Source organism: Falco punctatus (assembly GCF_963210335.1).
Source record: "Falco punctatus genome assembly, chromosome: 15".
In the NCBI taxonomy this organism is placed as follows: domain Eukaryota; kingdom Metazoa; phylum Chordata; class Aves; order Falconiformes; family Falconidae; genus Falco; species Falco punctatus.
Genome location: NC_137595.1, coordinates 21,327,069 through 21,397,990, shown reverse-complemented (window position 1 = coordinate 21,397,990; position 70,922 = coordinate 21,327,069). Strand labels below are relative to the sequence as shown.

Genomic DNA, 70,922 nt, shown 5'->3' with positions numbered 1-70,922 from the left:
AAATCCTTCCCTCTTGGGGGGATGTTGCGTGAGCGGGTGTTGGTGCTTGCCAAGGAATCAGGCGTTTCGGCCGGAGGGTTTGTACAAACCCCGCGTGAAGCAGTGGGAGCTCGCTTAATAAAGCTGGAGCCCGCCGAGGTGGAAATCAAATCTAATGGCAGCTCCTCAAGTGAGGGTTGTGCCTCCTGTGCACTGTCTGAATCGGGTCTGGTGGAAAAAAAATCATCTGTGATTAAAGATTGACGGTAATTACATAATGGGTATGCACCAGATGATGCCCAGACAAGCTCCTTCCTGGGATTTCCCAACTTTTGGAGTGTTTAACTTTGCAATCATCCTAAAGTGCTTCTACCATGGGGGGGGGGGGTAATTATTGATATTACGGCAGCACCCGGTGCAGTTGCACAAGGTTCAGCAGCAGCACCGTGGCTGCTGGAGCCAGGTTTGTGGGCAAGCTTGCACCTTCTGATAGCCGGGGTGGCTCTGGAGCATGGTCAGGTGCTAGTGAGGGATCTCCCCATTCCATACCCAGCATTGCAACAGCAGAAAAGAAAAAAAAAAAATAAAGAGAGGAAAGCTGCTTTTTGGGTCTGTCAGTGAAGCGAGCAGGGCAGCTGAGGCCATGTGCTTACTCTGTGACCAGCCGATGACGAAGAGGCAACGTCAGGATGTTCTTGATGGCAGGCCAGCTATTAATCCATGTATTTTAGCAAAAAACCCAGCTTATTTCTTAAGGTTTGTGTAAGCAATGGAAGCGGGGAGCACTGGGGGTGGGGGGAGCTTGTCTGGGATTAAACTCGCCTGAAAGCCAAGCACGCCAAGCTCGCGAGCCCGGGGAGAGCTTAATTAAAGTCAAAGGAGAAGCGTTTCCAAGAAAATAATACGGGGTATTTAAACGGGATATTTTTGTTCTGGGCCCAGAATGTCTCCTTTCCCTCTTCGGTGTCAGCTTTAATAAAACAAAATGAGATCTCCAAGAAAAACAAATTGGAGCTCTTAAAAGGCGCTGCGGAGATAAAAATCAGTAACACTGTTGCTGGTAACACCTTGGGTTATTAAAACGGAAAGAATGCTAACGATGCGATTTGCATCGGCCTTTCTTGTGGCTGCCCCCGGCGGGAGCCTGCTCGCCCTGGGAGGGGGACATGGGCACCCCTCACCGTGGCCTCTGGGCTGGGGTGGGAGCGCAGGGAGCGGGCGGCTTCTCTGGTCCGGCAGATTGGGGCATAGCTGGGAGGTGGTCGTGCGGGGGGGATTTTGGAGGGCTTCATGTTCCTTTCCTAAGGCTGGTGAATAGCGCTGTGCTGAAAACTCGCAGGTCAGGAGTGGCGCTGAGGTAAAATATGAAAAAGCTTGAAAAAATGGCAAGAATCAGGATTGAGGGGACACCAAACTTAAAAAAGGAAATTAAATCAGGGCTGATCTTGTTGGAAAGGATGCCATAGCCCAGCGAGCTCTTTCAGAGGTGACGAATATGGAGCAAGAGAAGATGGCCTCAAGTTGTGCCAGGGGAAGTTTATGCTGGGTATTAGGGAAAATTTCTTGACCAAAAGGGTTGTCCAGCACTGGGACAGGAGCCCAGGGATGTGGTGGAGTCACCATCCCTGGAGGGATTTAAAAGACGTGTAGATGTGGCACCTGGGGTTTAGTGGTGGCCTTGGCAGTGCTGGGTTAATGGTTGGACTTGCTGATCTTAAAGGTCTTTTCCAACCTAAATTGATTCCATGAAAATACCAAGCTGGACTTATTATGGCCTGAGGACTGCTGGGTGCGGCTTTGTTCGGCACGCTGAGCCAGCGGGCTGGGGAACAAGGGTCAAGTCCTCTAAAACCAGTGCCCCGAGCTGGCTGGTACAGCTCAGCGTGCCACATCCCATACCGAAGGGCTGCTCTCCAGTGCCCAGGCTGCCGGCAGGCTCTCCCAGCTGCACGGCCGCAGGGTGCTCCCCGGGATGCTGAAGCAGGGATGTGGGAGGGCTGGGGAGCAGCTGATGACGTAGTTTTGCACTTTGGTCCCTCAACTGTCTGCTTCTACCTTCCTGCAGGCAGAGTGGGTTAAAAGCTGCTCCTTTTTTCCTATGGGCTTCCATGCTGGCCAGAGCTGGCTGTCTCCTGGTTGGAAGCTGGCAGATGCCTCCAGTGCCTTCCTGGGATGCCACCTGTGTCTGCGGGGATGGGACTGGTGCGCAGGCATGAGGGTGATGCTGCTGACCCAGCTTCGGGGTGAGGAAGCTGGTGCTGCCAAGGGGTCCTCTCTGCCCGTCTGTCTGCCAAGCAAGAAGATGCTTTTGTACACGGTGGCTTTAAAATGCCTGGCATGATGCTGTCTGCCCCGTAAACCCAACCTGGGATGGGGGTGCAGAGGCCAGCTCCTGCCTCCCTTCCCTGCCTAACCCCATCAGATAAGGCAATTACAGTTTATCACTTAATTGGAGAGTATAATAATACCAGAGTGTTATTGAGATAGGACGTTGCCAAGGGATGAATATCAGTGGTGTTGGGTTCTTGGTTTTTTTTCTTTTCTTTTTTCAAAATAAACTCAGTGGGGCCTTGGCGCTGCTGGAGTTGTGAGGTCTTCACAGGGCTCCTCTTGCCCTTACCCCACCGCGGCCCCTGCCTGCGGGGAAATTCAACTTCAAATAAAAGCCATACCGACCGCCCCGGTGCCAGGGAAGCTTGCCCACAGTTGGTGAGAAACCAGCCTGTGAGGGGAAAGGGGGAGGACTCGCAGGGATGTTGTCGACCGCTTTCTGGATGGCTTTTCTTTTGCACCTTGGGCATGTGTTTTCCATCCCTTGCAGGTTTTTCCTGCCCTGCTTGGCAGTTGCAGGGTGGATGCTTGCCGCTGCACGTGGGCATCGGGCTGATGCTGGGTGGCTGGGTGTCCTGGGGAGGGAGAGCGGGGTGTGCATCCAAAAAAGCCCTTGAACAAGGCTTTTGTGCTCTCGGTGTCATGCATGAAATGATCTACCAGTGCCCCTGCACTGAGATGGGCAAAGGAAAATTTCATATTTGGCAACATTCATATTGGCAATATCCATCTTGCCCAGCTTGCTGCGGCTGGTGTGGGAGAGGTGAGCGAGGTATCGGCCCTGATACCTGGAGCTCTGCTTGTCTCTGACCTGCAGGGTCCTGGTGTTCCACTGTCCCCACAGAACCCTGTGGCCATCAAAGCGGCTACATGCTGCTGGCATCGGGATTTGAGGCGTTTCCCTGCCCAGACTGGCCTGGCTGGAGATTTTCTCCCTGAAAATGGGGATTTTCTAGATCCATATTGGTGTAGGGTGAGTTTCTTGCTAAGGACTGAAATTTTGCCATGTTTGCCCTGACATCTGCAGGGTGGGGTGATAAAACCTCAGGATGTCTGGGGACAAGGGATGGAGCCACAGCCTTTCAGCTGGGAGAGCCTGGCCCTTGCAATCTTCATTTTGGGAGAGGGCCTTTGTTAGGGGAGATCCATGTAAAATCAAATATGTTGCCCAAAGCTAAGAAATCATGGCAATTTTTTTTATTATTTTTTTTTAAGCTGTTAAACTCTGCCCTGCTTCAGTTCATCAACCAAAGCCTGAACCAAACAGCCCGGAGTGGAGGTACTTCAGGTCCTGATTTGACCTCTGCTACTGGCTGTTAACCCTCGCTCGCCCATCCCAAGCTACACGCCGAGATAAGATTAGCCCGTCTGGATTTCAGAGCCTGTTTCCCTCCCTTGGGGCAGCATCCCTCTGAGCCCAGGTTTCCCAGTCACCCCGTTTTCAGTCCCCCCAGACCCCATTTGTGCCCCACTAGCCTCATCAAGCAAAACAGGCCACAGAAAAAAAGCAGAAAGCATTTTTTACAGCAGGGTGGTGGAGAGTTTTTCTGCCCAGTGAAGGCGATCGCTTAGACTTTTATTGCAGGGTAAAGAGGCATGGAGGAAAATAACACCAAACCAAAAAGCTGTTGGGAGGATGATGCCAGGCAGAGCAGCACAAAAAGCAACGTCTTTGAGGGTTTTAATGTTTCTTCTGCTTCCAAAGCAGGAATTAGCTGTTGCAAAATATCAGGCATTGCTGGGTGATGTTGGCCCCCTGGCCACACGCCGACACTTTTTGCAGCAGATAGCTCTTTCTTTTATCACACAGCTGTGCCGGGGCAAAGCTCAGGCTTTGTCTGAGCATTTGAATTCGGGAGGATGATGAAGAGCAGACAAAGCAGGATGCCGGGGCTGGTGTGCAAGCAGCAGGTTGTTGGCTGGTTTCCCCATTAGTCAGGGCTGGTGACGAGTCAATCTCCTTTTCCATTTTCTTATGAATGAATCAGTTTTGGCTCAGCCCGATGGTCAGACTGGTTAAGCGAGAAGCAGCTGGTATTAGTCTCATTAGCAATGGAGACAGAAGCAAGCCTCTCCCTGGCTCTGCAAATGCCGCGTGATCCCCAGCCCGCAGCCGCTGCCTCAGTGCCCGGCAGGACTGGCAGCAGTGTGGGAGACCCCAAACCCCAGCTGACGGGGGTCTGGCTTCTTCATCACCCCATTCCCTTACACCTCTGTGCCCCTCCCGGTTCCTCGACACACTGAAGCTTCATGGCCAGGTCGAACCCAGTCGTGCATGCCAACAGGGATCTGCATCCCGTGCCTTCTGCTGTCCTAGTGCATCTCTCCTTGGCCAGTGCCACAGCACAGATCTTTTTCTGGGGGGGAAATATCGGCTTCAGGGTGCCTGTGATTGCTGCTGAGCTGCAGCTGGGGAGCACAGCTCGGCTGCATTTACCGTTCCAGTTCCAAGGCAGCCACAGCTCAGAGTTGGTCCTTGGCCAACAGAAAGGGCTTGACATCTTGCTGTGACTTTGGCTGTAGCAGTTGGGATTTGGGAACCCTTCCTGCCCAGGGCAGGGACCTGGGGAAGGGATGTGCAGGCAGCAGCGAGCTGCAGGCTGCCTCTGCTCAGCCCCATGGTGCAGATTTACCCCAGTGTCACCGCTCTTCCCGTCATTGCTGGCCCATGGCACAGACACTTGGCCCCGTGGTGGCACTCGACACCTCTGCCCCGCTCTGCCCAGCCACTTTGCCACTGCCATGTGCGTGTACCAGCTCGTTGCAGCCAAGCCAGGCTTTGGAAGGGAGAGCCCCGTGTTGGGGTCATTGCAGAGACTGAGCAATCTGATGGTGCTTCCGCAAAGGGACCGTCCCCAGTGCTGTCACAGAGCAGCTGATGGCTGGTGTCCTCCAGCAGACTTCCACGGTCTGGTGCTGGGGCAAGTGGTGGGGTTAGATCCACCCTGTGCTCGGGGCTTTGCATCCCAGGGCTGTCTGTGGTCCCTCACATCCCTCCTTATCCCCAAATCCTGGGCAGCTTCAGCTCTATGCCACTGGAACTGCTTGGCCCCTGCTTTTCCCTTTGCCCCTGGGCAAGGATGGGTTTCATGGGAGAAACTGGAGCTCAGACGCTTGAAAACAGCCTGGGGACTGCAGCGTGTTACCTACAGAAATCCCACAACTGGCACCTGTGGAAACAGTAATTTTGATTCCTGCCCCTATCCCAAAATGCAGTATTTCCATGGAGAGTAAGAGGAGGCTCCCTGGCCGCGGGGGCAGGATGTATGGCTTTTAGATCTGAATTGCAGGAGAACCCAAACTTACCCTGTAACCGATAGAAACCATCATTAACCTGCCCTGTTATTTATTCTGATTGCAAAGCCCTTGATGCAGCAAAAAGGAAGGCATTTGTCCGGGGAAGCATATTAATGTTTTACTGGGCTTCAAAACACTTTGCTGCCGAGGCACTTTGTATGGTACGGGCTGTCCCCAGTTCCCCTCGGCCTCGTTAAACATTGCGCGGCTGTGAGGAAGGCTCGGCGTGGCTCTGCCCGCAGCCCTCGTGTGGGCTAAAGCCCTCAGGGGTTGCTTTTTTAATATATATGTATATGTGTGTGTATACACAGATGCACACAGGCGTGTATATATATGCACATGTAGGTATATATGTGTGTGTATGTGTATTATGGATCCCCATTCAAGGTGTATTGGCAGGAGCTGGAGGGCTGGGGGCTGGGATGCTGATGGGAGATGCGGGGCTGGGTACCATCCTGCGCAGGAAACCCCGATGCCGCCTCCGTGGCTTTTCTCCTCCCGCCTGGAGCATCAAAGGGCAGGGCTGGCCCTTCCCGCACCGCGGGGCAGCTGCCAAAGCCACCCAGTGTCTGAAAAACTTTCAAATGAGAGCAGGTCAGCCAAAAGTAACAGCCCATTGGCAAAGGGGTATAACCTGTTTCTTGTTTGGGGGGGTGGGGATTAAATAAAATAGAATAGCACTGTTCTTTAGTTTCCTTTAGCTATCGGATTTGCTTAATTACAGCATAGTCTATTTTCCCGAGATATCCAGTTGTTCTGAAATGTGTGCTTTAAGGTAAGGAAGCTCCAAGAGATTGAAATCACATGGATATTTTACCCCTCTTGTGGCCTCTGAATGTTTGGTTTAATGACGATACGCAAGTCTTGTGTCCTTTTGGGACTTTTTTTCCCCCACCGGTAGGCTTCAGGAGCACTATCCCAAGGTGTCAGTATCCCAGGGGAAACTCTCTGGCACTGGAGGAAGAAGTAATTGCCTGATGGCCACCAGGAGAAGAGCCCAGCTCTTCCACCACGGAGCCCTCTGGCCACCTAGACGTGGCTGGGGCAGCCCGAGATGCTGCCGTGGCTGCGTGCCCGCTCAAGAGCTCTGCTCAACCTGCTTCCAAACAGCTTTTCTTTGTTTATTTTGATTTTTGAAGATATGTGCTCAACAGAGGAGACTCCCCAGTGGATCCCCCACTGTGGTCAGTCATCACCTTGTGCTGTCCCTTGCACTGATGGGGGGGTTGGGGCTGGGGCTGAGCTTCGGGGTGGTGTAGTGGGAGAGCCCAGGTGAAGAGGCCATAGCAGGGAGGTGTTATCTCCTTTGTGAACAGAGCTCGAGGCAAAACAACTTCATTGTTGACTGGCACAGCCTGGAGAGGGGCCTCCCTTCGGAAAGCACCCGCAGCAGCCGCTGCTGCTGCCTAGATTTTCCCTTTCATACTTCTAGCCCTGTGCAGAGTCTGGTATTGGGCGGACTTGTGTCTTCAGGGAAACTGGGGCCTTGTTGGGTGTAAGCAAATAGGTAACATAACTGAAATATTTTGGTAATATTTGGGTGGGCGGCTCTGCTCGGGTGCCGGAGGGGAGGCATCGCTACCTCCCCAGCGCTCTGCCTTTTGGGGTGCTTGCCCCAGGGGGGCTCAGGCTGAGGTTGCCACAGCATTTTTATCCCCTGGAGCCTGGGGGGTTCTGGGGGATGGTTAGAGGCTGGGGGGTGGCTGAAGGGAGGATGCTGCCATGCAGCACCATGGCGGGGCAGAGACAGCAGTGCCAGTGGTGCACGTGGCTGCCACTGGGAGAAACATGGGGGATGCTTTCTTCCAACCTCACTCATCCTCGGGGTGCCCCAGCCTTGGCCAATGGGTGCTTGGGAGATTTGACTCTTCCCACGCCATCCCCATCCCCATTCCCATCCCCCCAGAGGAAGGCTGCTGGCAGGTCCCTGCCCTGCTCCCCACAGCACATGCGCCCAGCCAGGGCACAGCTCTGCTCCCCGCTGCTTTCCAAAGCATCAAACAGCCTTCAAGGTTCACAAGATAGCGAGTGGCTGTGGGCGGTGGTGAGGACACCCCAACATGGGGCTGGGGTGATGCAGCCACTGAGGGTGGCAGGAGCCGTCCCTCCCCGCAGGGCTCCCCTGAGCTGGGTGTTTTGGGGAGCTGCCTATACAGGCTTGGGGTGCAATGTGACAAGAGCCAGGCGCTGTATTGCACTGGAGAGGAGGGGAGGGGACAATTAATTATTAATCGGTCCCCAAGGGGGATGTGGGAAGGTGTCTGCACTGAGCACCACACACTGGGAAAGTGTTGGGCCGCCTGGGAGATGTGGCGGGGAGGTGGGGGGATGATGTGCAGTGCTGAAGCCTGGGCTGGGGTCATTCCTGCTAGAGGTGGGAAGGTGCATCACTGCCTTCAGCTCCCTGAAAAGTTGCAAAAAAAGGTCATAAAGCTATTCCCTCTGTCCAGCGAGGGACAGGTTGCAAAGTGATGCTTTGGAATTTTGCAGCAAGGAAGGTGTTGGCTGGGAGAAGTCCCTGGAGTGCAAGAAGATCAGCTCTGGTCTAGGGGAGGGTCGGAGATGCCCATCACTGGAGAGTTTGGAGAAAAGGCTGGGCAGAAGTCTGCCAAGGCTGGGAGGAGACCATAGATGCTCTGCAATGGCACCTATTTGTCTGAAACGTGGTGGTTTAAGTGCCTGGGCCAGGTGAGACACTGTGGCCAGGGTTCCCGGGTTTGGTCTCAGGCACGCTGTGGCTCTCCCCTTAATGGTCAGGGCTGGTAAAGGGCTGGAAGTGTTTTTCGCTGGAGTATCCCTTAATTAACTGGAACGGAAGGCTGTCAAGCACCCAACTTGGGGTGGGGTGGAGAAATCTCCATGAGCCTGTGACCAGCCCAACATTTTGCCCCCTTTTATTTTTCCCAGCCTCTTTGTTTTCTCTTGAAAAAAGGGTGTTTTTCTCTCTCCTTCCATTTAACTGCTATTTATTTGCTGGTAAGTGGAAGGAATTCAGCTGGGATCAGCCTGGCTCCTGCCAGCAACTGGAGTTGAAAAGTTTCTGGGGGGGAGATGTAAGAGCAGAGCAGGGGGGTTGTTTTCCACCCACCGCCAGTCCTCGCTCTGTGGGTCCCTGTGTCACAGCCAGCCAGGTTGGGTGGGTTTAATTCTTCTCTTTTTACTGGGATGTTGACAAGTGCCTGTGGGATTTGCGGAGGGAGGAGCATGGACCCGGGCCGGAGGGTTTCTTCTTGCCATTAATGGGAAACAGAAGATGGCTCAGGAGAAATTTGGCAAAGAGGGAAGCTTTTCTGTCTCTTACAGCTTGGAAAAAAGCATCCTTTCTCACCCCAGCCTCCCCGCAGAAGGCGGAGGGTTCCCAAACACAGCCCAGGCGGGGTTTGCTGGCGGGGGGAGAGGAGACAGACAGTGCCCGGTGATTTCACAAGGGATGGAGCAGTCTTGGGCCACCAGCCGCGTTTGGGGAGCGGTACCCAACCTGCCTTCTGTCAGGGGCTGAGGGCTGTCCCACCTTCTCTCTGAGGCATCAAGGGGTTGGGATGCCTCAAGTGCTTTCACCTGGGCACATTGGGAGTTTCTGGGGTCCTGCAGCCATGTCTTGGGTATAATGTCACCAGGTAGATGGAGATGCGATGCCAGCAGGGTTTGCGCTGGGTGTAGGCACCCGTAGGGATGCACACGGATGCCGTGCCTGGCCGGGAGATGAACCACTGACCTTGGCATAAAGGGCCCTGTTGGCATTGTCCCCTCAGCCCAGCCTGCGTGCTGCGGCGCTGCTTTGCTGTCTGCTGTGCCACGCGCTGGCCAGGAGCCATGAGCTCTGCATCCCGGCAGGGTACCACAGAGCCAGCCGAGCTGCCCTGAGCTGGGGAAATGCCATAACAGCCACGTGCATGGGATGGCTGGCAGGGTGCTGGAGCCCAGGTAAGCATGGGGCAGGGGGTGAGGTGCCCCCAGAGTTGCCCTCCTGCCCTTTTGGGGTTTCAGGGGTCCCCCCAAAAGTGGCAGCACTTATCTGGGTCCCAGGCTGGGAAGTGGTGGCTGGTGCTGGCTGGCCCTGTGCCCCAGTGCAGCCGGCCCAGCCCTGGCGCCAGTAGCAGGCTTGGAAGGGCTGGCAGGCTGCCCCTCACTTTGGTCATGCCCTCGCAGGTGCCCACCCACTTGCATCCTCCCTGCCCTGTTTGCAAACATGTTTTTGCCTTGGGTGGTCGACATGTCTTGTGGAGCGGTCTCTTGGGGCTGGTGGTCTCCAAAGGAAGATAAAGCAGTCGGGTGAATTCCTGAACCTCCACAACCCCTGTCTCCCAGATGCACTGTCCTCCCAGTTGTCTATGGGCTGCAGGAACTGGTTACCAGTATGAGTCTACCAGTTACCAGAAGTGGTTGTGGTGGGGATTTGGAGGAGATGACACATTTTTGGGCTGAGGGCAGGGGAAGGGTGGCCTCACTGCCCTGTTGAGGAGAGGAGGATGGCCATGGCAAGGTGTGAGTGCTGAGCTGTTCCCAAGCTTGTACAAGTGACTGGAGGAGGTTAATTATAGCCAAAGCCCAGTGAAGTTTGGTCAGGTCATGTTTTTTTTCAAAGGCTTAAAATTTCAGACGTGCAGCAGCCAGTGGCTGGGATCATGGCTGACCCACAGGGTCCCACTGGAGTTAATCATTGCTGTTGGCTCCAGGACCCACCTGGCTTCGGCAATGGGAACTGTTTCCTCAAGAACACAGGGTGAGGAGCCAGCACATGGAACCCCCAACCCTCCAGGGCGCACTGGGCTGGGGAGAGCCAGGCCCCCTGACCCTCACCATAACCCTGAGCCTCACCCAAATCCTAACACTGACCTAGACCCAACCCCTAATCCTGATCCTGACCTTGACCCTGACCCTGACCCTCACCCAGACCTTGACCTTTTGCTCTCCCTTTCACTTTGTAAGGTAGATACTGTGTTTGTTGCCCTCTTGGAAGCAATGTGGTCACCCAGAGAGGGGCAACCTGGAGCAGCCGCTCGGGAGCCCTCGCTCTCACCACTCACTCCGATGAGGGGCACTGTGCTGCTGTTGGGGCTGGACTGGGGAAAGACCTGGTCAGCTTTGGTCACCCAGTCCCAGCTGGGACATCCCTGGGAGATGCCGGTCCAGCCCTGAGCTGCTATGCTTGGAGATGTGGCCATTGCACGCCAGGAGTGTGTAAATCCCAAATTGCTCCAAAATAAGCCCAGGAAAATAAGGCCAGACACTTGGGGTCTGGCCCCCATCTGCTTGCCTCGCCGAGGGTAGGGTCTCCAAAATGGGACTGGGGACTGCTGGTGGTTTCCCCAGTGTGTTTCCCCCACCCTCCCGCTGCTGAGCTGCCAGATAATCATGGGCACTCCTGTCCTTCGGGTGTCACGCTGCATTGCAGGGGTGACATCCGAGGGGCATCACAGGTAGGGAGAAAAAATATATTAAAAAAAAGGAAACATGGAAAAAATCAGGAGGAAGGCCTGGGTTTGGCATCGCACGTTCGAGTGAGTGCTGGGAGCTGTGGGGCAGCTGGACCCCAGGCTGGTGCCTGCAGTGCTGCGCTCGCTGCTGGTCTTCCTGATGCTGGAAGGTGGCTTTTTTATATATATATATGTATAAAAATACTTTCTTCTCCCTGTGGGTGTGTTTTGAAAAGGGGCTTGGGAACAATGAGGATTAACAAGCAGATAGAGAATTAAATGCAGGGTTTGAGTCTTCAAATGTGTGCACATTTCTGAGCGCGTGTTTGTGCCAAGATAAACTCCGTCAGGAATAAACATCATTTTACATGAAAGGCTAATTACAGATTGGCGCTCCGCAGGTGGGAGGAGGGAATTTTCACCAATTAAAATGAAACTTTTCTGTTTTTCATAAAATTGGTGGATTAAAACACAGCCAGGGGCTGGTGAGGTTGACAGTGTGATGGAAGGGGGGGATGCTTGGCCCCGGGATGTGCTTTTTTTCCCCCCAGTACTAAAGAGACTCTGCCAGTTCATTTGGGCAGGAGCTGCTTGAGGGCACTGGTTTTAGCCAATAACAGTTGAACCCCAAGAGCTTCCCTCAGGGCGTGCAGCCCTGGGCTTCTCACCCAGGGAGCTGGGACATGGGCAGGCTTGGTCTGATCCAGCATCACTTGGAGTCAGCCAGCCTCAGGAGGGATTGGGGTGACAAGGTCCCCAGCCTCCTGAAGGATGTAGATCATGGAAAGACACTTGGATGGGACATGGTGGATGGGCGCCCATGTTGGGATGAAGTTGTTGCAACTGTAGCTCCTATTTGTTGAGTAACTTTAGTGTGCGGTAGGTGAATCATCTCGCAAAAATTGTATGCCAGAAGGCGACGCAGAGAAGAAAAACCTTCCCAGCCTGCTGAGGGGAGCTCTGGGAAGAAAACTCCAGGCTGGGCACATGGTGGGTTTCAGCTGCAGAGCACATGCTGCCTTGTTGCTTTTGGATGGGTTTCACAAGAATTTGCATTTCTGGACCTGCTCTGGAGCCTCAGAGGCCGAGCGGGAACTGGGCTGTGGATGGGGAGGACGTGCTGCGGCTCAGACACGAGCTTGAACGCCATTTTGCTCTAACCAGGGTCGGATTTTATGGTTTTGGAATGAAACGATGCAAAATGCATCTGAGGCTGAGTTTCTCCGAGATGTTCCGCGCATGAACCTCAGGCAAACACTCTTGTGCCTGCTGCTTGCCAAGTAAAACCACAGATTTGTCTCCATCTCTACTTAATGTGGCCGCAGGGCAGCTAATATTGGGACTTTTCTCTCACATAAGCTGGTATCTGTCACTTAGTGGTTACAGGAGGTGGCCTGGGCATCATCTCTTAAAAGTCCCCTGCGTCCTTGAGAGCGAGGGAAGGCAGAGAAGTCCGATCAGGAGAGATGTGGTGTTTTTTTAAAAAGCGAAATACATTCCCAGCCTGCTGTGCTCCTGAACCAGTTAAAAACTGATTTTTTAAAAGTCCTTTAAGGCACAGACTGCATGGATGCTTGCTGGGTCTGGTCACTGAGAAGCTGTTGCGTTATCCATGGTCATGGGACCATGCTGTGACGACAGTAGCTGCCACTTCTCCTACGACATTCACATTTTTCCTTAGTCCATCCTAATACTGCCAAGAACGGGGCACTGAAAGGGTCTTAAGTCAGACCTGGCCTTGAATAATTCCATTTATTCCAATTTTCAGGCTGTTGTGGAATTGTTTTCAAAAAAAGGGAGGGGGGAGACGTCAGTCAAACCTGATAAAGGAGGACTTTGTTCTGAAGCTTTAGGGTATGGTACCAAGCAGGACTTGCTATACAATTAATGAGTTTATCTGGCTTTTAGCTGCACGTGATGCACGGTGGCTGCCACCGCACCGCCCCACCACCACCTCTCATCCAGAGGAGCCTGGCTTCTCCCCAGCTTCGCTTTGCTGCTCCTCAGCTTTGCTTTGCTGCTCTTTAGCTTTATTTCCTTTCCTGCCGTGCATCGTGGTGGCCTCCTCAGATGTGACTTTGTGTCTGCCTTTATTGAAGCCTTGACCAACCCTCCCCGGCATGGGCTCGGTCTGCAGGGGGTGTTGAGCACATGGGGCCAAGCCGTTGGGGGTGTTTCAGGCTTTACTTTGAGCGAGCAAGAGGATGACGCAAATAGCTTTGTAAGAGCTGAAGATAAAACAGCTGCTTCATTTTCGCTGCAGATGTGCCGTGGGCGGCACACATTAGCTCCGCGGGGCGGGGGCTGCAGCCGTCCGCTTCCCCACAGTGTCTGCGTGGGCAGGGCCACCAGGTTCCTTGGGCTCCCAGGCCACCCGAAAAGGGAGTCGGGGGGTGCTGGGAAGGGCTTGGAAGATGTGTGACAAGGTTTGCCATGCTAGTGGGGCTTCCCTGACGCCCAAAAACACGAGTCCAGAAATCACTTATTTCTTGGAGGAGTGGTGCAGCTGGGGAGCGGGAGGTGGATCACCTTTGGCTGCCCCATCTTTCTGAGCGGTGCTGAGTGCCTGGGGCAGGTGACCCTCTGCAGCATGTCCCCGTCCCCTCCAGCGGCCACCCGGTCCCAGCCGCGCGGTGCGAGCAGGAGAAGCCGCGGGAAGCGAGGGAAGACACTTCCTCCAGCGGCGGATCTGAGGTCACCTCCTGGCCCTTGATCCCTCCAGTCCAGGGTATTTGGGTCAGCGGGGAAGCACAGCTGAGAGCGACGTCCCTTCCTTCTTTCTCCCTGGAGATTAATTTTTAAAGGAACAAATAGGCTTGGCCACAAGTGCGACGCAGTACGGGTTTTTTAATGATGTTTTTTGGAACAATGAGCTAAATACCACGGGGGTTTGGATCTGCGTCTCGGAGCAGTGATGTTTTCCCGTGTTGTTGTTTCTCACCTTCCTGCGCCCACCTTGCTCTGCTCTCAGAAATCTTTTTCTGCTCAGGAAGATATCGTCAAGGAAGGAGCTTTTCATCCTTTTGGGATGGCCTTGCTCAAAAGAAAGCTGACCTGGTGTCTGGTGCATGGGACCCACCTGGACCAACCCCGGGGTCCCTGCCCCGCTCTTGCTGCCATGAACACGTGGCCATGGTGCTCACAGCCCTCCCTGGCCCCTCGGCATCGCCAGCCCTGTTGAGGTCCTGACCCACATGTGCCAGTCCTCCTCTGCCACAGGGTCCCCAGCAGCATTGTCACTCACTGGTAGGAGGAGGACCTGGTGGCTAAGGCACACGCAGTCCCAGAGCTGCTCCACTGTGGGCACAGCTTGATGATGCTTGGCTGGTGAGCAAATGGGTCACCTCCTCAGTTTTTACTCTGTCTTGAGCCCAGAATGAGTGGTGCTGGGGAGGAAGGCTTGGCTTGGCCATGTTACCCACATCTCCTGCACCACTGTTACCCTTGGAGGTCTTCAGCCATGGCATTCCCCTGTCCGTGTTGAGGCCAGATTGCTTTGGCTCTGCCACAGGCCAACAGTTTGGCGATCTTGGTTAAGTCAAGGTGGGAAGGAGCTATCTGCAGAGCTTTACCCTGGGTGATCATGCTGTGGGAGGGCTGCTGGTGGGATGCCCTCCTCGGTCAACCTCTGTGCTCCAGCCAAGGGGCACCAGCCCCATGCTGGGCTCTTCCCATACCCCAGAGCATCTCCAGGACCACCAGGAAGGTCCCATCAGCTCTGGAGGAAGCCAGGGCTGCAGGTGGCCTGGGCTCAGGGGGCAGCTGGGGCTGCTGCTGTCCCCCAGCCCCCTATGGTGCTGCCGGAGAAAGCGGAGAGGAGTAGGGGGTGTGCACCTGGGGGGTCATGGCGCTCCAGCTGCTGCTTTATTGCCCTCAGGAGGGGCTGTGGGTGGGAGCAGGGTGGCATGGATGTGGCTGGCTTTGGTGTAACTCGTAGTGCCAAGCAGGGTCAGCGGAGAGGCGGCTATCGGGGAGGGACAGCACGTGTTGAGCCACCTCTAATATAGCCAGCCCCCAGCTCAGAAGTCATCTTCACTCCCCCTTGCAAAAGGAGAGTACTTTAAATGCCCTTTTTTTTTTTTTTTTTTTGACTGTAAAAGTGATTTCTGAAGCGTGTGGTGTTTCTGCATAGGCATCCCTTGGGGGGGGATGTCTCTTGGCTGTCGCCAGCCTGGCCGCCCCATGGCACCCAGTCAGGCAGCTCCAAACCCGCCCCCTTCAGTGGGTGCTCCCAGGGGGTGGTTGGACTCACGGCACCTCGAGACTCGATCAAGTCTTAACCCGACTCCTGTCCAAGTTCTGCGCAGCTCTTGAGCTCCTTCCAACCCCATCCTCAGCTGGATTCGCTCCATCGTTTCTTTTAGGATCTGCTTGATCGCACTCACCGCTGATAAGGCTTCGTGCCTCTTGTGGGGGCTTGTCTTTGTGTGCTTCAGTATCTCGCCCAGGTTATCAGCCACATGGGGTTGCGAGGTGTGGCCGGGCTAGGAATTAACCATCTCATCCAAACCCCGTGGAAATCAGAAGCAAAGATTCCCCTTTTTTTTCTTTCTTTCTTTCTTTTTTTTTTTTTTCCTGTGGGCTTTAAATCAAGTCACAACTTCTCCAGCATCGGAGGAGCTGCCGAAGGGAAGCCCTGACTCAAGCTGGTTCAGCCCTGACTGGTTTCCACGGGGGGAATGGCTGCCTCTGCCCTTCATATCAAGGAAAGTCCAGGAGAAGCTTCAATACTGCATTACACAGATTGCCAAAACCAAACCCTTCATCCCCTGGGGCGGTTCCAGGCACTCTGGCTCCGTGTCCAGAGTGGTGGGTTTGGGGCTACACTTCACCTGAGCCCCATTTTTTCCCCAACTCGTGGTTTTCTGCCGCGGCTGCCCCCCAGCCTTGCCCTGACTCAGGTGGACGGCGATAGCTGCCGTCACGCTGGGACAACACGGCGGGGACAAAGCGAGTCACCAGCTGGCGGGGGGCTGTGTCCCTGTGGATCACAGCGGGGCCGGAGCCGGGGCTGGGGCGGCTTGCTCCTGCCCCCAGATTTTGCCGAGGTTTCCTTCCAGCGCTGGAGCTTGCCCAGCCCTCCTGGCTTCCCAGGGCTTCGCTGGGAAGCGCTGGGAAGACAAAACCCCGCTCTGGAAGTGAGGCTATTGTTCTTACTAATTTTAACTTGATGTTCTTCCCCAAGCCTATTTTTATTCATTGCTTGTGGTAAGCCCTTTCTCTAAGGTAGAGCAATTTGCCACGGGACTTTTTTTTTTTTTTTTTTTTTTTTGTGTGTGTGTGTGTGTGTGTGTGTGTGTTTACCGATTTTAATTGAGTGATATCTCCTTTTTACAAACCCAAAGCTGGAGGAGCTTTTAAGCGCCCATTGCTGAGCCTTTCGCCCTGGGTTTGCTTTGATCTCTGCAGGTGAGTGTGCATTTGTGGGGCCAGAGATTGATACTGCTTATTTGCATGTAAATCTCCGGGTTATTAAGATCTGAATCTGGCCCTTTAAATTTAATACTTTGCTTTATGCTTTTATTTCCGCGTTTCTTAAAGTAATTTCCAAAAATAACAAACTTCAAACATGACGGGACCATCTAACGTTTTACTGCCTTGGCTGGAGTAGAAGGAACATTTCTGGAAGTATATTATCCAATTTAACGAGCCTTTCCCATCTTGGCTTTGCTCCCACCCTTCACCCCCTCTTGGAGTTGTTTTGGACGGCTCTTTGGAGCTGTGCCACCTAATCCCATTAGAAGGACTTTCATTACACTGTGCCTTGTGTTTATAACCAAGAAAATCAGCCGGAGAGGGGGGTCCTCTCCCTCTCCCTTGTGCATTTCGCCTGGTGTTGAGACAAGAGCCTGGCGAGTCCCACGACGTTCCCGCGCAGCCCTTGCTTTTCTTTTTCTTGCTCCACTCTGCATTTATTAAGGAAGACTTTGGAGTAAATTGGGTCCTTGCAAACTTATAATTAATTTGGAAGGGTCAGTTCTTCCCAAGCTAGTGAGGGCTTCTTTGTGTGGTCCATTTTGAAAGCCAGAGGTTGGAGAGGCTGTTATATAGCCAGGATTTGCTTTTAATAGGGACCTGGCTATTTTCTGAAGATCTCATGGCTCTTGAAGTTTAGGTTGTTTTTGTGCGGGGCTGTGCTAAAAGGGTTTGCAGAGCACTTGGTTTGGGTGCAAAAAAAATCCCAACAGCCCTAAGAAAGGAATAAAAAAACCAAGCACATGTCCTGGGGTCTGTGTGGGGCAGATCATGCTTGCTAGCCTAGAGCCAGTGCCTGGAGCTGGAAGATGCTCCACGAGATCCCTCGGCTTGGGTGCTGGGTAGGGCTGGGGGCCCCTTGTCTGTCCATCCATCCTGCCCTGCCTCGTGCCCCTCCGAGGGACCTCTTGCTTCTCCTCAGAGCTGTTAGACTGAGATTTTTTTTCCTTACCACATTGCTTTTCTTGAAAGCCTGCCTTTCCTCCCAAAACCAGGCACAGAAACCATTAAAGAGAGAAGGTAGAGGGCAGGGGAAGACGACAGGGTGAAATAATCTGTGAATAATAAAATTTTCTGAAAAAAGACTGACGGACAGACAGACCGTGGTTTTCTCCAGAGGTGGGTTGGGAGGAAACATGAGATCACGGTCCTTCTTGTGCATCTCCTGGCAGGGCCTGGGGGATAATCTAACCTGGCCCAACCCACGTGTCTCCCATCAGCTCAGCTGCAAGGGGAAATCCCGCTGAATGTGGGACAAGTGGGAGGTGAGGCAGCCCTGGCTCTGGGCGGGGGGCAGCAGTGACGGGTGAGTGGGGTACCTGGAAACGCAGAGCTCTAAGTGACATTAGGAAACTCTTCATAGCCAAAGCCAGGGAGCAGAGGGCTCTGGGGAGCTCGGGAGGCTTTTGGCTGTGGAGATGTCCCCTGTGGATGAGGCATCAGTGGAGGCATCATTACATGCAGAGCAAGGGCCGTTGGAAAAAAGCGTTGAAAGCTGGGCGGCTTCCCTAGCACACGTGTGAAGCCAGCGGAGGGGAATGAAGGGAAAACCTGGCCGTGCCGCTGTCACACGGGCCAACAGCGAGATGCTGCAGGTCGCACTCCATCCGTGACGCCGGCAGGCAGCATGGGTGGTAACTGTGTTACTTATGAGCTGTGCTGTTAATTAAGGGTGTGATGGGGCTGCCTCTCTGCCGAGACTGCCTTCAAAGCTGGGGCTGGTCCCTGACTGTTCCCTTCCTGGCCCCTGTTTGATGTCCCACCCTGACCATCGCCTTTCTTCTCTCTCTCCCTAGCATGGGTCGGCTCCTTGGCCATGGGCATGATTTTTTTCTGCTCTCCCATCGTCAGCATCTTCACCGACCGGATCGGCTGCAGGACCACGGCAGCCTCAGGAGCTGCCATCGCCTTCATTGGACTTCTCTCCAGCTCCTTCACCAAGTAAGGCTGCAGAGAGGCCATCCAGCCCTTCAGCGAGCTCCTCTTCCTCACTTTCCCTGCAACCCCCCTCCCTACACATTGCTGCTGCCTTTTGGGGCACAGCAGGTGGTTTCCATCCCGAGGAGAGATCTCCTGGCATCCCTACAGCCCACGTGCAGCCCGTGTGTGCTCAGCCTGTTTCACTCCAAGTTGAACCAAGTTGTTCTTTTGTCCTTACATAACAAGAGAGTGAATTTTACCTGAGTGAGGGACTTTATTTTATGAGATTTCAGCCCTCAGGTCCTTCATTTGATCTTTAAAACAGGCAGCAAGAAGTTGGCACGCTCCTTGCAGGCAGCTCCAAAGAGATGCTTGTGGACAAAACAGATCTTTGCAACTAATTTCATATTTGGTACTGAAAGTAAATTAATGTTAAAATAATATTTGGTGGGTTACACCTAGCAAGAGGGAGTTTCCATGCAGGGCAGCTGGGGAGAGGGATGCGGATGGGGTTTGGAGCAGTTTGTGCTCTTCCCGTGCCGGCTCGGGTGTTTGCAGCATGCGGGGCAATTGCTACTCCTCGTTTTCCACAGCTGATCCTGTGCCAATGAATTTCTGCTGGGAGAAGCTTGCCGATGTGTATTTGGATGACAGGTGTACCTGATTTGATATGAGAGTCTTTCCAACCCAAAAAATCTTTGTGGGAACAGAAAGAGGTCACCTCTGTGGTCCTTTATGCGGCACTTGTTAGGTGGAGTGTCGAAGGCAATATGGAGACACACTCCAAAGCATCATTTACCCCAGTTTTTCTGAATAAAAACATAGCTTTGGGTTGGATTTCAGTTCAAATCAATATTGTTTTAATTAAAATGCTTCAAGAAGTGGGATTTTTAAAGCCAAGTACACAGTTTCCCGGAGGGCGACTTGCTTGCGCTGTGCTTCTCCCGGCCCACCCTGCCTGCGCAGGGCAATGGGATGCCAGCTGCCTTTGACCTCCATCAGCGAGAGCCTCATGCTTGCCCCAGCCCTGATTCCCTGTGGATATGTGCTGTGTGATGGGTCCCCGAGTCCCCAGCTGCAGGACCCCCCCTGTTACGCAGGGAGGGGGTCACAGCTTCTGAACCACCTGGCAAAGCCCCAGGGACTAGGGCAGATTGCAGTCAGGGCACTTGGGATGCTAAAGCCGTCTTGGTCTGCGGCACAGGCAGTGGCGTGGAAGGAACCACCCTCTGCTCCTTCCTCCACAGATGCCACCCCTTTGTATTTCAAAAGATAATAGTTATCGGAGAAAGTACAGTTGGTCCTGAGGGAAAGTGTGCCCGGGCTCCTGGCAGTGAGCTCGCAGGCGCTTCCCATGTAATCTTGCTTTCCTTCTAATCAGCAAGGCTTGGACTTCCCCCCACCCCCCCTTTTCTAAAGTGTTTGTGCAAAAGAAAAGAACTCTGGGGACCACATCGCTGCCAGTGGCTTGTTATGTTGGGCTCAAAAAAAAATTAAAAAAAAAAAAATCAAACAGCACAGGCAGAGAAGAATATTTTATCCAGGAGAGCTTCAGAGCTGAAATCCCCGTTCGCTGCCTTCTCGCTCTCGGTTCACATTCCTTTGGCTGCCTTTAAGGGAGCACAGAGCCCCTCCGCAGCTGGACCGCAGCGAGGGACGCTGCCTGCGGCACAGCCGAGCTGGAGCCGGAGGAAGAGCAGCAGCGGGGCTGCGGGATTTTGGCACTGCTCCATCTGGATGGAGAAGACCAATCCTGAAATTTGGAGCTAGCGGCTCCTGCTCGCCCAGAACAATGGAGAAGCCTTGTTTTTTTGTCCCCTTTGCCAACTCCCCCAGCTGCAGCTGGAGGTGACCCCCCCCAGTGCCGGCTGGGCTACACGCACCCGATTCTCCAAAAGTGGTTTGCTTTGTCCAAGCGGAGCCGTCCAAGTGGTCCCAGCACTGTGCCGAGATGATCCAAGCCCCCAGCTGCTCAGCCTGCCCAGCAGGACCCCAGCGCCCAGCTCGCGCTCAGTGCCTCCTACTCGCAAAACATTGGGAGTTTTGTATGGAAAACACTGAACAAACAAAATCCACTGAAGAGCAGAGCTCTGGGGAAGGGTGAAGTTTTCTGGATGGGGTGGAGGGACGGCTTTTCCTCTCTTCACAGTCTTGCACTGGGTGTCCCCTGTGCTCGTAATCAGCTCTTATGCGCCCTTAAGAAGGGAGAAATCCCGCTTCACCTTCCCCTCGGTTTTAGGGGGGATATGTTAGCATGAGGAGTGGGAGGTGATGGCCAGTTCAGCAGGGCTGTCTTCATATGCCCCCCAATGCCTCCCCAACCCTCCTCTTCTGCACCATTAAGTGTTCTGTAGTGGGATTTGAGTCCCTTTTCACCTGCCTCTCCTTCCCTGCTGCAATTTCTGCCTGGTTTCTCCCACAGAGAGAAATCCCCCAACCTCTGCCAGCCGGGCTGAGCCAGGGCCGTTTGCATGGTGAGCTGTAACTGAGAGGCAGCCACTGAGCGAAACCTCCTCGTCCCAGGAGACACCGTTATCCATGCGAGACCTCACTAGCCGAGGGAGACAATACCACCCTTCCCACCGGAGAGCAGCTTGGCTGATTCCCAATGAGCAGGGTGGGAAATCCTGGATAAAAAGCATGGCCAAAAGGAGCCCCGTCTCATGCAGGGGTGTCTTAGCGTCAACAGGGAGCAGATGGGAACCGCGGCATTTGTCTCCACTTATCCACCACATCAGCTTAGCGGCACTACCAAAGCTGGTGTGACCCAGCTGAGATGGCTGGGGCTGGTGCGTGGGCGGCTGGAGACAGGCTGCACAGCCCAGCTGCTTGCCTGGCTCCTGCGGAGGGGCTCTGATGTGGCTTCGTTCTGGAGTAGCTGGAAATTGCCTTTCATGACAGTCATTTGTCTTTGAGCCACTGGGTACAGCAAGCACGTTCTGCTTTCTGCTTGGCTAGCTAGAGAGACGAGCGCGTAATGGAAGAAATGATGTGCTTGTAAATGTTTTCTCCACTTCAAACTGCTCCATTAGATCTGGGCTGCCGTCTCCTTGTTCGTGAACAGCACTCACTGTTTCACAAGTCCTTCTGTGTGTTGGAGTAAGGACCCTATTCGTGCAGCATCACTTGCCGGGTGAGCTGCCCATCGCCCTCTCCTCCCATGCAGCGTTTTGTGGCAGACTTTTGCAGCTGAATGCATTGCACAGGGGTGAAGAAAAAAATCCTTCATCTGGAGAGAAACACAACGGGCTATTTACACCGCCTAACTTTAGGCTCCTTTCTCAGCTGCTTCTATTGGGAAAACTGGGCTGGCAGTTGGGAAACAGCTCCTTCCAAGGGCTCTCAGGACTTTCCACCTGTTCTGTAGAGCAGCCATTTTGCTCCCTCCTCGAGTGCAGCCACCAATGTAAGGTACAAATGAGTTCTATTAACTGTCTAATTGAAGCTCCCAGAGGAGCTTAAAGAAGAGCAACTTAATTAACCAGCCTGAAGCCTGGGCAGAAGTGCAATGTTTCCTTCCTAAGTGCCTAATAACCAGCAAGGTTGGTGCCTTCTGCTTTCAAACACTGGGTGCAGAATGTTTTCTGTTAGTCCTTTCAGTGGGAAAAAAATGGATTTCTAGCTAAAAATAACCCACCCTGCCTACCTTAGAAAAATCTTGCTTGCTGTAATTTAGAAACCATTCAAGTTCGGTCAACTTCCCAAGGAGGGCATCTCCTCTATGCAGAAAGCACTGCCCAACTAGACTTCATTTTCCCAAAGATTTAATGTGCCAGCTGTGAAATGAGGATAATCCTTGCTTTGGCTAGGGAATAAGCTCCTCAAGGTCAGACTGTCTGTGTAGCACCTGTGGTATGCGGGGCCTGGCTCTTGACTCCAGGTTTTGCAGGACCATGGGGGTGAAGGCTCCCTTACCGCTGCGTAACGTAACCACCTCAATGTGGTTTTTTCCCCACTAGGTCTCTGGAAGTTCGTTATTTCACGTACGGGATCCTCTTTGGCTGCGGCAGCTCCTTTGCCTTCCAGCCCTCGCTGGTCATCCTTGGTCACTACTTCAAGCGCCGCCTTGGCTTGGCCAACGGCATCGTGGCCGGTGGCAGCTGCCTCATCTCTGTGCCGCTCCCCTTCTTCCTGAAGATGGTTGGGAAGGCCATTGGGCTGGCGCACACGTTCCAAGTACTCAGTGCCTTAATGCTCATCCAGATATTCTTGTCCCTGACCTATCGGCCCATCCTGCCGCCTTCTTGTGACTCTCAGCACGATGGGCAGGACAAGCTGGGCAGCCGGAGCGTGCGGCAGCAGTGCTGGTCCCAGACGCGCAAGTACTTTAACTTGAGGGTTTTCCGGAGAAAGACCTATCGGATTTGGGCCTTTGGGATTGCTACTGCTGTGCTGGGATATCTCGTACCTTACATGAACCTGGTAAGAGCCTTGGCTGGGACTGGAAGGGGAGGGAGGTCCCTTGGCTCGGGGTGGAAGGGTTCCTCCGTGCGAGCGCGGGGGAGGTGGGGAGGTGGAGGCAGGCAGTAGGGACAGAGCCACCAAAAGCTGCGAAGCTAAGAAACTGCTGCAGGCACGTCCTGTAAACAGGACTAGCGGTGGGAGGAGACAGCTTTTTGATGCCACTGTTGCCCTCTGTGCCAGGGTGGGCAGGGCGGTCGCAGCTCCTGAGGACCGGCATCGCTAGCAGGAGAGGAGGGGGCTGTACGGTCTGGGGCGGGTGGAGGCGGCGTGTGCAGGTCAGCGTGGTGCGGATGTGGGGGTCACACAACCACCCCAGAGCCATGAGCCCTCTGCGGGAAGCCTTGTGCCTTCTCGGGATATGAGAGGGATTAACTTACTCGATTCACGTCCTTGTGTCCTTCCCTCCATCCTAGGTGAAATACGTGGAGAAGCGATTTCAAGAAACCAAGAAGGACTGGATCCTCCTGGTTTGCCTCGGGGCCATGTCAGGGCTGGGGCGCTTGGTTTCAGGCCGCATTGGTGACTGCATTCCCGGGCTGAAGAAGATTTACCTGCAGGTATGTTGTGTCCAACCCACCGCGTAGCTGCTGGCGGGTGAGGGGACAGCACCCCTAAATCAGTGTCCACACTCTGCTTAATAACTGGCAACCACAGATCACAAATCCTTTACTGACCATTACCTCACACCCTTGTCTGCTGTTAGCGAAGACAATTTATTGTAGAAGGGTTACAGAGATCTCGTTACTCACTTGACCTGAGGTCTCAGTGTTCGTTCAGCAATCCAGCCCTGTGGTCCCAACTCCTCCCAAACTGCTGGACACCCTCTCACCTTCTTGTGGTTTTTGAAAAACAAACTGCTGAAATCTAGCAGCTAATCCAGCAGCTAATCCTTCCTAAAGCTTCTTAAAAGGTTATTTTGAAGGGCCTCTCCGAGACAAGAGCAGAGGATGGATGGCATTGCTGGGTCCAGAGGAGGGGGCAATGTCAGTGACTTGTTCAGCGTCATCTTCATGAGACACTTCCTGCTGCACATCCCCACTCATCCTGCACCCCGCTGACATGCCCACTTTTGTCTCCCCAGGTTGCATCCTTCATGCTGTTGGGCATCCTGTGCATGATGATCCCCCAGTGCCAAGGGTTTGAGGGCGTCATTGTCATCTGCCTCTTCCTCGGCCTTTGTGATGGCTTCTTCACCACCATCATGGCCCCCATTGCCTTTGAGCTGGTGGGGCCCATGCAGGCATCCCAGGCCATAGGGTACCTCATGGGGCTGATGGCTGTGCCCATGACCGCGGGTACGCCGATAGCAGGTTGGTAGCACCGCGGTGCAGGACCTGGAGCCAGCTGTTGGGAGGGAGCAGATGCTTGTAGAGGCTTTCACCCATGGTGGTAATTTGGCATGAGACCAGACATACAGTTCTGAATTTTATGGCTTATCATGTCACGTGGGGGTTTCAAATACAGAGGTAGCATCGGTCCATACTACGTCCTGTAGCATTTCAGGGCCTTTCTTCAGGCTGATGAAAGATGACCAGCAGGGGAACAGTGAGAGCAACCCAAGATCACATTAACTGAATTCTGTTTGAAGCTGAGCTAAAAATTGGCAGATACCAGTTTTCTAGAAGTCCTTTTAGATATCTGGGGACTAATTGCCAATCGGCGAGTTCAGCCCCTGGACTGTTGAATCAAAGTTAGGGATGGAGACACCCCAGCCTCTGTCTCTCCAAGACTTGTGTATGCGCTCAAACGTAGTAATAGCCACAGCGTCCTTAACAGCGAGCACCTTGCCAGAGCTGGCCCTTGAGCAGCAGAACATCTGCCTCAGCAACTGCTAAGCTAAAGCTGTATAAGCACCTCTGATCTTTCTGCTTCTGGCAGCAAAATTCAGTTTGACGCCCTTGGGAAGGAACGTGGGGCTTGCAAACGTCTCACTGCGAGGGTTTGCTGGGCACGGGGCTGGCTGAAGGGGCTCGTTCCCTGGACATAATCCTCAGGCAAACATCTGCGCAGCAGAGAACTCGGAGGGATTTTCCAGTGCCAATAAATGGCGATGTGTTATTCTCCAGGGATGCCTGGCTGTGTCAGAACTTGCCGAGCTAACAAGTGCAGAACCTCGTTGGTTTTTAAGGGATCGGTTAGTTTGGAACTGGCAGCATGTATTTCTCAGCCGACATCCCCATGCCGATAACGTACCTGTAAACAAAGTGGGGCTTCCAGGTGGAGGCAATCTGCAGAGGAACAGCCCCTGCCTGCTTTTCCTATTGCCTCCTGGCCGGGAAGGCGCTAGGAAAAGCCACCCAAAATGTCTGGTTGTTTAACACTGTCTCAGCCTGCTTGTGGGGTTGTTTGAGCTGGGTCTGGTTGTGTCCTGCTCTGGTTAAACACGGAGCATGGCTGAGGCTTTCCTTCACAGCTTCTTCACTACACCATGTTGGCTGTTCACATCCTTCAATCCAGGGCATTAAAACTCCAAGGAATGCCATGGAAAAAAAAGATTGTTTTAAAAACCCAAATCTCTGCAATTCTGGTGGTTGAAGCAAGTTGCAGCTCTCACTTAAGGCAGCAGACAAGTCAGACTGACATGTCTATAACCACTGTTGTTCTCTTTCAGGATACCTCAATGATTATTTTGGGAATTACGACGCGGCCTTTTATTTTGCCGGAGTCCCCCCCATCATCGGTGGCTTGGTGCTCTCCGTTGTCCCGCTGGTCCATCAGAGGATGCTGAAGAAGCAGCGCCTGGATTCTGGCAAAGACAAGATGCTGGTCTCGGAGGCAGTGGTGAACGGGGAGCTGCTGCCCGGCTGCCCTGCCTCCGAGGCACACATGTGACACCTCCCAAGCACACGTGTGACGCCTCCGAAGCACACATGTGACGCCACTCGCCACACTGTCGCCACCAGCAGCCTCTCCATAGCCCAAGCACAGGCCCTTTTCTAGATGGACCGTGATTCTCAATGATCGCAGATGCACTATGTTTGTAAAGGAAAAAAACAAACAACAAAAAGTTCTTCTAGTTAAAGGCTTTTAACTAGCAGAAACGCTCTTTTTCAGGACAGTTTTGATTTCAAAGCCACCTTTTTTTTTTTCCTCTAACCCATTTTTCTAAGGAGAACTCTCACCAGGATTCAAACTTGATCGATCTCCTGCTCCTCTCCCCAGTTTTCTATACATCACGACAGAGGTTTACAGCTAATTAATGCCTTTCTGAAGCAGGTGGAGCTTGTTGCACCTTGCAGCTGTCGGTCCTTCTCCTCCGGTGTCACGTCCAAGCCAGGCAGCCACCTTCCCGTCCAGCATCAGAGGCTGTTTGGGAGCCAGCAGCTCTGAAGGAGGAAACACTGCTTTAGTCCGATGCACAAACCAAATAAATGGTCGGCGAGTCCCGCTTTAATCTTCTCTCCTCTTTTTCTGCTGCTCTCCCACACACCCAGGGAGCTGCAGCTGGGACGATGGGGAGCTCATCCAGCTCGGGGGCTGCCACCCTCATCAGACAGAGCCACGTGGGAGCATCCTTCTGCAAAACATGCCTTAAAAATGCCTGGACAAGACCAGCAGGTCCCTTGGCCACTTGCTGCCTCTGTTTTTTCATCCAGCAACTAGCGATTGGGCTCCTGAGGTACAAAGGAGAGGGGCAGCTCCCAGCGCAGCCCACGGCGGCTGGCTCTGCAAGGTGAAAACCGTGGCCAAGCCGACGAGTCAGGCGTTTGGGAGGCATCAGGGCACGCAGCGCTGGGACAGAGCCCCACGTGGCATCGTTTGCTCCACGCTGGGCAGCGGCTTCGCTGCTGGGCGTAGGGGCACCCGCAGGTGCAGGGATGCAGCTGGCTCAGGGCACAGGGTGCCACCGCTCTTTTGCGGGGCCAGTTGCGTATTATGCAGCAATAACCACGAGTCAGTATTGGCGGGGGAAGCCCAGCGTTTCCAGAAGGTTTAAAAGCCCCGGCAGTGTTTAACTTGTAGCTTGTGCGTTGCTGTGCAGGGTCAGTGCCATCCCTGGGGGTAAAGAGCTCAAGAAAATCACCCAGCCCGTGGGTACCCACCACACAGTGAAGGCAGAGCTCAGCCTTGTGTAGAAATTAATCATCTCCAGGCTAATGAGCGTGGCATCACTAATGAGCATGGCACAGAGCAAGGGAAGTCCTCCTGCCCCGGTGGGTCCCCGAACGAGGTGCCGGCTGGGACTGGGGTACCTTTTCCTGGGAGTAACAACCCAGGAGAGAGCAAGAAACAAAGCTCACATTCATCCTGGCTGCAAAACCATCTTTCATTGGGTTTTCATTTTTAATTCACCTACCATTAAAAAATGAGTAGCCTAAAGAGGGACGTGTGCCATGGGAATCATCCCTTGGTCCCCGGGCGAGTGTGGGGGTTTGTAACACCGAGACAAATCTTTGCTGTGGAAACTTGGTTTCAGTGGCGGCCCCCTCCCGCGGGCAGCAGCGGGACCGTTGTAAATAGGCTCAGGATCCTGCATGCCCCTCTGGCCCTGTTTGTAATCTGTGTTGGCTAATGCATTGTAAGGTCTTGTGGTCTTGTGGCCCTTCTGTCCCCGTATGAGCCAGAAGTTTAACTGGTGTGTTGTGACGTGTCTGTTTATGACTATAAAATGAGATGTCCCGTTGCCTCTTTCTTCGATACACTTTCCTGTGACTGTTATTACCCTTCGTTGGCCGTATTGCATCATCTACTACGGCTCTGCTGCCCCGGGGCTCGGTTTAGGGCATGCATACACCCATACATTGTGGGGAGCCGAACCACAGAGCCCTGGCTCCGGCTGCAGTGGGATCTGCCAGGCTTAGCCTAGGGCAGGGCATTAAAGTGACGCTTTTCAGGTGGGAGCGTTGGCAGTGAGGCATCTTCAAAGTCATCTGACAGCTGAAGGGAAGAGATGTATTGCTTCGTAACTTCTTTTGTGAGTTTTGGGGCTTTTATTACATCGGGGGTTCTTTAAATCATGTTTTTGACCTTAAATCCCCCGAAGGAGAGATTATGAGGGATTTAAATTCAAGAAGTAGCTTCTTCAGAGCAGCAAGAGGACCAGCAGAGCTGCCTCAAATCCATGTCTGGCCTGAGCGAGTGGCTGCATGGCAGAGCCCTCTGATGACTGCACCCAGCTTTGCACAAGACTTCGTTGCGGTAAAACCTCTCTGGCTCATTAGGCAATTTTTGGTTCTAATCCCAAATTTCTACAGATTTCCACTTGCCTTAAATGCTGCACCTGCCTGCAGAGGTCTTTGCCCTGGGAGGAGCCTGCATCCAGTGCAATGGATATTTAATGCTGCAGTGGCATCAGCCCAGCTCTGTGCCAGCCAGGAGCCAGTGCTCTTCCCAGGGGGGATGGTGGTACCCACATCTGTCCCCCCTGAGTTTTGGTCTTTGCCCTCAGCTTTTATTATCAACTGTCTAGGAGATTTCGAGTGGCGAGGTGCATTCAGGGCCACCCGAGTTTGGTTGAAGGAATCCATCCTTCATCCTATCCTGATCCAATGTCTGGTACCAGCCTCCCCAACCCACTCTCAGCATCTTTTGTCTGGTTGAGATCCTGCCCTTGGTCAAGACGAGGGCAGATCCTGCTGGGGGGAAGGCATGTTTGAGCAACAGCAATGAAAGGTTCACCTCATCTGCAAACACAGATGGGAACAGGAAGGGCAAAGGTTGGAGCAGTCTGTCAACATGAAGAGGAGTATTTTGGGGGTTGTTTGTCAGCTAAATGCTGCTGCTCTGCGTGTGGTTTGTCCCTTGAGTATCAGGCAGCTTGCAAGAATTTTTGCAGACTCGTGGCATGGCATGTGGGAGGTGGGATTGTGGTGATCTATAAACAGGGAGAACTTGCACTGGTCTCCAAAACATGCTTTTAGCCTGTTGTAGTCTGGTGCTATGACACCACATAGGTCCCTACCTGTTGTGAAAAAAAGCTTCATCCCCAAGCCCCTCCTGCTTCTTCCCATCAGGGTTCGCTCCTCCTGGCCCAGCACATCCATGTCCTCCTCTGGGCAGGCAAGGGCTGAGCAGGGGGCAGCGTTAATGGCAAAAACTACCTTTTACTCAGATTTCTAATTAAAAACCCAAAAATTCTGCCTCTGCTGCAAGAGCTGGGCTGTGATTCCTGTTCCGCTCCCTTGCTCCGGCAGGGGAAGGTGGAGCCTGACACTCCAGGCTTGGCCAGTTTTGGGAGCCAGCAAGGGCACTGGAGTGGGTCGAGTCCCTCGGGTGGGAAGGGGGTGGAAGGGGTTGGGGAGGGCCCAGCTTTGCCCCATGCCCGGGGTGTTTGGAGAGCTGCAGGCGTGTGCGTAGCCTTATGTAAGTGTACAGCAAGCATGGGACATGTCCCAGCAGCGCCCTGCTTGGGGCTTGGCTGGGGCTGCCTCTCTAGATCTTTAGCTTGAGGGTGTCCAAAACCAAGTTGTTGTCTTTTCTTCTTTTTTTTTTTTCTTTTTTTTTTTTTTCCCTGCTGCAGAGTGAGGCGTGGGTTTAACTCCTCTCGCTCTGGCTGTGGGATGGAGCGGGACAGCCCAGCCGAGCTGGGGGGCAGTTGTCCCAGTGACAGGAAGGCTAGCAGAGCAGCAGCTGCGGGAGCTGCCCGGGAGGTGCCATGATTCATGGCTTAGAGCTTTTGTGAGTTGTGAAACCAAGCTGGAACAATCTGCGGGAGCTGCTTCATTGCAGCGTGCCCTGCCCTGAGGTCCTGCGGCCAGGGCAGTGCACGCTTCGAAGTCGCATAGCTTAAATTCAACAAATTCCGGGCACTCGTGGAACGTTTCCCAACATTTCCCCGCTGTGGGAGCTGTGGGAAGGCCACGACCTAATTGCCATCAAAGCTTGAGGGCTTCTGCAGGTGTGGTGCGGTACCGTGGGATTTGGGGACCCCCAGTTTCAAGACATTTTGGCTCTGCCTCCCACCACGGTGGTAGTCTGGGGCTGCCAGTTTGGCTGCGCTGGCAGTCAAGGAGCTCTGTAACCCTCCAGGCTGAGCTGCCTGGGCCAGAGGAGCCGGGACAGGGAGGTGGCCTGCAGCTGGGCAAGGACATTCCTGCTCTCCCATGCGTGACAGTGCCACAGGGACATTTTACACGGCAATAGAGGGTCTCTTTTGGCGTTGGTACGTTGGTGCTAAGAGTGATTTGCTCTGGGCAGTCTGATTTGGTGCTGAGGATCACATCTATGCTTGCTTAGATCATTCTGGTTCAGCATCTCAGGAGGCTTAGGGTGGATCTTAACCCTGGCTGACATCTGCATCTATAGGTGGCCACGCCATCCTCAGAGTAACAACCTGAATAAAAGTGAACTTGGCCCAAATCCTCTGGATGCAGAGGGGGACAGACCGAACCGAGACCCTTGCCGTCCCTCCGTCCTTCACTGCAAACTGTTACCAGCTTTCACATGCCTCTGTCCCCAACAGTTTTGTTTTGGGGGTTACCTTGGTTATTTTAGCTTCAATAATTTTCGTGCTGGCAGTTTGCTTCTCCTTATCCAGCTGGAAGCAGACAACTGGAATGACTTTGAAAGCCCCAGCTCCTTTGCCAAGGCAAGTGGGGCAGCCCCCTCCCACTGCTGGAGCTGCTGCCTTTCTGCCGCAAAAACCTGCACTCGGGCAGCTCTTTTGGGTGCTTTTGCTTAAATCTCAGCTGCCCTTGTAACTTGTGGGGAGAAGGATGTGACTGACCAGTGCTCCTGAAATACTCCTCCAATGTTCTCTGTGTAATGCCGGGTGGGAATGGAGCTGGTGCTGTAGAGGGGCTCCACCAGCAAGCAACGGAATAAAGCTGTTCCCTTTCTTTTCGAGAGCCCTTGGAAGGAAAGCAGCCGTGGGGATGGATGGAGCTGCCATCCCTGCGCAGCTCTGAGTGGGCTTTGCAGCTGAGCCCTGGGGTGGCTGCAGGGGTGACCTTCCCCATGGCCGAGGGGCGAGCATCGCTCCGGGCGCTGTATCAGCTTGGCACAGCAGCTCTGCAGACTTTAGTCCTGGTGACAGCGAGGTTATTGCTGGGCTTTGGCGGGCTTATCCTGCACAACCCCTTTTGTGGGTGTTTTGCTGTTTTATTTTTGCAGATGTTGCAATGCCCTTAGTGCTCCCACCAAGGACGGATGCTGCGAGCGGCCCTGCATCTCCTCTCCCACCACAGCCCTGCCACCGTGGTGGCAGAACACCAGCACCGCCGACCGCAGGAGCGGGGCTGGGGTCCCCGCTCCCGGCAGGGGCAAGGCAGGAGAGGAAAGACACAGTCCCTCCCATTTTCTGCAAAACATGGCTTTGGAAGGAGGTTTTGTACCTCTAAAGTTTCTCCTTTTTTTTGTAACATACTTCCCAACACTCACCCTGCGTCCACCTCCAACTGGCAAGGCAAGTGTAGCTCTTAACTGTAGCATTAGAGGCAAGACTTAGTGTCTATTTTACTAAGGAATGAAGCTTTTTTTTTTTTCTTCTTTTTTTGTACATTTTTAATTGTGGCGTGTAATACAAGTTGTTTACTGGAGCAGGTTTTTGTGTAGCATTGATGCTCTGCTTCTAGCTGGTGATGGCCAGATTGCCTGAATGCACTTGGGTTTTTGGCTGCCCTGTGCATCCATTCAAATCATTTTGGGAAAGAACACGACTTCTCGAGGCCTGAACTTTCCCAGCATATCCCATTTCAGCCATTTGAACCTGTTCAAGCCAGAGACAGGACTTTTCTGGGGAGGCTGAGGGCAATTAGGAAATTACCCCGCGCTCCCTCCCCTGCCCTGAAATCCAGCAGGACGAAGCCAAATATTTGCTTTCGGATGGGTGGATTTTGGAGCTGATTCCACATAAGAGCACCGAGGTGAAGGCTTGAATGCTGGCCGTTTCGGGTAACCCAGGAGACGGCTTTTTTTAAAGCAAGACCTCCAAGCCTGCTGCCATCACCCCCCAGTCAGTGGATCCCGATGCCGGTCAGTGGATCCCAATGCCGTGCCTTTCCCCAGCCCTGCTGCTGTCCGGGGCTGTCCCGGGCGGCATCAGCTCTAGCACCGATGGAAAAAATCCTGCCCACGGGTTTCCAGGGCAGGACGCATTGCTTTGCCCTGCCGATGTGCTGGTGATGCTCACCCTCGTGGTGTCTGTACCTACTAGAAAGACTCAGCAGAAGGCTGCAAGCACCATCAGTAGCTTTGCAACCCCATTTTTGGTTTTTTCCTTGTGCTCCCAGCCTGACTCAGCAGGAGCCGTGCATGGCTCCGCACTGGGTCCTGCGAGGTGCCCAGGGCTGCTGGGCGCCCTGGGCAGACCAGCAGAGCCAGCAGCCACTCAATTCGATGCAAAAGTCAGACCCTGAAGTCTAAAATTATTCCTTTTTTTTTTTTTTTTTTGACATCTGCTCCTTGTAAGCGATTTATATTCCCTTAAAATTTTGTATCTGGGAGTAAAGTATTTGAATGTGTGTCTTAAAAGTATGACTATCCTTTCAAAATGTGAATTTCTGATTGTTGGTATACAAAAACAAAAACCTACCCCATATTAGCACATTTTTGTAATTAATGTTTTATGAATGTTGTTTAAAAAAATTGTGTAGAATAAAACCAGTTTAAAAAGAAAAGAGGTCGGTGCTGTGTCTCACCAGGTTTCCTCTCCCCGTGGCGGGTTGTGGGCACTGGCCCCCCGGCAGCTTCCCGGCTGCTGCCAACCCTCTGCTGGGTGCCTGCCCAGGGTGTTGAAGGAAAAGGGGCCAGAGAAGTGGCAGTTTAACATGGGAATTATTTTTATCAAGTCTTTCATATACCTTGAGGAAAGACTTTGCTGAGGTCCTGGTGCCTGACTGGGGGGAAGAGCTTTCTGATGCCATGCAGAAGGGTGAGAGGAGGTAGAGGGTGGTCCTTGTCCCACTCAAGGCATTGAAAACTGAAAATAATAAAGAAAGAAACCCCTGAGAGCATGCTGGTGACCAAAGTGGTGTCAGCGGTCGGGGTGAGCCCCCAGCGACCTGGACAGGTTTCCCCTCCGCTCCCCTGGGCACAGCTTTGGGGCTGGCTTTTATCAGCCGGCATCTTCGGGGGGCTGCGGCTCACCGGCATCTCTGCCCCACAGGGGCTCTCACACAGGGACAGCACCAGGGCTGGGTGCGTTTTGTAAACTTATTATTGTTAGTATTATTTCTTCCTTTTGGCAGCAGTTTGGGGGCACGGTGAGGCCTTCCGGGTATTAGTGCTGGTCACGGGAGAGCTAATCTCTTTTTGTCAATAAGAGCAGTTATGGGGGGGTTGAGGGCGGGAGAGACCAGGGATGATTATTCGTAAGTGAGGTTATGGCAGCTGTGAGACACTGAAAACAAGGCTTTTACCAAGGACTTTATATTAATGATTTGTTTATGCTCCGTGCTTTAATTGACATTAGATGAAAGCTGACATATGCATTAGTTTTATATAGCTCGGGCTTTTTTTTTCTCTAATGTGCATCTCAACCCTTTTTCAAGTTGAGGATATTTACTACAAATAGTATTTAAAAAAAAAAAAATAAAAAACCCAACAAAAACCCGCCAGGAGATAAGAGATGGTAAATAGAGATTCAAAGGGAATGAGGCTACAGCAAGGGTTTCCTCTGGAGGACTTCGTGCGGTGCGTGCAGGGACAGAGCAGGAGCGGCAACGCTGCAGCCCCATGCCGAGAGCAGAAAGCACCGCGCAGACACCTGGGGCTGCACAGCCCTTCATTTACAGGTAACAGAAAAAGCAATGCTCGCCTGGTATTACAACAATCTTCTTGGGATGGCTGCAAACTTGGGAGGGGACTTGGGAGGGTGTGATAAAAGGAGGCTGCATGCCCACGGGGGCACCCGAGAGGCAGTGGGGGGGAAGCCCCTGCCTGGCTGCTCCCAGCACCCCCAGGAGCATCAGCTCACCGTGGCCCATCTCCACATAAATAAATTCGTACATCTATATCTCTCTCCATAGGTGTGTTTGTGCATATGCCCGCTGGGAATCCCCGCTCAGCCCTGCTGCTGGCTGAGCCTGGGGCACGGAGCAGCAGCCGCCCTCTGCCAGGCTGCTGGATCCAGCCCGAATACACGGAAAGCTGAAAAAGTGAGGGGAAAAAAAAAAGGATTTTGGATCAGAGAAAAACCCTGAGTTTTTTGAATAGAAAGGCTGTAAACTAGAAAAGACCAAACCCAACAACAACAACAAAAAATAATGAGGTTTTCATTACTGTAACACAACAGTTAAGTATTTCTATATATAGTCATACATTAAAATTGAAATACTATGGATTAAAACAAGCTGATTATATATGTTTACATTTGCACTTACAAAATGCAAAATGCATGCATTATATATTAAATATGAACCACATGTCAACGTTTTATATTAGTTTGAAAGTTATAAATTGAATATGGTTTTAGATATGTATATGTGAATGGCATATATGATAACTATAGTTGAATTTAGTCATTTTTTTAATTTATACATCTACACACACATACATATGTGTGCGTTGGGTGAGGCTGACCGCCTGCAAGGGTTACCAGGCGCTTGGAGGCCACGGGTGCGTGCTGTGCCCAGCCGCTCTGCCGCTCCTCTCCCCACGGCTCTGGGCTGGGCTTGTTTTTTTCATTGTCTTCTTCTCCATCTGTTTTCTTTTTGCAGGACTTAAGCACTATAATCCTTAAAAAAAAACACCAACCAGTCAACAAACCCCATCTGCAATTGCCTTTGAAGGACTTGAAGGACGCACGGATGAGTGGCAGCTTTTTTTCTTCACCATCTCCAAATGCAAAGTTTTCCTAGAGCCATTGCTTTGCCGCCATTAATTAAAGCAATAATTGGGAAAAGATCCCTTCCAAGGGCTGTTCAGCTGCACCCAGGCTTGGCAGGGCTGCTGGGGGGGCTGTGGCTCAGGCAGCTGCGGGGGGCACCGGGCTGGGGCGTCGTGGGACCCTGTGCCCTGAGAGTGGGGTGTGGGGGCTGGGATGTGTCACCCAAGGGGGAAGGAGCCCACGCAGGGTGCAGTGGGGGGCTGAGCGCTGGGGTGAGCTCAGGATGTGCTCCTTTCCTTCGGGCTGGATTGTGGGGGCTTTTTTTATTGCAATATGGGAAACTGCTTTAATACTGGCAGCAGGGCAAAGCAAGGGAGGAAATGATACAGATACTTAGATCTAAGGGAAATACAGCACAGGGGAGAGGGGGAAAAGAGAGCAGTAGAGCTGTGTGGCTGGGAGGGAGGGGAGAGCCCAGGTTCCCTGTGGTGCCACCGACACTGACCATGCAGCATCCCTGCGGTGGGAGGCAGCCCGAGCCCACCCGACGGTGCGGGAATGGAGAAACCCGTTGGGCTGCAAGAAGCACTAATTGCTTTTGGACCCGCTTGCTCGTGCATGCTTTATCCTGGCCGAGGCTTGGGGGTATGCTTTTTTTATGCTTTTTTTTTTTTTTTTTTTTTTTGGCACAAGAGCTGCGCTAAACAAGTCTCTCCCAATCACCTGCAGCCCCAGTCGATCCCACACTGGAAACACAAGCAGTGTTCGTGGGCTTTTTCGGCAGGGTTGTGTAAACAGCTCCTCCCAGGGCTGCGGGGTGGGGTACGAGCGGGGCCCTGCGCCTGTGTCCCCCGCCGCCCTCGCAGGCTCCAGCTATTGTTCTGCTTTGCACCTCTTCCGCCCAGGATTGGGATTTTATGGTTATAAATCTGTTGTCATCTCATCTGGAGAATTGTTCAGCCCCGGCATACGTGGCCAACACAGCATCGCCTCCATCAGCACCTGTCAGCCACCCACTCGCCCCCCAGGGCCCTGGACCGTGGTCCCCAGGGCTCTCCTGGACCCGCTCTGCATCCTCACAACCAGACCCCCAGGGTCCTGTGCTTTTGCTCCCACCAGTATTCTTCTTCTACCTGTGCTGATGTTTTTACCAGTCCCACTGAGACAAGCACAGTTCAAAAGCCTTCTCTTTTTTTACCCTTCCTTAGTTTTCCTTCAGTTTAATTCACCTCTTTTCCTTTCCTTCCTCTGTCCTTCATCCCTTTCCATCATTTCCCAGCACTCGTCTTTCCCTCCTGGCCACGCCGCACACACGGGGCAGATTGGCCCAGCAGCATCAGCAGCACCAGCAGCACCAGCAGCACTGCCCAGATGCCAGCCGACAGTTCGCAGCGTCCCCCCCTCCACACAAGGATTTCAGTTTATTTAGATTTATCTTTACAAATTAAAACAAGACCACCCCAAAGGTGCCAGTAGCAAAGCCCGAGTCATTCTCCGCTTTATTTAGGATTTATTTAGTTTATTTAGAAGTCAGCAGCACCTACAGAGATTAAACTACTTCCACTGCACATTTTCCTGCCTTTCACCTGCCTGGCGCTGCCCCCCCCCCCCGCCTTGGCTGGCAGCGAGTGATGCTCAGGGCAGGCATGCAGCAGTCCCACCTGCCTTCATACCTTGGCAGAGATCCCTGCTCTGGGGTCAGGAGATGAACCCTGTGGGCTCCTGAAATAGCTTCGTTTCAAGAGCTTTCACACCCATCACGCCCTCCGGCAGCAGCAAAACCACCAGCCAGCCCGCGGGCAAGGTCTGGCTTTGCAGATGCAGGGCAAAACGTGGGGTTTCGGTCTGGGGCGGTGTCGTCAGGGCCGTTTCAGTGCTGTGGAAGGAAAGACTAGAGCGGGTATTAAAGCCAAGAAACCAAGCCAGGCACTTTGTGCTTCGTGGCATTTCATACGGGACCCAGCCCAGCGAGCAGAGCCACCGCTCCAGAGCAAAGCAGCACCGGCCTCAAACTTTCAGCCTGGAGAAATCACATTCTGCAAGTCCATTCCGAGAAATCAAAGCAGTACAAAAAAAATAAAAATCATTGCTGCTAGTACCCAGGAGCCTGGCTGGCTCTGCTCCTGGCACTGCACGAGACATCGCTCTGCCGGAGCCACCGGGAACCCACCGCAGCCCCCATCCCGCTCCCACTGCACTGGCACAGGGATGCTGCCTCGTAAGCTTTTTCCATGAAAATCCGAGACCCTGCTGGCGTAGGGTGCCAAAACTCAAGAAACCCTCCACAAATATGGGATGACTCCTATTTTCTGAAGTAATCATTGCTGAGGGGACTTGACGCCTGGATTTTCACATGCTTGGCTTAACAGGGGATTTATTCAGGGGAACAGTTGGAGCATGCAGCATCAGCATCTCATTAACGTCAGAGACAATGCCCCTCCAGTTTAAGACTAAAAAATGGCTTTAGTTTTCCCTATGTAACTTTATTGTAACGGTTTAGGGAGCCACAACAGAGCTGAGTTCAGATTCATTATATTAAAAGCCCTGAAACAGGTTCAATCACACTTGAAACAGCTGGGAAGGGCGAGCGAGCAGCCGAGAGCCTTTGCTCTTCTCCCTGCATCTTTCCAACCACTCGATCCCACTGAGGAGCGTCCAGAAGAGCCCTCTCGGAGGTGAGAAGCCCCCAGATGCATGGTTATGGCTGCACCCATACAACCATAGAATAATTTACGTTGGAAAAGACCTTTAAGATCATCAACCCCCATCGCTCTGGGATGGACAGGTTTGCCAAATACAACTTTTCTCCTCCCGCCCAGCAGCAGGACCAGCAAAGCAGCCAAACACATTCTGCTGTGAAGGTCTGGATCTGCCATGGAAATAGACTCCAAAGGGAGGTGCAGGGCAATGTAAAAGGTTACAGGGTTTAAGCACCGAGAGGGAGGAAAAAGGTTATATAAAGTTTTACAGGCCAGAACAAAGACCTCAAATATATTAAAAGAAAACAAACATAGGGATGAAGTCAGACATGAACACGCCTCAAGGTTGGTTTGGACTCTTTAAGCAATTTGGGGGTTGATGGGCAGTTTTTAAGGAACAAATACAGGGCTACCCCAACCGAAGGACTTCCTATGGGGAGATGTGGGGCTGGAGTCGGCGACCCAGCAAAGAGCTCCTGACACAGAAAGTGTGGGAACCACTTCATGAATGAAGTCACTGAAATAAAAGTTAACATTTGTGTTAAAGACTCCATTTCAGATTGAACTGTACACCTGCAGCGCAAGACAGACCACGGAGCTCGAGGGAATGGGGAAAAGACTCCACCTTTATCCAAGAGCTCTCCCCACGGAGTGAGGCTGGAGTAGAATCCCGACCTGATGCACGCTTGGAGAAGCCACGACTTTCCTCCGCGCAGAACAAGAGCATCACTCACGGTGCTGCCAAGCATCGGCCCAGCTGCGATCCTGCGATCCTGCTACCCACCGCCCGCCGTGGCACCCAAAGCGCCGGGCGCTGCGTGTTCCCGAGCTACACATCACCTTCCTACCCCTTCCCTTCCCTCCATGCCATCACGCTCCTCCCGGGGAACGCCTCCCGCTTCCTACTCGAGGAACGGAGTTGAGGTGAGGGAAGCGCTGACAACAAAGATAGCTTCCCACGCCCTAAAAAATTTCCTTCCCACTCAAGTATTTGCACGTACATCAGCTACTAATTTTAGGACCAAGCTCTTTGCCGTATGTGAGAGCACCTCGTGCAAGCCGAGTGGGTTTCTGGGGAGACTCAGCCCTGACAGCCCCAGCACCGATGGGCACCCACAAACCTCACAGCGGGACTTGAGAGACAACTTGCCGACACTGCTTTGGTATCCCACGTTAGCCACTGATGGATTTACAGAAGTCTGGGACATGGTGAGATTTATTGCTTCAGTTTTATGTACTAAGGAGCAATAAATTCTTCCGAGAAGTTAACTCTGTACCATTCCAGCTCTTCTGTTTCTGACCAGCCTCAAGGAAAAAGGTGTAGAGAGGAAATAAATCCCTACCACATCCACCATCGTTTCCTCCAGCGCATTCCCACCATAAGAAGAATCAACTCAAGGAGTGATGATCAAGCACAAAATGAACACTTCATGCATTTTATTGAGTCTATTGAAATTTGCATTATGACATCTTACATAGGGAACACTCCTCCTAAATGTTAGCTATCAAATCTGGTCAGACTGTTGTCCAATGACCTCAGAGTACCATTTTGTATTAAACAAGTCCAGCATAAACAGATGTAAAGCACTGTACAAAAAAAATAAAAATAATAAAAAAAAAGGAAACCTGTTACATTCTCAGGTGAATTCAGGGCTTCCCAACCAACAGCCTTACTAGCAGATAATGAAATTCAGGAAGAAGTCTCAGGTATTTTAGCTTAAGGGAACAAAACCAGATAAAACAACCAAAACAAATTCAATGGCATGTTTCCCTAAGAAAAACAAAAATAAAAATAGATGCCTCAAATCAAGAGGTTGGGAAGCCCTGGTATAACAGATGCACACTTTTTTTCTTTTTTAACACAACTTGTATGTACTTGGGTAAGTCACCACTGATTCTGTCTCTTCACTCTCCTTCTTCCCTCCCTAGTCAAGGACAAACAAACAAAAAGCCTAGTGTACGTAAGGGCTGGAAATATTTCTGAATTTGTTATAAATTCCCTGAAGGTGGCTCCAAGCCAAGCCTCATCCAAAGCACCTCCTGCTGGAGAAGGCAGCGGAGCAGGCAGACACCTGTGCACCTCCTCAGCTCCATGCTCCCGTACAGACCCTTCCTCCAGCACCGCGGATGACTGATGAGAAATCCCAGACACCAGCGACACGAATGTACACGCTCCCGCAAAGGATCCCAACCAAGAGGTAAGGCTGTGGCTAAGCCGGCAGGACACACTCTGTGCGGCAGCGCGATGGGGAAGCTGGTGCCGGCAGACTCGGCACCCCCCTCGCCGCGCTGCTCCAAGCCCAGAGCGCGGTGGTCGCCCCCAGCTGCATTCCTCTTCGCGCTATTATGAGACCACTGGGAACCTCCTCTTTGTGTAGGCGACTATTTCAAGATAAACATGGACTGCAGATATACCAGGGAAACAGTCCCTTGGACTCCCCGCATTTGCATAATCCAGACAAGTGAGGGGAAACTGGAATGACAGTCATTATGGTCCATTGTGCCAACTTCGGTGGGAAATCCATTCATTGGCAAGTTGACACAATGGACAATTATGGCTCCTTCAAAGCCGGTAAGGTATCACGGCGGTGCAGCTGCCAGGCCTGCGCATCAATATTTCTCGCTAAACTTTTGAGTCATTTCTATGCCTGCAATACCTACACTAATCAAATCATTTCTAAAACAGGTCAATTAACTGCCTACAAGTCCTCTGCAAAAAACCCCAACTTGTTCAAAGAAATCAAAAAGAGCACGTGAAAGGGAAATCTAACAAACGAATGACTCTTCACAGTCTTTTTAATGGATAAAGCCCCAATTAAAAAAAAAAAAAAAAAAAAAAAAAAGCATCCACCACTCTGTATCGCTTCACAATCTGAGTCAAACTATCAAACACACTCTTACATAAAAAATGCTGTGCATTCTAGGTTTTGGCCTTGTGACTGCTGTAATTGCTCTGTGCAGAGGCCCTGCGGGTACAGGTCTGTCCTGGCAGAAAGGAATGAAGCTCACACACCGGGCAGATACTCACAGCAGGAGCTTGGTAGTTCGCAGCTTGCAAAAGCCACCACCACAGCGACTGAGGCAGGCAATTACAAGGGACCTCATTCAAAAAATAAAGCAAAGCAACAGCCTTCAATGCAAAAGAAACCGCGCTGCTCCCGGGACGGGGACAGCCCCGCCGGCGCTGCAGGAAGGCCGAGAGGCTCCCACACGGTGGCACTGCGAACCAGGCAGCTGATGCAACACCGCTGGCTGCCTCCTCAGACTCCTCATTTCTGTACAACCATGCCTTTGAAAATGGCAACACTAGCCGGTTTAACCCTTCATATAGCTACAAGCACCAGTGAAGTGGCTGTATCCCTCTTGTAATACCAGGAAAGCATAAACTGAGGGAAGTAGTAAGTATAAACACTCAATACCAAAGTGATTCATAAACCATAAATTAGGCTATCTGTGAACCTTGTTAAATTACTCTTTCATATTTTGTTAGCAACTGAAGTGTTAATATCGGCTTTTCCTAACTCCCATCTAACTTTAGAAGAATAGAAATTGAATTACCACAGAGGCTGACAGATGACTCAGCTACATCAAGAGGTCTTTGCCGTATCAGCGATTTAATTTCCACCAACAAACCCCAGCGCCTTCAGCACGCTCGGCATCGGAAAAGGCATATAAAGCACTGAGAACGTTCAAGGTCTCCTGAACTGAGATGAAATTATTTGTTCTTGGTACCATTTGGGAAACCTCCAACATTTTATTAGTTGCTATTGTTACAGAAAGATAAATGTTAAGGCATGCCACTATTAAGCTATAACAAAACTGTAAAGTTGATTCTACCAACGTGAACAGTTACTGGAAACTCAGAACATTAAAAAGAAAGCTATGTTGAATGACACATATCACAGCCGTGCTTCACATTCATTAGCACTAGTGGGCTCCTTTCTTTCTGGTCACTAGCTTTAGTCCTCCAAGATGTACATCAGACTTTCAAAATCTAACATGGTATTCACGTAGAGAGGGGTTTCTTCCTTCTAATTCTATGCTCCAGTAAGTCAGTAAAGCTACTGGAAACCGAAACTGATACCATGTATTTGCTACGTGAACGCTACTGGAAGAAATTCAGAAGTGTCATTTTATTGAGGAAATTTTGGCAGAGCCCAGCACCTGAAATTAAGAGCTAACTTCCAGTTTTACAGTGGTGCATGTCAGAGGGAAAAATTCAAAACCGTGAGCTTATTTATTCTTCTGTTCAAAAAGAATACAGGTATTCCCTCTGCCACAACGGCGTGTCCCACCAGGAGGAAAGCAAGCTCCATAGCCAGTCAGGGTTTCCCACTGAACCAAACACAAAACGCACACGCAGAAAAAATCCGGAATTTTGGGACATAGTGGAATCCTTAACTAGCTGATGAGATGTTAGAATGGCTTAGAGCAGAGACTATAGTTTATGCGACCACCACTATAAAACACCAAAAATGTGGTTTAATTAGGAAAAAAAGATAGGCCAGCTTTGGTTTTGTCATCTGAGGAACAAGCAACATTTCCCATATAGCCAGCAAGAGCAGTCCATATCCCTTCCTAACTACTGCCCTGGAGTTGAAGTAAATACTGCTTTCCCTGTTGCACATGTAAGCTAGAGGACAAAAAAAAAAAAAAATCATTAGAGAATAAAACAAAGAATGGGTCACTGAGGGTAAAGGATGTTTTCCCCTGACACTGATGAGAGTTTTAGGTACATTTTCCAATTCTCAATTTCAGTATGCCACATATATAATATTAAAAGTATATTAATTTTAATCTGTCCAATGATTATCTGTCCAATCATCTATCCAATGAGACTATTGAGTTCATTGGGTTTTTTTTAATGGTATTCTTAGAATTGGCTACACATTTAAGTGCACTCCCATAATCAATTATGATTTTCAAACAACCTAACACACTAATAATCTGTTTTCCAGTTAATACTTATCTTTCTGTGGCACTTGTGTCACAGGCTACCAACACCACATATATCAGCATGTTCACTCAACAGATGCAGAGGTTACTAACAGTTGAAGCTGGTGGGGAAGAAAAAACACACACACCCCTGTCAATACTTGTCTGCTGAAGAGTTACACAGCGTTGCCTCAAAAATGGAAAGTGAAAGCTAACAGAAAGACGGGGCATAAACCTCACTGAACAAACTGGTACATACCCATTTGTGCAACCATACCAAGAAATAACCAGCCATTAGAACAGTTTCTAATTTTTATCGTCTTTTCCTGGTGGCATTACTGAGCCAAAACACTGCAATTATAACATTTAATTTCCATTTTTTTAATGCAATTAAGATGTCTAATTCAACTGGTTTTATATTACAGTAGCTGTTCACATAAATAGTACAGATATGCACTGCTCTTGACAGGTACACAGTTACAAAAGCAGCTCTCTTGTATTAGTTTGCTCTCTGTGTGGTGGGTTTTGTATGAAAAGCATTCTTGATTTCTAAGCATGATACAATTTTAATTCTTAATGCGTTAGTACAACAGTGCATTGGAAAAGTACTGAGCTTCTACAAAAAAGCTTTACAATTTTAAAACAGATTTTTTCTTTTTATTTAAACAAGCATAGGCAATTCTTATATTTCCACAACAAGATAAATATCCCAATTAAGCTAACAGTTCACCCTACAGCGTGCCATAGTGATGGGGAAAGGGCTAAGATTAGTGTTATTTACACAGACATGTCCAATATTAACCCAGTATGAAATTAAAAGTATGTTGAAGTGTGCAATTAAATTCAGTTTTCAGATAGTTGGATTTCTTGCAAAAATTCCTCTGCGACTCATGTACGTTTAGCTGGGATGACTTCTTGAAGAATTTCTCATAAGCACAATCTTGAGGACAAAACATTTATTGGACTGGGATGGCAGGGGCTGGCTGGGTGGGGGAAAGAACTTGATACTCTTCACAAAGAACAAAATATTTTTAAGTGGGTAGATGTCTTTGGACACGTGAAATATAACACCCAAAACTGACTAGATCTTGAAAACTCTAATTAAAGAAATTTTCCAATTTTAAAACTTGAATTGAGAGAAAATGCTTTCATGAGGGAAGATTCACTCCAAGTCATTACTATACACTGAGATACCACTCAAAAAGTGGCCATAAAGGAAATGACTTCTTTGCCCATCACTATCACACTAGCTGCTTGGCCATAAATTTAGATCTCATTTAGACAACACTCTCTCTGTTACCAGAAGCTAAGACTGCTCTGCGACAAATGGGACAAGTGGAATTTTCTGATAACCAGCGATCAATGCAGTGGACATGATACTCGTGTGAACAAGGCAATTTACGGAGCTTGTTGCCTTCCGTGTACTCTGTAATACACACACTACAGGTTTTCAGAGCATCGCTCTCACCAAAATTCCTCATCGCTAGGTTGTCAATTTGTTCTTTGGTGAGTCCTCTCGGTTGGTCATCATCATCTTCATTTAGTAGGAAAAATTGTGCTAGGCTAAGGAATGGTAGAGAACCACTTTCTTCAAAAGTGACCGATCCCCTTGTATTCCGACCTTCCCGTCTGGCACCAGACGTTGAACCACCTTCATTACCACCTTCATACACCTCCCCTGAGCCAACATCTGTATTTTCATTACTTGAAGTAGCACCACCTCCGTTCTGTGGCTCAGAAGCATCCACGTTCTGATTTGGAGTTGGGCCACTAGGATCTGCATCACTATCACTATACATAAAGTAACTCAGCTCTCCGAAGCCTGTCATTATCTGCCTTAGCATGGTCTGAATAGCAACTGATGTAGTCTCACTCAAGCCTGTGTTTAAGATCCTACGGATAGGAATCCTAATGGTACTGACATAAGTTCTCACTCCAGCCCGTTCTGAACGTGAAAACGTGCGCCTAAACCCTCCCCGTTCACTTTCGTAAGTGACTGTGTTGTTAGGTGTCTGGGACCTGGACCGCGTTCTGTTGGCTATGCTGTCTCTCTGCCGATACTCTCCTGGACGAACTCTTCTCACCTGAAGATCAAGTACTATAGTAGGAGGCCTCTGCCCAGGAGTTGCAGACTCACTGGTGCCGTTAGTTTCTGAAGAACCTGCTGCTTGAGGAACAGGTCTTGCTTCAGGGGTTGAAAACAGAACTGCATTTTCACTTGGCATCTCAGTCCCCACTGTATGCTGCCTTAACGTCACATGCTGCCTAGTTCTAGAGCTTCCCTCAGCTTCATTCACTGAGGAGTGGTCAAGTGTTTGAGATGATGTATTGTGATGAGACCTGCGAGGAGGCTCACTCACTGGATTAATAGGTGACCTACTTCTATCAGTCCTAGCCCGTGTTCTCCGCTGTTCTGGACTCCTACTTCTCGCTCTCCTCTGCCCTCTAGGAGGGGAAGCTTCCTCAGTTGTTAGCTCCTCTGAAGTGCTCCTTTCTGATCCAGGCTGTCTTACAGATGGTGATTCAGACCTTGGAATTTCAGAGTCACTTTGGCTGTTTTCCAAATCCTCCCCACTGGAAGGCTCTACAGATGGCTCATTCTCAGTTTCTGGATTTGTGTTCCCATTATTACGGTTGACATTTATTTCCAAACTGAATCTGAAGTCACCACTATTTGGGTTAGTCCGGCTCACTGCTCTCCAAGACTGGTTTCCTCGTTGCCCACTTCGTGTTGTATTTCCAGTCTGTCGGACTGAATTAAGCCAGTCTATTATAGAATCTCCATTTGAAACATCTTCTGCGGACTCTGCACCTGTGAAAAAGACAGGGAACTACCAAAATTAGAGTACTGAGCTAATTTTGGAGCTATCTTTTCCAAGAATATAATTGCTTGGTTTAACAAGTGACAATTTAGAAGCACATAATCCTACCGAGTGTTATTGTGGTTTCACACATAGCATCACAATTCTTATCTACCAGAGCTCTTTTCAGGGAGCAGGAGTGGACATTTTTTCTAATAGGTACAGATAGGCTGCAGCCATCACATCGCAAAACAAGTCAAAATAACACATATTGTTTATCGTAAGTAAACGGAAAGCCATGTTTCCTGTGTCATAACATCAATATTCTGTGTTTTCCCTTCTAAACAATTAAGTGATCTATCGACCCCTAAATAGAGAACTAAGTTTGTCTTGACCCTTCACTTGAAGAACTGCTTTATAGCAAATCTATCTCACTAAAGAATGAACCCCAGTGGTAAGCTACAAGCTTCCTCCATCAATCTCTTCAGAAGGGTGATAACGAAAGCAATACACCATCTTTGGAAGGGAAGAATGGTGAACAAAAAGAGGGATTGCCAAAAAGCATCCCAGAAGGGAGCAGACAGAAAGGCAATCTTAAAAAAAAAACAACCCAAACCAAAAAACAAACAAAATCCCCACAAACCTAAATGCAACTTTATCTCGATGCAAGTAGCAGATGTATTATGAGTGAAATCTGTCCCAGACTGACCTCTGCAGCAGATACCAGATATAACGTTCACTTAGTTTTGAAACAAAGCTCACCTTGCACCTGCCTAGGTTTAACTTGTTCCACTCCTGCACTCAAGTTAAGGTCCGTATGGGGTGCTAAAGTTAAGAGTTTTCACAAATACTGTATATACCTCTATTCTCATCACTGTTTTGCTGTGGTGGACCTTCTTTAACTTGGTGTAGCCTTCTCAGCAACTCTTCTTCAGTAATTTCACCTTAGAAAATAAGCAAAATTTTCCAAAAATATTTCCAAATCATATGTATGGCAAGCATTATCAAAAGCTTCTAAAGAAGGCACAAGCCACCGCTTGTCTTTTCTAAATAAATCCTGCCATAATGAGACTGCCAAACAGGTTGCTAAGGAGAAGTTCAGACACTTCAGCACCATTGTCCCAAGTAAGCTTTGCTGAAGCTAAAAGATCCAAGTTTCAACCTATTCAAGATAGATGTGCTTTCTGGTTCTGTAACCTCCACAACTTAGCGGCAATTTTCATCATCCGATACCAACTGAATGGCTGTCCAGAGTAAAATATTTAAGATGACACCTGCACATCATGAGAAAAAAGGCTTAAATTAGTTGAAGTAGTGTTTTAAATTAGAACCGGTTTGAATTAGGTATCATCTCATGAAGAGTCAATTTAAAGCAGGAAGCCAATTGAAAACTGACATAAAAATGCCCACACAGAACCTCACACCAGGCTACTTATCCTTGTTACAAACACACCTCACCAGCACAAAATTTTCATATGATGCTTACAAGAGATTACTTTTCGATCAAAAATGTCTAAGGGTCCATAACTGGAACTGGGTCAGCTCCAGGTGTTCCCACTGAGTTGTGTAAACACTAGACTTTTGTATTTGATGAACCCACATCATCCTAACTACCTCTCCACCAGTCAGGGGACTGCTCAGATTTGGGTACGTACAAATTAGTAAGAATGCACCATGGAACACAACTGCAGCACACAAGCTAAATGGGTGAAACAGTTTCAGGAGAACAAAAAATGACAAATTGCCTACAAGCAATTCTAATAAGATGTACATACACAAGCATTACCTACCTGGTGTTCCTAGCAAATTGTTATCTCTCATAAGCCTGTAGTCCTCTTCACTCAGGTTGTTTACAAACTGATAGAAAGCTTCTTCTCGATCTAACCGATCTAGCTGACTCTGACGTTGTGCTTCTGATTGATCAATATTTCCTTTATCACTAGAATCTGAACTTTCCATCTTGATGAGTGGAAGAGTACCTAAAAAGAAGAAAACAAACCTTCATCCAATATAGTGAAATACGGCACGAAATTTAGACATGTTTAACCTGTACTATGCTCTCCATTGTTATCCTTAAATTTTGCAGAGTGGAGGTGGGGAAGAGTAGTTTGCTAATGAAGCTTCACTTAAGATGAGGTGCAGAACCACAGGGATCAAAAACAAAGTACTTCTTGAAGAGGTTCATGCTTTGAGAAGTACAAACAAAACCTATGCCCATCATTATCAAATACTCAATAAAGAGGCAAGTGTTAACACATGGAATATCATCACCCGTAAGCCTTAGTCCATCTTTACACAGTCGAGACACTGCTTTTTACCATAAAATATTCCTAATACTGCAACTATGCCACAAAGCATGCCTTACAGTGCCATACAACAGTACAGTACATGGCATAAGCCACCCTTGACCATGTTCTCCAACACTAAAAGAACATGGGATTATATGTTCATCGCTTCTGCCTGCTAGAAGAAACGTCCTCTTCACCATTCAAATGAATTTCAACAGAATGAAGGGGTTATGAAGAATTCAAATATGGAAGACATAAGATGCTATGGAACACTATGTGTGCAACAAACCAAAAAAACCCATTCGTTTCCTCATGCATTGGGCTTGCATGGTGAGGTTTTGGTAGCAGGGGGGCAGGCTACAGGAGTGACTTCTGTGAGAAGCTGCCAGAAGCTTCCCCCATGTCCGACAGAGCCCACGCCAGCTGGTTCTGAGATAGAGCCACCACTGGCAGAGGCCGAGCCCATCAGTGACAGTGGGAGCACCTCTGGGGGAACACATTTAAGAAGGGGGAAAAAAAGTGCGCAAAAAAACCTGCAGCCGAAGAGAGCGAGGCCATGCGAGAGCATCAGTGCTGCAGGCACCTGGGTCGGGGCAGGGGGAGGTGGGGTGGGGGTCCAGGCACAGGAGCAGAGATCCCCCAGCGGGCTGTGCCCCCCAGCCCACAGAGGAGCAGATACCTTCCTGCATATCCACCAGCCTGGGGAGGGCCCCACAAGAGAGCCGGGGGATGCCCACAGGGGGCTGTGACTCGTGGGCAGCCCGCACTGGACCAGCTCCTGGCAGGGGAGAGGAGCCCAGGCTGTCCTCGTCTGACTCACAGGCTTTTCATTATATTTTCTCTCCCCTGTCCAGTGGAGAAGGGGAGTGACAGAGTGGCTTTGGTTGGCACCTGGTGTCCAGCCAGTGTCAAACCACACCTCAAAAAAGGAAAAGGATTTGTAAAATCAACTTTAGTTTCATGTCAAGAGAAGAATTTGCTTCCAAGTTTTAACTTTTACTGAATTACTGATGTTGATGACTAAAATTTCCAAGACGAAATTCCACGGTGTATATGTATACCAAGGATAACTACTGCTATAAGGAGCAGTGCATATTTTTTTAATGTGATCTTCTCCTTCTATTGTTTTTTGCTCAGATGAGATCCTCAACAATGTCTCTTTCTCAAAAAAAATAATTAACCTATGAATGTCATATCTATATTTGATAAATATTGTAACAAAATATATGCAAATGCAGGAGACATTCTGGCACTATTTGTGCCATGCAAATATATCAAATGAAGTTAAAATAATAACTAGTTTCCTTAATCACCATGCCTCCCTATTCACAACATCAAGAATTTTCCTGTACAACTGGTAGAATCTAGTTACTCAGAGAGGTGATTAACAAGCTAATCCTCTGCATGCTAAAAAGCTCTGCAATAACATTCCCCATCAGAAAACATTCCTTTCATTTAAACCATACTTCATGTGACATGAAAATACTGGAAGAATAAAGCTTTTCTGCTTCTCACTGGAAAATTTCCAACACTTAGACATCTGTCTAGTGCAAAAAGCATCTTTTTTGGTTTGTCAGCACAGCTGTCAAGTCAAGACTGCCCACAGTTTACATTAGTGCTTCTCCACAGAAGAGCAGCACTGCATGATCTCCAAGGGTAGTTTATTTCAGCTGCTATTGTGAAAATTAAAGTGCACTGACAACCTCAGTGTGTAACAGTAGAAACATTCCACAGGATAGGACTTCTCATTATTGCAGAGTTGCAAATTAGAAAATAGCTACTCCAACCCTCTTTGTCTTGAATTCTGATGCAGTAGAACTTGTTTTTAAGTTAGTCATATTAAGGCACAAATGACTTGTTGCCACTCAGTAATAGAGCATGCAAGGCTACTGGTATTATTTGGGTCTGTGAATTTCTGCCATTTTACAGTTACTACCATTTCAAATGGAAGCCTATCAGCTTTCTCTGCATTGCTAAATCTCTGGTGCAATCTAAAGACTCCATGGCCTGTCTGAAGCCCTGCACACGACGTGTTGTCAAACACACCAATAAATTAAACCATTCACAGTAAAAGTTGTGCAATAGCTGCAGCAGGTATGTTCAATTCTGGGCTCAGGCATGAAATCTGTATGCCCTTCAAATCTCAGACACATATTTCTAATGAGAACATAGCTTGCTTGAAATTCAAACAACTTTTTACAAGCTTTCTGTAGCACAATTATGACTCCAAGTTACTTCACCTAAATATATATTCATTCTCGAGAAGATACTAGAAATACAAAGACAGCTGCTTTTAAAAGAAACATCTGAATAAAGCCTCAAGTAGAATGAGAGACTTGCATCTAAAATAAAACCTTGAAGGATACATTAGTTCCCTGGGGATAAACACCAAAATCCCAAGCAGCACCTCTTTTTTTAGGACAATGAAACAAAGTTGCCAATAAGATCAAGTCTGGAGATGACACCGGGTTAGGCAGGAGTGCTGACCTGCCAGGGGCTGGGGGCTGCCGGGGCGCTGGGCTGAGGGGCGCTGGCCGAGGCCGGTGGTGTGAGGCTCAGCACCGCTCCGTGCCCGGGGGGACACCAGCCCCAGGCAGCTGGGGGCTGGGAACTGCCCGGCGGGAAAGGGCCTGGGGGGGCGGCTGGATGTGACCTGCAGGGTGCCCAGGTGGCCAAGGCCAGCAGCACCCTGGCTGGTAGCCGAAACAGCGTGGCCAGCAGGAGCAGGGCAGTGACCGTCCCTCGGCGATGGTGCGGCCGCCCCTCGAGCCCTGGGGGCAGGTTTGGGCCCCGCAGGGCAGGGGGGGCACTGGGGGGCTGGAGCGTGTCCAGCGCCGGGCAGGGGCTGGGGTGGGGGCACAAGGCTGATGGGGGTGGCGGGGGGAGCCGGGGGGCTTCAGCCTGGAGAAAAGGAGGCTCAGGGGGAACCTTCTCGCTCTCCACAGCTACCTGACAGGGGGGTGCAGCGAGGTGGGGGTCAGTCTCTTCTCCCAAGGAACAAGCGACAGGACAAGAGGAAACAGCCTCAGGTTGTGCCAGGGGAGGTTTAGTTGGGTACTGGGAAAAATGTCTTCACTGACAGGGTTGTCCAGCACTGGGACAGGAGCCCAGGGAGGCGGTGGAGTCACCATCCCTGGAGGGATTTAAAAGACGTGTAGATGTGGCACTTAGGGACATGGTTTAGCGGTGGACTTGGCAGTGCTGGGTTAATGGTTGGACTCGATCTTAAAGGTCTTTTCAAATCTAAATGATTCTATGATAAGAAAATAAGGAAATGTAGTAAGATGCTAAGAGACAGGAACAGCATAAAGTTTTGTGAAATGTTTTCCCCAAAATGACTGCCACCTTGGTATTTATTGACTTTAAAACACATACACTGTCTCCATAAAGATGGCAATATTAACATTTTGTAAGCATCAGACTAATTCTGCAACAGCTTTTTTAAAAGAAAATCGCACTATACACACAAAGCATGACATTTGTTTACTGCTTATGCTTTGAAATTTTCCTTTTAACTGCAAATTCTAGAGCTTGCTGGCACCTTAGCTATAGAATGTCTATTTGATTATAAGACCTTTGCTCATTCCATTCCAGAACATGAACAGGCACCATTCTTGGTCAGGGAATAAACAAGAGCCAAAACAAGTGAAGTGGGGGGAAAAACCCAGATAATCTCCTCTTTACCCACAGACTGATGTACACTTCAACAGGTGATCCTTTAGGAAATACTCAGAATAAGTCAGTCAGTCTCGCTATTTCCAGGTTTGCTCCTCTCTTCTTGTCCATCATCTCCTATCTTCCCTCTTAAACCATAAAATCAGCTATTGGTCAAGACTGAAAAGATGCTATTGCTAAGAAAAAAGCCTCAGAGGTGGGATCTTGAATTAAGACTTTAATTTACATTAGGAATATTTCTACTAGTGACAAACTCACTGTATTTCCCCTTTGCAAGCTACTGTAACAGATCACGCCAGCTCACTGTACCCCAATTTTAAGCGCTTTAGCTTTGATATCCTAGGAAACCTATGAATCTATATGGGATGTTTACACTGATGGAAAAACAGATGGCACAAACACATAAATGCACATCGATGCTTTCCCCCCTACCTTACTGTTGACAGCAAATGGGACAATACTCTTCAAACTAGAGCTCTGATATTATAACCAGTAAATGGATAATAGGATTTCTACCCCAAGGCTTCTGCTACTTTCTATCTCTTCACTGTCCACTCAGCTATACGTCCACATTGTCCACTTTAAGCTTTGCCTCCCACCCTGCTGCACAGCACTACATTACCAGACTGAACTTACTAGAATATTTAGACTACTACTGCCTCAGCATGACTCCACAGATCCCATCTGGCTGTACAACAGGATTTCCACAGTGGCACTTACTATGTCATCTTGCTCCTATTTCAGCAAGGTAGAGAACACGGCAGAAAACTTGAAAATCTGTCCGTCATTCAGGATTCTGCTCTCAGCTCATGCACTACAGAAAACTGTCTGGCTTAAGAAGCTGACTACAGTAACACAGGGAAATCTGATGAGAGAAACCTAACAGGTATATATTAACACAAGATAACCAACATCTGATTATCTAATAAGCAGCTATGCTTCAACTCTTTCTTTCTTCCAGTGGTTTAGTTCAACTCAAAGGCTTTGTTCTTATCCAAGTTAAAAGATTCAGAATTTCCTTCTTTAGTCCTTCCTCGTCAGCACTGAGTTGACAAAGGGTGGGGAAGGTCATACCTATGAGCAGGAAGTTCAGATCTGTTGGTTGTTGCTAACTTCACTGAGATATTCAGCAATGCAAACCTCTTTATGGGAAAATGGGGGGAGGGGGAGATCACCTAAAGGTTGCACAAAACAAGAGAATCACAGCTAGAATAAATTATTTTCTCTTTTACAAAAAAAAAATTAATTCTTTAGCAGCTGACTATCCAGACATATTAACTACAGTGAATTCTTAATTGGTGTTCCCATCCTTCCAGGAGTCAGCAAAGTATCTTCCCTGCAGTTATGCTTCAGCAATCTCAGAGGTTTCAGAACACAACTGACTAGTTGTCTCTCCACTGCCACTGGAGACTGCAGGAGTAAAACCAGTAAGCCCACAAAAGGTATTGTTTGTTACATTCCTTTATTCAAAAGGAAATAACATCATGCTCTTTTGGTACTATATATTCCTTCAATAATGCAAAGTTACAGTACAAGAAATATTTTACATTTTCCCTTAAGCCACATCATGTGTAAACTAAATCCAATCAGTCATGAATTTATTACTACTTAAAAACAATCTAGTGGGCCAACAAGGAGTGATAAAACACTTGCCTTGTCCATTTACTTTCAACAGTAATATTGTGTATCTCCATACTGCTTAGCACTTACGGACTACAGAATTCTTCCCAGAGTACTAAGGGACATAAGGCACAGTGATAGATCACTAGCTAGCTCTTCCTCCTTCAAAAACGTGTAGTATCTCCTGACATTAGTTATCTGTACCAAATACCAAGACACTACCTTAACCTGCATTTCTGATTTTTTAAATAAAAAATAATAACATTCGAACTCTCATTAAACTAACCAGGTAAAACTTAGAAGACCTGACAAACTCAGAGATTGCTCATTTGCAGAGTTAAATGAAAAAGCAGTACCTTAAAGTTGTATTATTCATTAAATTTATGGGCAAGTCTGAAATTTTAACAGGACAAAGGCACTGAATTAAACTGCAGAAACAATACAGATGCTCATGAGCTAGCTGTGCAAAAGAAGTTCTCTCTCAAATTCTCCCCATCTAGGTGTTACCAGTATTTTCAACGTTACATGAGAATTTGTAGTACCCTGTATGTTAGGAATGTCTCCCGAATTACCTCATGTCCCAGCAACATAGTTAATACCTTTGTATGAGCAAGAAGAAAAAAAGATGATGGCAATATGAGTGTTTCATTGATGTGCTCAGCAGAAGGCTAATTTCTCATTTATGATTCATAACCTCATCTTAATTAGGTACTTCAACCAGTAGATCACCTTCCTTCCAGTCTGCAGAAATTATCAAACTCTTCAACTAAAAGAAGTGACTCACTAGTGGAAGCCAGAAATACTTATTTTCTGGTTTGGTTGTTAGAGATTAACTATTTTTTTTCTCCCTTGCCTTCACCGAACATACCTCAAAGGCACTTTAGTTCTACAGCAGAAGTACAACACAGCTGACTGTTCAAAGCGCTTTCCATGAACTCTGACTTCAGCAGCTCTAACATACCATCCCGCTTGGCAGGACCAGCCCCAGCCAGCAGTCTCTCCAATTCCATTTCTCAAATGACACACAAACAGCAGCAAGAACAGGCAGTTCTGTTACCCTGGGTTCTTTAAGCGCAAACAGAACAAACTTCCTGTGCAGTATTCATCTGACCCACCCCACCTCCCAAGTACTAGATTTTCCTAGAAGAATTAAAAGTTGAAAAATAGTTTCTATGCCAGTCACTGTCCAATTTCTCAATCTCCAAAACTAGCAGAAAGTAAGACATTAAAGAAACTACATTTTCATCTTAAATATTTCATCATTCAAGTCTGCAAGCTCAAAAGCAGAAGCAAAAACTGTCAGTGAATCCTACCATTAAAGGAAAAAGATACCATAAAACAGTGAAATGAAACAGTTACCTATTTGCATTATACATGGAGCTTCATTATGTCAAGTTTGGTTTCTCTTCTTTTTGTGCAGGTGCACAAGTTTCCTTTTGTGATCACATCGAAGTCTTTGATAGCATAAGTACAATTCACTCATCTACATCTTAGATGGTAACAAGTAACAAACTTTCCTAGTTTTCAAAGTGGCGTCGTGAATTTTGGATATAATCTCTTTTTTTCCCCTGCTATTTTTGCTTTATACTGACACCACTCTGAAGAATAGATCTATGCTCTTACTAGCTTTCTGCTAAACTTACCACAAATTTTAAACACTCAAAAACTCCCTGTGTCCTCTTTGCCTCAAAAAAATATCATGGAACACTTCCAGAAAGCTGAAGGAAAATTTTGTCTTCTATGAAGTGTGATGCGTGAACAGCTATAAAATTTAAATGCCAGCTTAAAAAGGACTGTTAAACATTGATTCAGCTATTTCACTACACCAGTATGTTTCAAAGCAAAGGCCCTAAAACAAGATGTCATTCTGAACATGTATTTTAAACAATAGACAGCAGATAATACTTCTGCAGAACAGTTGCAGAAAATTCCACACAATAAAAAAAAAAAAAAAAAAGAAAAGAAAAGGGGAAAACATTTCAACGGAACCAGCTGTTGGGATGAAGAAGAGAAAAACTCTTAGGTATATCAACAGCTCCTGAGAAGTCAGAAAAGTAAAGAAATCAGGGTACAGAACCTCAACAGTCCTACAGCATCTAAGGCAGAGTAGCCATCTTACTGCATAAATTCCCAGCTCAAAGAGATCTAGTTAAAAAAGAAACTAATGACAATTTTGCAATGTCATCTTCTGTCTGAAAGGGTAGAGATTAGCAATTCCAGAACACTGAGAGCATGTGGAACTCATGTGGAAGACGAAGCTCTTAAAATAAAATGCCGTAAGAACTGCCAAAATGCAGAGCTTCACATTTTATCACCTGCACTTACCAAAACAACACTTCTCACATACAAATTGAAAATAAAATTAAGACAGTACTGCCTTTTACCCTCAAATTCAGAGGATATCACAGAAGAGAAAGCTTAGCAGCATATACAAGGTGTAACAAGTTTCCAGCTCTGGAGTCTCATGAAGCGATGCTCTTTTCCTCCAGAAGTGAGCTTCCTGCTAGGTCAGCAAGCAGAATGCCCACTCTGAAGCACAGAGGAAGAAGTAATGCTGCACACAAGTAACCAGCATTGACACTGAAAGACAGCAGTATACACAGGACTGACATCCAAGGAAGCTGTACCCATAAACCTACACAATGACCATCATTTAGTGTTTTGATTTCTAAAGAAACAGAACTTATGGTTGGCTTAGTGCTTTCACCAACCAGAACTCACTGAATTTCAATTAAAATAGAAAAACCCATCTTTAAATTTACTACCAAATCTCACTCTCGCCACAAAACTGCCAATACAACTACTACTGAAAGTAAAAGGCCGATAAAACAATGACAATCACTACAATCATAACCCACACAGGAATTCTGATACATGGACTTTTGTTGTTGTTGTTGTCTAGTGCCTAACAAATGTAGAAGTGAAAAATAAAGCAAAATTTATCTGAAGTTAACTGTATATCTGAAAGACTAGAATTCCATTACTGATGACACACTAAAGCAGGCAAGCTCAAACATTTTAACAAGACTACGTGCATATACATCTTGCATACTGAAGAGTGCTCTAAGCAAAATGTTTTTAAGTTACAAAATTAAGAGAGAACGTGCGGTTTCCTGCATATTCAATTATTGTTAGATGATTTTACGAGACTGCAAGCTCCACAGACCTCCTCAAGTAAAAAACTGAGCTTCAGCACCACACATCAGCAAAAAGTTGCTAGCGAGTACCTCGTTAATACAAACCTGAACAGTTTGAAGGAGATGCAGGCTTTTGTGTTCAAGACCTTAACTGTAGCCAGGAACATGTGCAAAATCAAAATGGAGTCTCTGTGATGCTTCTGGCTATCTCTACTCACCATACAAAGGTCCTAAGTTAATAAAACTGTTTAGAAGTATTGTTTTTGAGATGTACAAGGCCATCATAAAAATATTTTGAAGACAGAGACATGCATGTTTGGGTTCATCCCTTCAAGATTAATTTTTGCAAGCTCAAGCGTTTCTAAGTTTTTATCAAGACTTAGATTATGTCACAAAACCTTGGATAAATATCCAATAATCTTGTTTGGATTTGAATGTTTTAATGCATGGAAACAGTTTTAATATAGAGAAACAGAGTTCTCTACAAAAAAATTCAGAACAGCTTAGTAAGGTGTAAAGCTATCTTGAATTGGACTTAACTGTAATCATTAGAGTCAAGTATATGAAGTCATAACATTGTGTTATGGCTGTGGAAAAAAAAAAAAAAAAGTACACCACCTCCTCTGCAACTAGAAGCATTCTACTAAGACCAAGGAATTTATTTTGATACATTCCTACAGGGAAGAGGAATAAAAGCACAAGTTAAGCAGGTATATTAATATACAGGTGGTTTGAAAACATTGCCATTTAAGGTTCATGCTATCCATTCCTCTAGAAAGGCCAGTGCAAATAAATAATTTTTAAAAGACAGACATATAGTGCAGACCAAACACTTGTTAACACTTTTCCAGTACATCTTGGCTTGTCTATGAATTCAGTAATACGGAAACCAAATTTGACACAGATGACAACCACTACATGCTTGAAAAATGCTGGTGTGGTTATTTCAGTGACTAACATTTATGTAGTCAGAATTGCTGATGAAGAGAACAGTGTAGAAGTTATGCTTTAGTGGTCTAACATAACAAGAAGCCCTTAATTTTACAATGTGTGGTGTGTTTGCCCTTGTCAGGAGCAGGCAAGACCTAATTCCAAACTGTAATTCTTTTAATTTCAAAACGGTAAACCTGTAGAGAATACAGTCAGTTTAACTGCTAGTGACCACGACAACAAAACTAAGCATCTGACACTCAATTAAGATAATTAACTGCATAAGAAGCAGTCAACTATTTTTTAAAAAAGACTTGACAATTCACTGCAATTAAAATTCAGGGACAAATTGGTGTCAGAGCTTCTTTAGCATTTTGACAATGATTTTCAACTTGAAATTAACTAGTACTGCCAATATGGACAGTCAATAAAATTCAGATGTGTGCCAGTACTACTGGGTTTGAATTCTTGTTTGAATCCTCATTTACAAGCTTCTATCCTCCCAAGAAATGGTGAGATAAAACTTATTAAAAAAATATGAATCTGTATTTTTTGCCATGAAACCTTCTGTCAGACTCCTACTACACACTAAAAATCAAGACACATAACAAACCTTAATAGCTACATTACATATATATATTTACATACAGCTTAATATTGTTCCCCCATTAATGCAGATCACTGAAGATAAAGTAACACATCTAGCTAGACTTCACAATGGTTTCAAATCACAGTAAAGAGAATCTTTAAATGCCTACAACAGTATTAAAAAGGGAAGGAGGAACTTCCACAGGAAAGTTAAGGTGACAGAGCAAAGACGACATGATTAACTGGAAAGAAACTAACAGAATAGGAGTAACAAACATCACAGGTTTTAACAGGTCACAAGCTGGTCGAGACCCTTACAACAGATACAGTGAGATATGAAGAGTTCCTCTTGCCTGTCTCCCACAACACGGCTTCTTATCTCACGGGAAGAACAGATCGAAAACACCGTCCTGAAGAGCTGCGGTTCCTTAAGTAGGCACTGAACAGTACGGCCAGGCCCACGGTAATATAACTCGCACACACCCTTCACCCCTCCAAAAAAGAACTAGTTTCGATTCCTCCTCCAGCCCCAACAGATACCTGGAAGGTGGGGGTCCCGCAGCCCTGCCCGGGGGGGGTGGAGCATAAACCCTCCCCCAGCTCCAAACGGAGGAGCAGGTTCGACCCGCTTCAGCGGGAGGCCCTGCCACACGCCCCAGGAGAAAGAGAAAGAGACCCCAGTGACAGAGCACGGTCCATCCGGAGGAGACGGGGGCCGAGGATCCTCGCAGCGCCCGGGTCACACCCGCGCTCAGACCGCCATCACCGCCCCCAGCTCCATCACGGCACCCCGCTCCGCCTCTGCCGCGGGGCGGTTTCGGCCTCCCGAGCCCGGCGGAGCCAGAAGCCGCCTGCCCTGCCCGGGACCCCGCAGCCCGCACGGCGGGGACCCAGAGCTGGGGCAGAGGGTCCTCGCGGCCCCCGGCTGCCCCCGGCTCCGGGCGGGGGCCGCAGGCGCCGCCGCCTCCCCTGGGCCTGGGCCTCTCCCTTCTCCGGGCCATTTTGAGAGTCCGCCTCCAGCCTCAATACTCACCGCCCGCCGCCGCCGCCCGCCGCCGCCTCCCCAGCTCTCGGTCCGCTGCTCTCCCCGCTCCTCAGCGGGCTCAGTTCTAGCTCGCCCCGCTCCGTCCGTCCCCAAACAGCCGCAGCGTCGCCCACCCTCCTCTCTCAGGCGGCCATTTTCTGCTCCATTGTTACCAAGGAACAGGAGCCCGGAAGTGGCCACCGACAAACGGAAGTGAAGACGCACGCGCCTCTGCGCAGGCGCTGCCACCGCCTCCGGCGTGGGGGGGTGAGCGCGGCCCAACGAGAGGAGCGTGGAGGACCGCGCGGCTAGAGCGGCCCCAGTGCCGAGGGGGCGCCGCCATTTTGAAGAGGGGCAAAGGCCGAGGGTTGCGGCCGGGTGGTATGGAGGAGCGGTGGCTGCTGGGGGTCTTCACGGCCACCCCTCAGCCCACGGCCTTCTGGGGCTCCGGGGACATGTGGAGTGTCTCAGGGCTCAGCTGTGCTCACCTGCGGTGCTGTTAGGGCACAGCAGCAGTAGGGCGATGTCCCCACAGGAGCCAGGCCTGGCGGTGTGGGGGCCATCTCACATCACCTCATGGTGCGCACAGGGCAGAGGTGCCGGCGGTGACCGACGTTTCCAAAGGCTGAGTTGAAAATTGGCAGTTAGTACTGGTGGCTGTCAGTGGGGACATTTGCCCTCCTAAACTGTGGCAGAGTTTCCTGCCTCATGCTGTGATTTCTTTGCTGCCTAACCTGGTGTTGTGTATTAAAGACAACTGTCACGCCATGCAAAAGCAGAGATCCCGCTTTTCCAATATGAGCCTTGCGTAACTGAGCACCAGACTTCCCATGTTCTTTAAGGCCTGTTCTTCGGTTATTCCTTTCTGCAGTTCTTCCCCTCTCACCACTGAAACTATAAACGGCAGCTGTGTGTCTCCCTCATGGCATTCTGGCAGAGAAGTGAAATCAGGAATCAGTAAGACATAGTGGGAAGAAAACTGTGGCTGAAAAGATACTGGAGATAACTGGGAGAGAAAAAAATATGGTCTCAGTTTTGAACCCAAGGGGGCTTGTGCCATACCGAGTATCAGTGCTAATTTAAGAAGAGGAAAAGTTAAAGCTCAGCAGACTTGCCTCCCATAAAGAATGGGAGGGATTCCCACAGAGCTTTGAAAGATCCTATTTAACGCTTGAAATGTCTGCCTTGCAAAGGACTTGCAAGGAATTCATCTTCACTTTCAAGCAAGATCCCATACACAGAGAAAAAACATATTTCTGAGCATTTACATGGTTTCAGGAAACCCACAAGAAACCTTTGTTTATTCTTTTGGCAGTTTATTATAATAATAGTGAGATTACTGTCAAGTTTAGGGGTGGGTTGCATTTAAAGATTGTTGAAACTGTTGCATAGGAAGATACAAGCCTGGCTTCTAATGTAAATGAAGTGCTTTTATATAGTCACAGTCTAAATTTCCCCCTTCGGACTTGAGAACTCTACAGTGTTTGTGCTAGAGAGAATGGAGGGGTCAGGTACAGGGAATATTTCTCATCAGTTTTACTTACCACAGCATGGGACCAGGAAAGGAAGTAGCTTAGAAACTCATGGGACTGAAGTCCATGATGCCAAAACCATTAATAATGGAGAGCAGAAGCAGTCCCAGTTTCATACGGAGCAGATGTAGGCTCCCAACTATATTTTTCTTGAAATAACCGGAACATAAAGCATGGAAGTTTATTACAGCTGCAGAAGGTGATACTTGATACAGCATATAGCCGGAGTGACAGTGAGGTAGTACCTAATCCAGCAAAAAACTTGCTTGCGGAAGGTCAACCTGTTTCGTTTTTAAAAGCAAATTGGAGTTGGGAGACTGAGTTTAAATCAGATCAGTCCTTTGCATCATTGCTGCAATATAGATCCTGCATTACAGTTGGATTTACTGTAGGGTCAAATCATGACCTAATGTTGCTGGTTTGACTGTTCAATGTGAGTAAAATTGAAAAGTTAGGATGAGTAGATTTAATGTCACAAAGCAATTTTGCAGTTTTAGTGAACCAAAATATTTGCCATTGGGAAAAATTGACTTGTTCCTGACCCATGACAAACAGATCTTTTTATGTAGACAGTGCTTCTACCTCTGACAGATGCCAGTAGTTGGAGAAACTATATCCCCTGAAGAGAGATACCCTGTGGCTGAGTGTGTGTGTACACTTTCATTGTTGGCCAGACATCTTTGAAGCAGGCAAAAAATTCATTCCATTGTCAAACATCGATAATTCAGGGAGCAGATGATTGGCACACAATTGATCCACTTTATCATGGAAAGCCTTGTGCTGACAATTGATAAGACAGCCACCAGGTGTGAGTATTGGCAATTAGTAAATCAGCAGGACATCTATCAGAGTGCTCCAATGGCAGACCTCAAAGAACTGAAGAAATAGGAGGTGATGTGACTGCGGCAGAATGATTTATGCATGAAAGTGAATCCTGTCTTTTCTCACTACCTTTTCTGAATACCAGGCAAGGTCAAAGCAGCATAAAAGTGGCTTTGTTATACACCAGTAACCTAAGCAGAAAAATGTTAGGGAATATTGAGCAAATGGGAGGTGGAACATATTCTGCTATTTGAACGAAGGGATAAAATCATGGTTTGTGCTCCTGGAACAGCTTTCAGTATTTTATGATATCTGGCAAGTAATTTTGTTTGTTTGTCTCTTTCTTTCTCCCTCAATGAAATATTTTTAATTGATTAATCTTACCAAAAGTCTTGAAGATCATCAAATGGCAAGCAGCAGAGGACTCAAACATGTTACTGTACCTCTGTGGGTGAGTTCAGACGTTTCAGGCAGATATTTGCCAGTTTGCTGGGAGATGAACACTCAGTGACGTGCAGAGGTGGCAGCTGGGTTCTGCTGATTCATGCCTCACTTCAGTGGTAAAAACCTGTAGCTGAGGTCCAGGGCAGACAGCTAAGGAAAAGTACCTCCCTTGGTGTGATTTGGTGGAGCTTATTTGTCAATGCCCTCACAGGGTTGATCAGGTGCAGAATAAGCTCTGATATTTCAAAATCACTTAGTGGATTTCAGTATCCAGTTGACATTAATAACAATTAACAGCCTGTGCATACATATCTCCTTAACAGCTTTGAAAAAATAGGATTGGTGTAGCAGTGTATTTCAAAAAGCTTGCAGGAGGAAATGTATTTGCAGAGAGAACTTGGGGAAAAATAGGGAAAAAAATCCAAAATCTATATCAAAAATATGGTGTAATTCGTATATAAGTGTTTTCAATTTGCTGATGTATGTATAGCAAAGGAGAATTGCAACACTTTTCCATGGTAAGTTTAATGTTGTTTCCTTCAGTGAGGGTAAATAAATTTGCTTTAAATCCCTCAGGGTCTTAAAAACTGGTTATTTGCTATGCTGTGAAGATGAGAAAAATGTTGTATTTTTTTTTTTCCTAAAAGATATTAAAATAGTTTATTCACAGTATAGATAAGTAATAATCCAAATGCAGTGAGGTGAGAAAAATCTGAATCTCCTGGGAACTTCTAAACCTGAAGCAAAAAAAAAAAACTCAGATCCTTATATACTCAAAATATTAGCAGACCCAGGTATTGAGCGGGCAAATGAAGTCAATGTACAGTAATGTACCAGCCCAGAACAACCCTGAGAGGAAGCCTAAGGATATAACAGTTCCTAACAGTCTAACTTTGGTCTTTTCTCCATCTCAGTACTCTGCCTACATTGCTGTACCACGCTGGCAACAGGCCCTCTCCTTCAGTCGGCGGAAGGATGGAGGATCCCTTCTATTCTGGTGGGGAGAGAACCCCATATTTATGCCTTATACAACAAAGTATTTTCCATCCAGCTGGTTATTTTTAAATCAGTAGGTCTGGCATGCTAGAGTTTTAAAGAGCTGGAGAATAATTTTGCCTCTTAAAGGGTCGTTTTTAATAGTGTCCAGTAATTTGCTAAATTCTGATCTATGTCTTGTTTGTCTGGCAGTGCTGTGCTCTTGGGAGAACTTACATACTCACATCCCTCCACATCCATGCTTTTCAATTCCAAGCCTGTCTGGGGAGCAGGCAGAATCATAGAATTGTTTAGGTTGGAAAAGTTCTATAAGGTCATCAAGTCCAACTTGTTAAAGTCTAAGTCTGTCTTAACTGTTTAAATCTACCAAGCCCAGCACTGCCACAAGTCCACCACTAAACCATGTCCCTAAGTGCCACATCTACACGTCTTTTAAAGACCTCAAGGGATGGTGTTTCTACTACTTCCCTGGGCAGGCTGTCCCAGTGCTGGACAACCCTGTCAGTGAAGACATTTTTCCCAACACCCAACCTAAACCTCCCCTGGCACAACCTGAGTTTGTTTCCTCTTGTCCTGTCGCTTGTTCCTTGGGAGAAGAGACCGACCCCCACCTCGCTGCACCCCCCTGTCAGGTAGCTGTGGAGAGCGAGAAGGTTCCCCCTGAGCCTCCTTTTCTCCAGGCTGAAGCCCCCCGGCTCCCCCCGCCACCCCCATCAGCCTTGTACCCCCACCCCAGCCCCTGCCCGGTGCTGGACACGCTCCAGCACCTCAATCCTATCAGTCTAACCCTGCATTTCTAATGTAGATCCTGTGGTGGACCTTAAGCAGTATTTGATGAAAGATGGCAGCAGAATTAATTACCATATTTCTGGCAAAATATGTTCTGGAGGGGGATCTCGAGAGGAAGGTGGCAGCTGAACACAGTAGGGCACGTCTAGGAGTTCAGCACCATCAGAAGGGCTGCTTGTGCCTTTTAAAACTCTAAATTCCTCATATATAAAACCAGGAAGATGATCTGGTGACTTTCATTCTGTCAACTAAAGCATATTGTTAAGACAGCAGGATCAGAGCTCTCGCTGAAACCATGTGGATTTACAGGAATTTCCTGAGCAGGTTCTTGTATCTGTTCTGGGTTTGGTTCTGGTTGCAGCCACGTCATTCTTTCTGTATTTCTCTGACCAGCAGCAGCAGCAGCAGCAGCAGCAGCGCTGCCTACAAGGTCTGCAGGCAGCATCCCTGCCTGCCGTCGAGCTGCAGCGCTGTTCCTTAGGGAGTATATAAAATCAATTTCTGTCTTCTAATGATGGCTAAACCAGATGTCTTTGTGATATCACACGCAGCTATCCAGCTCCGATTCAGAAACGGCTGTGAAGGTTTCCAAGGAACTTACTCTTACTCAGTAACCTTTCCTGTAAGGAGTTATGGCTGGTCTTTCCCTTTCCTTACGAGCAGCTCAGCCTCACTCGGTTATAACTAACTCTTGTCCAGGTCGAAACAGTAAATAGTTTGATGGCTTCAGAACCGCTTCAGGTCAATATTCACGCATCAGGTTTTTAAAAGCTTCAGGATGAAACTTGAAACAAATACAAAAGTTGTGTCAAAATGAGGCAGGACCAAATGCGGAGAAAACGTGTGTCTGAGTGACGGAACAAGCTTCATTTGTTCTCTTTTGTGTACTTAAAGGAGATATCCGTATGCTGCGCCTGGCGTTCGTGTTGTTGGTGCCGCGTTCCCGTGCCACAGAATAGCTGGGCAGGTTCCTCTGCATCCCGTGATTGAAGCCGAGCGCAGAAAGCTGCAGTGAGAGGTGGGTGTCCAGGAACACGGTGTCCATGGGGCGCTTGCTGAAGACATTATGCGTCTGGGTTCTTCAAGGCAGCATGGAAATGAGCAGTCAGATCCCTGCGGGGAAACAGTGTTTCTCAAAATACTGATGCTGAGATCTTTGTGCTCGGTGCATTATTGCAGCTGATGCCGCAAACGTAATTGCAGATGGCCTACTAAGGAGCACACAGTTTTTCCAATTAGTATTTTTGGCCTTTAAAAAGGCTGTTAACTAGAGATCTGGGCAGTGTAAAAGCAGCAATTTTGCCCGCACCCCCTGCTACCTGCGGTTTTAAAGCCTGGCTGCTATTTACTTTTTAAATTGACTTTCTTTTCCCCTTAGCTTCTGAAAGAAGGTCTCATACAAAGCATATGATAAATGCAAGATGTGTAAAGTTCTGTTCAACATGCTAGGTAAATGCACTGGAAAACAGAAATTCCTCAGGCTGTCTGTACTCACTGCTGCAGGTAACAAAGGAGATGAAGCATTCAGCTGAGTGTATGGTAGGGTTTTTTTAACTTGCAAATAGCTCTTTAAGCGGTAACATTCATTTCCACTTTCATTGGTGCGGTCTGTAAGATAGATCTGTATGATGCATTGTGGAAAAGGCCCAAAGGATTTCTCTCATGAAGTTTACTGTCAGTCTCTACCTAGTTAGGTGCTGTAAATCCAGTTGCACTCAAAAAATTCAGGCTATAGAAGAATAAATAAATTAAAGCAGAATGTGTAGCAATTTATACAACCCCAACATTGAGATGCCTGACTTCGTCATGACAGAGTGCTTTCTTACTGTACCTGAGCCAGTGTTCAGGCAGTAACTGACCAGAACTGATCTAAGTCAGGTATTTACCCCTTTGGCCAAAAAAGATTTTAAAATATGCCCTCAACAATAATAAAACATAGAAAAAACCCCTCTTGTGACATCAAATTTGTTTGTTCCGAGTCTGTCAGTCCGTTCCAAAATACTTCTGTCCAAAGTGTGTTGGTGCAACAGGATGAAATTCTGTAGTTAAGTGGTTGTCGTGGTTTAAACCCAGCCGGCAACTAAGAACCAGGCAGCCACTTGCTCACTTCCCCAGAGGGATGGGGAGGAGAACTGGGAAAAAGGTAAAACTGGAGAGTTGAGATAAAAACAATTCAGTAATTGAAATAAAATAACATAAAATAAGTAAAGAAGAATAAGAACAATTGTCATGAAAAGGAGAGAGAAGAGGAGAGGAATAAAATCCAAAGGAACAGAGCAAAAAAACCCCCAACAACCAATGCACGATACAATTGCTCACCACCCGCTGACCGGTGCCCAGCCAGTCCCCGAGCAGCGATCGGCCGGCCCTGGCCAGCTCCCCCTGGTTTATACACTCAACATAATGTTCTATGGTATGGAGTATCCTATGGCTAGTTCAGGTCAGCTGTCCTGGCCGTGTCCCCTTCCCAATTTCTTGTGCCCATCCAGCCTTCTGGCTGGCAGGGTCTGAGAAGCTGAAAAGTCCTTGACTTAGTGTAAACATTACCTAACAACAACTAAAACCATCAGTGTGTTATTAACATTATTCTCATGCTAAATCTAAAACACAGCACAGCACCAGCTATCAAGAAGAAAATTAACTCTATTCCAGCCGAAATCAGGACAATGGCGATCTCTGGAAATTCTTGGATGATGGATTTGGCACCTTTTGAGAGACGGCAAGTGCCTCAACTTGCCCTGAGGTGTGGAGAATAGGCTTAGCAGGATAATGACACTTGGTTGTACGCCATGTTCTACAAGAACTTTGACAGCCTCAATGACAGTATTACCAGTACCTAAAAGGGGAAAAAGTGAGATTTTTATTTCTCTTTTCCCTGGTGGAAGAACTTGTCCTAGGCCATCCAAAAATATCCGTGTTAACACCGGGGTGTGGCCAAATGATGATACTGTCCTTTCCCACTGGAAAACTATCACCTCTGCAGGTCTTAATTGTAGAAAACTTTGGTCTCCTGCTGAAGGAACTTCATCTCTACTCTGAAACAGCCAACTCTGCCAGGTTTCAAGCACTGAAGTCGGTGGATTTTATTAAAGCCCTGAGGCAAGAAAGCTCATCTAAAATAGTAAAATAGCAATTAAGAGCTCTATGTGTAGAACCAGAATTAAATCATCGACTGGAAAAGTTACTTCACCCTGACAAACTCCTTACAACATTTACCAGATATTTTTTTTTTTTGGTAGTATTAACTAAAGTAATTTACTTCTAGGATTATAGTATTAATCCAAAAATGTCTTTTAATAGCATGAGAAAGATACTGTTTGAGTCTTTTCTCATGGCAAAACTTTAAAAATTAAATGTGTATCATGTCTTAATGTTTCTACCTTTCTCACAAACGCAGGCATGCCCAAATGATTTGCTCCGCATTCGTGCTGGTGCAGGCTGACTAGTATGTATTCTGGCACAGCTATGTCACCTAAACCAAGCAGAAAACTTAATCCAAGCCCCCGAAATTTGGAAGTTTGCCTTTACACTCAGCACACTTGCTGTTCAGATGACTCTAGCTGTACATAATGAGGAAAGGCACTTACTTAGTATTGGGTACATAAGAAGAACCTTTCTCCTGTAGATGTCTGGTGGAAACTTAGCGTAGTACACTTTGGCTCTTTGAGTCTCCTCATCGCTCTGTATCAGGATTTTTCCTATGCGGATTGATCTACAGCAGTCTCGTAAACCTTGTTCCATTGCCTCTCCTCAAAATGAGCAGCAAAAAACCCCCCAAGAACAATTGTTACACACTGAGAAATGGCACAACTGTAACATGCTGCAATTAAATAAGACAGCCCCAATACTGCATTGGTGAAGAGTTCTAAAAAAGGGGATTTTTTTTTCTCAGTTCTAAGTGTTAAAAACACCTGAAGTGATTTTCCTTTTTTCTCTGTTCTGACAGAAAACCGAGTCTCCTTGATGTTACACAGCTCCTGGGCATTGGTGTTTCCACACACCAGTGCTCAGCTCTCAGAGGCAGGAGCTGGAAACGTCAAAACAAACGTCTGGGGTTTGGAGAACGTCTCTGAGCTCTGCCCAGAGACACGGGGGTGCCAAACGTAGCGCTGGAAGCTGTGGAGCCGCTGGATTTTACATCACAGATACCAAGGTTTGTTCCACAGCACTGGGCAAAACAAGTGACTCCGCCCCCACCGAGCGCGGCTGGTTTGGAGACCCCGTGAGCAGAAGTGTTGGCGGCAAACCAGGGGGGGCAGTCGGCCTGGCCTCTGCCCTGCAACGGCCACGTGAAATCTGCTGCGGCTCTTTGTCTCCTCAAAAGTTAATGGAACATACTACTCGGCATTTGTGGTCAAGGATACCTAAGCAAGAGTAACAACTGGCAGGTTTGGGTAAAGCTCTGCTGCAGAGAAGTGTTGTTGCACAGTTTTGTAAGGAAGTTGCTTACAGGTGTGCAAAATGTTTAATTTGTGCCCGTTCAACAACCAGGATCTGCCTACCACTTCTCATTATGCTGACTCCGCAGCTTCCCTTTTCAAATCTGACTCCTTCATACTTGTGTCCTGTTGGAGTGGTCACAAACAAGCACAAGCCTGCCTGCAGATGAAGCGGCAGAGGTACTGCATTTTGCAATAAAGCAGGGCCCTGCAAAAGGCTGTTAGAGGTTGAACCCATCTGGGGATGGGAAAGAATGGCCTTTACTGGAGCAAACGTGGTATGTCTGTCATGCTGACAGCAACGCAAAGCAAAATAGAGTGATGTAGGTAAGAGGCCTTGCTAATAAATCATTTCAAGAAGATACTGTAACGTTATGAAGAATGGGCTTTGTCAAGTTAATCGGTTGCTTTCCTTACGTCATAAAGCACTAGTGCTGATAGAATAAACCTTCAGGTAGTAAGACATCCAATCATCTCTTCCATGATATTTTGATTGAGAAAGAGGAACGGTGTAAGTCAAAATGACAAATATTAATTGGACTGAAAACTAACTGATAGGTAATCAGAAGCATCACTGAAGAAGGTATAGCTTGCTTCCTATCGGTTCTTGACCCCACACTGCTTAGTGTGTCATCAGTGACCTACAGGAAAACATAAAATCATTACTGGTGATCTGCAAGTGCAGAGAAGTTAGGAACAGGTCGCTGATAGCAAACCTAAACTGGATCACTTAATGAGCTGGGCTTAAGTGAACAATATGTTTTTCAGTGCCACCAGATGTAAAATCATCAGCCTAAGAATAGAGCAGCAGCTGGACTACAGGGTGGGTGACAACGTCGTGGAAAACAGTGGTTCAGAAGAGGGATAATCAGCTGAACATGAGCTCCTAATGAGATACTCTGCCAAGAGAAGCTAATGCTTCCGTGGAACCGAAATGGGAGACACCAAGGAAGACAAGGGAGGTTTTATTACCTCTGTTGTGGGCTCCAGGAAGACTTCCCCGAGGGCTGGAAAACACACCTTCATGAGAAAACATGCAAGGAACACAGTTTATTAAGAAATATAAGGTTAAGGGGCATTTCATTTTAAATGCAGTTTCTAGGAAAGCACATGACAAATTTAACACTAAAGTGTTCTTTATCTGGCAGAGTACTGTTTGGGAACTGGACGTCAAAATATGTTGCTGTATATTTTTAGCAGTGGGGAAAGTTGTCCACTGAAACAGTCCACCCACTATGACAGAGTGCCCATCACTTAATCCCTGGAAATACTTAATGAGGTTTGTTTTGTTTTTCTAAAGGAAACACTCCAGTTTGAACAGGAATTAATTCAGAGGAATCCGGCAGCCTTCATTAGGCTGGAATTGGGAGCAGGTTATTAGAACAGCTCCTGCTAGATTTCTTCTGAATAAATACAGAAACATTATGACTGCAGGCAGGGGTGAGGGGAAGAGGTGAAGCAGGCAGGCACAGGTAGCCGAACAGCTGCACACTGCCTTAGCTGCGATACACATGTGCTCCCAGTTAGTTGAAAAGGCCATTCTGAGTCATCTCCCCTCCCTTGTCAGGTTTAAGCCGTATCTCTAATGCGCTACAGCTTTCCAATACTTTTTTTTTACCCACATAACATTATCAGTGTGAGCCATAGCTGCCCTGAGCAGCACAAGCCGCAGGGCAATCAGCATTTGCAAAAAGACAGCTACCAAATTGTGCCTTTGACATTTTTTTGCCGTGCCTTTTGCTTTAACTCTGTGCTGTAAGAGCAATATTAGCCACTGGGAAACTTAAACATGTTACAAAGTAAGAATACAACCAAGTAATGTCAGCTTTAGTGCTGTCCTTGGCATTTTGAAAGTATTGGGGTGCCCACTGGGTTTTATTTTTTGTTTAGGGGAAGCAAGGAGCCTGGGCAGGCTTTATCTTTTCATTCATTGCTGCTGAGAAACCAGAATGGAGGTTTTTTAAGTGTCCAAGTCCTTAAGAGAAAAATGGGGGAATGTGGGAAACACAGGATGGGGTTGGAGATAAGAGAGATCTTTCAAAGACATTTTCTTATTCAGTGTTGATGGTCACCCACTTGTTTATATCCAAAATACAGTTTTGACGGTCGCTCACCAATCCTTGTCTTCGGGTGTGATTTCTAATATCTCATGTGCAGCCTGTGCGTGTGTCAGTGACTTCGGGTACTGCCGTCTGGTTAATCACAGGGCTGGCAGGGGGGACGCAGAGTGGGTTTCTGCCTATTCTGTCTTGCAGCTGTTTCAACAGCAAATGCTAATTCCTTGCTCAATGTTTTGCTCTTTCTGGGAATTTAAAAATAACTTGCCTAATGAAGCAGTGCTGAGCAGCTCGTATGTCCAGACAGATAGGAGTGAAATGCTTCAGTTCAGAAAGCAAAGTCGTCCGTGGTGGCAGTGCCTTTGAACAAGTCCCCCAAGGCCCTTTTTCAAATAATCCCAGGACTGGCTGAAATTAATACAGAAAGAAATTCAGGGAAGGGGGGGGAGGGGAGAATCACGTTGAAGGGCCTGGGACTTGGGAAGACATTTCTGGGTGAGCTGTAATCAGTCCCATCCTATGACATCCCTTTAGCAGTGCCGTTTAATTACTCCATTACAGGCAGGGTTTGATGTATGTGTTCTGTAGCAGGGGCATCCAGAACATGAAAGAAAAATGTGGTGCTTACTGAATGCTTTACAAAGATCAATGAAGCTCCTTGTCCCTTGTTAGAGCCACGAGAAGCTGAGCACAGAGTGACAAAACTGCTTGTCCAAGGGCAGCCACCAAAGCACAAGGAGAGAGACTTACAGGCTATGGCAGTTTTCAGTTTCTCCTGGAAAACCACCTTGTTTTGTTACTCATTTTTGGTTTTCTATCCTCTGCATCTGGACATCACCATCCCCATTTAAGCTGACCCTGCAGTGAGCACATCTGCCTCAGTAGGACAAGACACATGAGAACTGCAAAGGGCGAACAGCCGTGTATTTCCAAGATTGGCTGTAAGAGTGGTTACAAAAACTGGGCATGATATGCTGGGAAGCAGAATTGCTATGGAAAGGCAGGTGTGGGGTCCAGGGAGATACTTGGCTTCTTACTTTGGGCCAAGACTGGAATCAGAAACGCTTCCTCTGCCCCCTTCTAGCCCCCTTTAGCCTCTTGGATTGATTTGCAACATTATTGTTTTCTTGTTCTTTAGAATTAAATAATTTACGGTGCAAGTCCTTGAGGTTTCAGACTTAATTCTGTGGGTGCCATAATACTTACCAGAGAGTAAATGTTACTCTTTCTAATACATCAGTGATAAAATATTTTTTCCCCAGCTAGATGAGCGATTATTACATTCTTCAAATCAATTCTCATTTTTCTTTAATTGTGTCTGATGCCCTTGGCACTGTTGAGTCTGCACTCCAGCCTAGGAGGCTACTGGGGTAACTCAGCAATCTCCTCACCTGCACAAGAGGAGATTATTGATCCCAAAAGGCTGGGAGTTTTATTTGAGGCACAGAGGATGTGGAAAGCATCTCTCAGAAGAGGTGGCCAGGCAGAGACTCATGCTACTACCTATGTTAACCCCCCAAAGCATGTAAGATCTGTATCATATGCAGCATGTCCAT

General features: G+C 48.4%; 2 protein-coding genes across 3 annotated transcripts in view; one reads left to right on the top strand and one right to left on the bottom strand.

Moving 5' to 3' along the window:
* The window catches only part of SLC16A2 (solute carrier family 16 member 2), a 34,953-nt gene extending 8,676 nt beyond the window's left edge, over positions 1-26,277 (top strand). The window contains exons 2-6 of the mRNA XM_080365417.1: positions 18,296-18,440; positions 22,379-22,841; positions 23,297-23,440; positions 23,965-24,193; positions 25,495-26,277. Of these exons, the coding sequence (XP_080221543.1) occupies positions 18,296-18,440; positions 22,379-22,841; positions 23,297-23,440; positions 23,965-24,193; positions 25,495-25,715 (1,202 nt within the window). The 3' untranslated portion in view covers positions 25,716-26,277. The remainder of the gene's footprint in view (positions 1-18,295; positions 18,441-22,378; positions 22,842-23,296; positions 23,441-23,964; positions 24,194-25,494) is intronic.
* Positions 26,278-38,709: 12,432 nt separating this feature from the next.
* Positions 38,710-46,984, bottom strand: RLIM (ring finger protein, LIM domain interacting; the record flags this gene model as incomplete). Of its 2 annotated transcripts, XM_080365415.1 has the most annotated exons (3): positions 38,710-45,036; positions 45,886-45,969; positions 46,816-46,984. In XM_080365415.1, 3 exons carry the CDS (start codon positions 46,982-46,984, stop codon positions 43,502-43,504), a joined length of 1,788 nt encoding a protein of 595 aa, XP_080221541.1. In that variant the 3' UTR covers positions 38,710-43,501. The 2 variants fall into 2 exon arrangements, with proteins under 2 accessions (XP_080221541.1, XP_080221542.1); XM_080365416.1 differs by lacking the exon at positions 45,886-45,969.
* Between the last annotated feature and the right edge of the window lie 23,938 nt (positions 46,985-70,922).